The 72,089-nt window shown below is 33.3% G+C and overlaps 5 protein-coding genes across 11 annotated transcripts in view; 4 read left to right on the top strand and 1 right to left on the bottom strand.

The window, feature by feature from the left end:
* LOC125860489 (helicase-like transcription factor CHR28) overlaps positions 1-7,600 on the bottom strand; it is a 12,680-nt gene extending 5,080 nt beyond the window's left edge. The window contains exons 1-5 of the mRNA XM_049540458.1: positions 7,143-7,600; positions 3,380-3,419; positions 2,956-3,255; positions 1,482-2,662; positions 961-1,032 (exon numbers count right to left, since the gene is read on the bottom strand). Of these exons, the coding sequence (XP_049396415.1) occupies positions 961-1,032; positions 1,482-2,662; positions 2,956-3,255; positions 3,380-3,419; positions 7,143-7,289 (1,740 nt within the window). The 5' untranslated portion in view covers positions 7,290-7,600. The remainder of the gene's footprint in view (positions 1-960; positions 1,033-1,481; positions 2,663-2,955; positions 3,256-3,379; positions 3,420-7,142) is intronic.
* A 3,165-nt stretch (positions 7,601-10,765) lies between these two features.
* LOC125860527 (uncharacterized) lies at positions 10,766-11,572 on the top strand. The gene is made up of 2 exons (XM_049540509.1): positions 10,766-11,048; positions 11,129-11,572. Exons 1-2 carry the CDS (start codon positions 10,896-10,898, stop codon positions 11,537-11,539), a joined length of 564 nt encoding a protein of 187 aa, XP_049396466.1. The 5' UTR covers positions 10,766-10,895; the 3' UTR covers positions 11,540-11,572.
* Positions 11,573-17,270: 5,698 nt separating this feature from the next.
* On the top strand, positions 17,271-35,097 carry LOC125860523 (protein GID8 homolog). Its single transcript, XM_049540505.1, has 6 exons — positions 17,271-17,531; positions 22,337-22,496; positions 22,597-22,703; positions 33,763-33,894; positions 34,457-34,613; positions 34,824-35,097. The coding sequence occupies exons 1-6, from the start codon at positions 17,481-17,483 to the stop codon at positions 34,943-34,945; spliced, it is 729 nt and encodes a 242-aa protein (XP_049396462.1). The 5' UTR covers positions 17,271-17,480; the 3' UTR covers positions 34,946-35,097.
* A 15,789-nt stretch (positions 35,098-50,886) lies between these two features.
* LOC125860531 (uncharacterized) lies at positions 50,887-54,735 on the top strand. Its single transcript, XM_049540513.1, has 2 exons — positions 50,887-51,648; positions 54,408-54,735. The coding sequence occupies exons 1-2, from the start codon at positions 51,367-51,369 to the stop codon at positions 54,573-54,575; spliced, it is 450 nt and encodes a 149-aa protein (XP_049396470.1). The 5' UTR covers positions 50,887-51,366; the 3' UTR covers positions 54,576-54,735.
* A 10,098-nt stretch (positions 54,736-64,833) lies between these two features.
* LOC125860500 (ADP-ribosylation factor GTPase-activating protein AGD5-like) lies at positions 64,834-70,883 on the top strand. 7 transcript variants are annotated; one of them, XM_049540476.1, is made up of 12 exons: positions 64,834-65,041; positions 67,152-67,210; positions 67,353-67,443; positions 67,644-67,698; positions 67,788-67,878; positions 68,009-68,243; positions 68,497-68,577; positions 68,672-68,876; positions 69,183-69,328; positions 69,692-69,850; positions 69,933-69,991; positions 70,525-70,883. In XM_049540476.1, the coding sequence occupies exons 1-12, from the start codon at positions 64,991-64,993 to the stop codon at positions 70,682-70,684; spliced, it is 1,392 nt and encodes a 463-aa protein (XP_049396433.1). In that variant the 5' UTR covers positions 64,834-64,990; the 3' UTR covers positions 70,685-70,883. The 7 variants fall into 7 exon arrangements, with proteins under 7 accessions (XP_049396433.1, XP_049396429.1, XP_049396435.1 ...); XM_049540472.1 differs by having other exon boundaries at positions 68,494-68,577; positions 69,659-69,850; XM_049540478.1 differs by having other exon boundaries at positions 64,862-65,041; positions 69,695-69,850.
* The last annotated feature ends 1,206 nt before the right edge of the window (positions 70,884-72,089 follow it).

The raw sequence follows: 72,089 nt of genomic DNA, 5'->3' as shown, positions 1-72,089 counted from the left end.
GTCATTAGATAATTCCTTACATAAATTCAATATATAATACGTTTATCTCTTGTTTTTTTGCAAGTGTAGATTCTCCTTCAGATGGAGGAAGAAGCACTAGAGAAACTAAATAGTCTGCAATATGTGGCTGCTAGCCTATGATGCATATCTGACGCAAGGAAATTTGCAAAGAAGGGGATGAATATTTGCAGCAGATGCTACTTATTAAAAGGAGGAAGAGTATAGGAGCCATCTTTCTTGTACTGCACAAGAAACTATGGGATCTGTTTTTCAACCTTTTTAACTTGTCTTTTGTCGTGCCTTCTCACAGTGATGAAAAGACCTGTTGGCTTCTTGGAGGGATGACTAAAGCATACAGTGCCACAATGGGTCTGCTGGGTTTTTGCGGGGTAAAAAAAACTCCAGGTGGTTTGATGGGATAATAGTTTCTATGCAGATGCTAAAGTTCAAACGTCTTTGCTTTTTGGCTTTTGGGGATTGACACAGGTTGTAAAAGATGGAAACAGCATGTTAGATTTCATAAACTCACTACAGGAATAGAGCTAATTAGTAGATAGGAACCTCTCATTTTGTTTTTGCATAGGAATTTCCCTGACCATTTTAATGCTCTACTGTTTATATTAATAGTATCCTTAGACCTTAGTTATCAAGTTAAAAACAAAAAGTTGAACAATTCAGGAAATACACAATATAATCAACCAATAGAATAGTTCAGAGAATTCACATATCATTGATGGATTTGTCAGGCATATAAGTTGTGCTTTTTTTAGCTAATGATATTATTTTAGTAAAAAATTATTTCTCTCAATTCCCAGGCAATTGCACCAAAAATTCAAGTAGACCCACTTAGAACAATATTGATGATCTCCCATCTTGATTGATAAATTTCAGGTACATGCTGCACTTAGAAAACTGAATGTTGTATTCCTATAAAGATAAAACCTTGAAACAATACTCAACCTGGTGTCTCAAAAGAGGAACAGCCAAAAGACCATCAGGTGGACTTTCTTCTGATCTCGGCTGAGAAAGATCCTGCAACAGGTATCACAGCATTAGTCTGATCAAAATTTACTTTTTAAGGTGAAAATAATACAAATTTGTTACAGGTTCAAAGGGCCCCATGCAGTGTCAACATTTTCCAGCAAAAAGAAGTATAAACACAGACATCTTTCAAAAGCCAGGAGAAGAAATTTCCTGTTTTAATCATGCACATACACAGCAAACCATAAATTCAACAGCAGAAAAGTGCAGAATCCAACATATCCCTTGAATTAATCATGCTTAAAGGATTTCAACTCCTTCTTTGAAACTAATAAGACTATTACCAACAAAGATACACAAGAAGAAATCATTCGAAGGGGTGAAAATAGCCAGAGAAATAGTTACGGAATAGATAATAATTTTGAAAAAGGGTCACTAACATGACAACATTTCAGAGTACAGTTCTTGCAGCATGTATAGTGACAGTTATTAGACCTCACCTGCAAGGCAACTTGATAAATGACATGCTCATCATTTAACTTCGGCCTCATTTGTCCTACTTCAAACCTCTTTTGTCCCACTTCAGCTGGAGCAAAAGAGTCGGTAATTGTAGTACGTTGTAGAGCGACAAGAGACTTGCCATTAGCACATGGATTCGCCTTTGCAGGTGCACTTATATCCTCGAGAATGCATAGATCATCATCATCCTCACTATGGCTTCTTTTATCCAATGAATTTCTCTGAATTCCTTGATGAGTGATTGTAGATAGACGAGAACCATTAACTTTTAAGAACCTGCGTTTTTCCCCCTTCTCTAATTTTGCACAACCAAACTGTTGCTTCATTGAAGTTGATGAAAATGAGACAGATTGTTCTCTAACCTTCACATCCGCGAGGTGATCATGAGGAACCAGAATGTTTTTTTCTGAAGAAGTGTCTTTAAAACTATCAAGGTGATAAGAAGGCCTATTATATTGAAGTACACCATTTTCATCCTTTGGATACACCAAAAGATCATTACTTGAAAGGGAAGTTACAGGAGCAGGACAAAATGAATTTGCGAGCTCAGAAACTGTAGGTTTATCAGCACCACCTAGCAGTTCATTTTTCTCATTACTTCTGTGAAACTGCTGGTTTTGAAAAAGGTAACTTGACTGATTGCGAGGCAAAGCCTGAGGAAATATCTTTCCCATATTATTGCTGCCTGTTGATCTGGAGAACAAGTTGCCACTATTTAATAATGTTTGGTTACTACCATTATAATAGGCACTGAAGTTCCCAACACCGAAATTTGGAGTCATATGACACTCAGGAGCCTGCTGAACTCCTTCACCTGCTCTTGTTGTCCAATTCCCACATGCTATTCCAGTATCTGAGTCAGCAATCCCAGTTGTATGGTCCAATTGTTCATCCATTACATTTAGCATCTTATCATTGTGAGACAGCATTTCAAAATTAAGGTTATTTGGTGCATCCTGCTTCAAGAAAGAATATGTATGGGAAGGTTGTGCATAATTATCCCAATTTCCAGGCAAAGCATCAGAACTCTGACATAAACCAAGTCTAGCATAGTATTGATCGTCCGAAGATACAGCTACTTCCATGCTTGATGTTTCTTCTGAAGCTAACGTTCCTGAGCTTTTGAACTTGTTCTCTGCAGCTGATTGGCTTAGCAGCAACCCTAAAATGTCAATTATGTTCTCAAAGAAATTAAAACAAAAATGAGTAAATAAAAAATTCCAACAGAAAAGAACCTACAAGCAAAGTTGATAATAACAGAAAGGCCAACTATAAAGAAGGTCAACATACATTCAGAGCAAGATTCCTGCTCTGGAGAACCAGTGTTAATAATGAGTTTCACATATTGTATAGCTGATATCCGTATTCAATTTATTATATCATTGATATGATCAGTATTAACAGCAAAGCTAAAACAGCCACAACTAGTGGACATCTAAGTTTGAGTTCCCTTACTTTCTTGATGGACATTAGATGAAGTACTCTGAGAGATGTTATCCCTGTCACTGAACCATTCATTGTCCTGACCAAATGCCCAATCAGTCAGGCTTCCATAGAAATTATGTACTGGAGAGCATCTATCTAATTGAAATCCAAGCTTTCTGCCATCAACAATTGAATTCCCTGCAGAATCAGATGAGCCATCGGAAACACCAGTCCTTGTATCTGAAACTTCTGAGTTAGACGAAGGGGAAACTCCATTGTGTCCAAGAAATTGAGCCCTTGAAGCTGAAGATCTCTCCAAATCTGAATAACCTACATAAAAATAGCATAGAGATCAAGAATCAAATATCATGATAAGTAATAAGCAACATAATCTCATAACAAATTAATAACAACATCAAATTCCTGAAGTATCCAAGCAGGGATATCAACTAACCTTGTCCCATGTCATTTTGCAATAAAACCTCCGGCATACTCTGCAAATCGATACTCAAATATTAAAATAATTGACAAACTGGGGTAAGAATTGTAAGACCAAATTATTCACATGATCCAATGACAGACTGCCTACAGTATGTATTCCCAGCCTGGAGATAGAAAGCAAAGAAGACTTGGAAGTATATGCTTTTACATAACCATTTCGTTTTTGTTTTTTGACTTTATGACCCTGGTGGCCAGATTTCATTCAGTAAGCTTTTTGTCAACTTATTTTAGAGTACATAGTAAAAAACAGAATTTATCTGACATCTCACATCAACTTTAATTGTGCTTGGCCCAGGTCCAACACCTCTTGACACATTAATGGAACCAGTAGCCCAGTACTTATTCAACAAGCCATTGAAATTTACAAGGTGTGTTGTCTAGAAGTTTTAGTAATCCTTGAGAGTAATATTGATCATCTTGACAAACCCATTACTAAAGCATAGTACCACATATCTCTATTTTCTATAACTAATAATTCACTGAACTTCAACTGTATTAAGTATTTTCATTTGTTCAATTTACTCAAAGACAGCTACAGATTGCTTCTACCAACATGTCCTTTATCTGTGAAAGACTTAAATCATACTACTTGAGTATTTCCATTTGTTCAATTTACTCAAACACATGTATAAATTCATTATTCATTCAACCAGCATGTCCTTTATTTGTGAAAACTTGCGGACTCCGTGTTTCTCTTTGAAGAGCCACGGATCTTGCAAATGACCCCATCCACTCTCTCACATAGAGGAAAAGGGGGGGAAAAGTAAGAAAAGTACATGAATATACTCAATACTTATAGACTAAAATAAATATAGAACATTATACTCTAAGAAAAACTCAATGTATACAGATGAAAGCACGCTAAAATGTCAAAATGGTTTCAACTGAACAAAGTATTTCCTTATAAGATATGGCCATCACAAAGGTCTTTCTTTATATTTCTTTCTCCTTCAATGTAACATATCATAATATCTATGCTGCTTAAAAAGACCTTTTTTGTGTGTATGCTTTTTTTGAATGATATATCTTGGAATTTTCAAGAAAAAGTATTATGGTTATACAATGACTCTCAATGATTAAATTGCAAAAATATCCTTTCAATCAACTCTTCCTTATGTCATCTCTTGTTCCACTTTATCTCATTGTGGATATCAATCAAACTTCGAATGTGAAAATTATTACTCTCTTCCAAGCCCCAATGGGGAAACCAATATTAACCAACACTGAGATCCCTCTCCGGTACTTCGATGGGACCACCAGTGTTGTTAAAAGCGCTGAAGAGCTCGCTTTAAGCGAGAAGCAAAGCGACAAGTTGTTGCTCTAATGCCTTGAAGCGAGGCGATAGTAAAGAAGCGAGAAAAAGCACATGCTCAAATGAGATAAGAGCTAACTAGGTTTTTTAATTTCTGTAAAAATACTTACGCAGGTTTTTCCAATTATTTTCTCTCCTTGGGCGATTGTTGCAACAGGTTAGTTCTCTTCTTCTCCTCTTTTTCTCGACTTCTCTTCGGTTTCCTGCAGTGCTGCGTATGTTTCGTTTCTTCTCTTTCTGGTAACTAGGGTTTTTTTCCTTCAATTTTCTGTTTGTAATGCTACTTAAGTAGCGTTACTCTGTTCTTTTTTCTTCTGATTTGAGGATCTTGTTGAAGAATAGGATTTTGCTCCCTTTGTGATTTGGTTATGCATTTGTTTTATATGTTAATTGTTATGACTTGTGAGGATTATTGACTATCTACTTGCTTTTTAATCTAAGAATTGAAATATTTTGCTTAATATGTTACCTCTATTGAGTTCTTTATTATTTATCTATGCATATTTAATATTTTTTTATTTTTTATACTAAATAGCGCTTTATTTGGAAAAAGTGTGTGCTTCACTTCACACCTCTCGCTTCACAGAGCAAGCCCTCGTCGCTTTTCCCTGCTTCTCGCTTCCCATTCCCAAAACACTGGGGACCACAAGAATGAAAGAAATGAGTCCCTATTATATACCTAATAGCTGGGCATTCAAAGACCCAAGATGTAACATATAGTAATTAGTTCTAGACGTCTAGAACTCAAACTCACTATAAATGCACATTTAGATGCTCAAAGAAAAAACTTAATAAACTCCGAGAACTTAAAAACAGAAGAAAGAGTTAATGATTTTAAACGAAAAAATAAATTGGAACTCATATGGAATATAGAGTCAACAACAAATAAAGAAAAAGAAGGAAAAGAAGAAGCAAAATAGAAAAAGAAAAAAAGAGAACTAATATCCTGCAAGGATGTAAGCTTATTAAATGCAAAAAAACAAAATAGTTCACTACAAATGTAGCAGGCTGGGCTCGATCTCGTTCCCTGTTGGGAGAAAATACAGCCCTCAGCCAGTGGCACCAAATGATCATTTGTCAGTGTGAGTGCCACTTTATATATTTTTCCATATTTATCATACATATATATACATAGTCCCAACTGAGGTGTGAGGATGCCGTGGCACCCCCTCCCTCAATAGATCCGCCCCTGCACGCATCTCTGGTAACTAATGAACCTAGCTAATTATTTGCAAGATCATGAGTCAGTCATGATCCTATGCAGAAAAATAACGACAATAAGGTGCACTTGGATTCTTTCAAGATGACACCTGTTGAAATTTGTACACAAAATTGACATTTCACTGTTCACATCTTAAAGTACAAAATTCTTTTATTTGAAGGTCTTTTCGCAAGACTCTTCTTTCTTCCAGATGTTGAATTTTTTATTTCTACAAAAATTATCTTATAACATGGCGCAGGTATATTGTATTCCAGTACAAACACATAAAATAATCACTACAATGATTATCTATTGCCGTTATATCATATATTTTCCATTCCACTTGGCAATCTAGTCAATTTAGCTAAGATCTCTATCCAGGAAACTAATACAACACAACGAGGAAAGAAATGCAAAAGCACCAATTGTCCTTACCACCATAATAAAACAAGTGATTACGAGTTCCACATGTCTTTACATCTTCTCTCTCTTAATAAATGAATAAACTCTTAATTGAAGTGAGCCCAAACAAAAGTCATGTGTCATTACGCGTAAAGATAGACCTAATTCTATCAAAGTATCCAAATAGAGAAAAGTAGCATTCCTTTTAGGACAAACTAAGTAGGGAATTGTGAGGGAGTAATAATAAATATAGATAAACAATTGTTTCCAAACTCAAATGACAAATGTCTAAGTCCTTAGTTACTCTATTTCCACACAAAATCCAATATACTATGATCCCAACATGCAATGCTCAATTATATAATTGTCCCATCTAAAACCTTAAACTGTGTCCCCTTCTTTGTACATACTCCCTCCCCATCCATTCTTACTACTTATTCCATATTGATTTAGCATACCCCTTAAAATCCCTAAATAGAAGGATAATTTTACTACATCACCCTTCGAATATAATAAATTCAGTACTCTCGAAAACTACTATAGTTAATAACAAGTGTAAATTACAAACTAAACAACTCTCGAAAATGACTATAGTTAATAACAAGTGTAAATTACAAACTAAACAATAATTTATCTCTTGATTTTCCAAACTGAGCTCGCAAAAATCTAGATCAAAAGCAAACTGGAAAACCCTAAATCTTTTAAGAACTGCATGTCTACTAACAACCCACTAAATGAATCATCATCACTTAGATTACCATGCTAAAAAGTTCATAATTTTGAGTAAAAATTAAACTTTACCTGCTGAGCAGGAGGATCCGATTTCTCTTCAATAATGCTCAGCAAATCATCTATATCCATACTTGGCCCATCAAAATTTAGATCAAAATCAACCGACGGATCTTCCGATGATAACCAATACTCTGACGTCTTGTCCGCCATCATCATCTCAACAAAAAAAAACTCAATTCCCCACCAAATCACACCTCAAATCCTATAAATTCAAGAATCCCTCACCAAGAAGACCTCCACACCGTTTTTCATTTAAAAAAAAACACCAAAATACCCAATTCTTATCGGTTTTTTGCGATTCAAAAAACCCCAAAAACTACTGAAATCAAATCTATGGAATTTTCGCTCTTCCAAGAAGTTTCTGAGGAACGCGACTTTTCAATATTTTTATCTTTTTTTGAGGTTTTTGTAGGAATTTTGTTCGATAAGAAAGAAGAGGAAAGTGTTGAATAGGTTTTTTTGAGACTTTTAATTTTATATTGTTTATTTATTGTTTCTTTAGAGGAATCCTAATGTGAATAGAAAAAGTGTTTGTTAAAAAAATAAAAAAAAAAATAAGGCCGCGTATTTGTCAGTTCAACTTTGGTTGTCTCTCTTGTTTTGGTAAGTGGTTTTTTTTTTCTATTCCGTGTTCAATATTTACATTAAAACTATTAGAACGAGTGTACGACTTATCCGACATGACTATTATTTGTACTTAAGAGTTTGAATCGAATTTTGACAATGCTTTCGATTAAAAAAAAATATCGTTTTCAAAAGTTTGAATTAGGATTGTTTAAAACTGATAATTCGAACTAGGAAAAAAAGTTATTGGTTTAATAATTTTGATAATGGTTTTAGCTTTTTTTATTATTACTTCTTAATTATTTGAGGTTTTTCTTAATGGGTTCACTGATAATCTGATAGTATATTAATAAATTATATTTATACTATTCGGTATATAATGTGAACTAAAAGGAGTGTTCTCTCTTAGATTATTTGTATATGTCATTTATAGTTGTGACACATTTATTATCTTATCTCTTTTTTAGGTAAGTACTTACGGTTCATTCTTATTTCAATTTATATGATAATGTTTGATTGATCATTAAATATATAAGAATAAAATAAAAACTTCAAAATACGTGTGATTTATAGTAAATTATAAATATCTCACAAAGGATAATATGAAAAAATGAAGGGTTATTTTTATTTTTATTTTGTCTTTTCTTTTTATCCCTTTTTTATAGTATAATCCCTGGTTAACATAATAATAAATGAGTAATTAATTACTTTTATTATCTTATGTAATTGAGTAAAAGTTAAGGGAAAGATGCCATTGATTGTCATCCATTGGTGTTGAATGAATACATCTTTTATTTTATAAGTTTTTTTAAAAAAAAAAAACTTCAATGACAATCTAAAAAAAAGTAAATCATTTTTAAAATCTCTCTTTATTAATTTTAATTTCTTGTCATTGATCAATATAAATAATTTACTTAAAGACTTACCTATCTTATGTGTATAAAAATAATAACAAAGTTATGTTTTATCCTATTTTGATTAAATGTATTTGTATAACTATATAATGTTGAATCAACTTTACCATTCTCAAAAAAAAAAAACTATATAATATTGAATCAAAGTTTAAATTGATCGACAATCTTTTCTTTAAAATAAAATAATATTAAGGGAATACATGATTATTTAACCATTTCTTTGGCGCAAAAACCAAAAAAATGGATGATTAAAGAAGCATAATTAATTACATAAACTCACTTCGATACAAAAATCATAAAATCATTATTATAATTGAAACACACTTTTTTCACAATAATATGCTCAAAGGGAGGTGCTTTAATGGATCCAAAGAATTACGTGTCTATTTATGAGAATTCAATAATTTTTGTTCAAATTTCTACGATATTTGTTAAATATTTACTCCTTCTTTTACTTTTATTTGTCCTATATATTATGAAATATATATTTTTATTTATCACTTTTAGCATATTAAAAGAATTTTTAATATTTTACCCTCAACATTAATTACTTAATTCTCAGGTCATTTTCGAAAACCTAAGACCTTATCAATTAATACGAATATTTTGATGAGATACTCGCGTCAAATATTAATTTTTAAGAAGCATACAAAATTCAGACCGGACTAATAAAAGAAATTAGAAAGAGTAGTAGTATCTTAAAGTAATATAAAAACTTAGTAGATTTCAAATCTTAAATTGTCTTACCTATCAGTTTTAATACAATATTAATTATTGTGCTCTCACATTGACTAAAGCACATGTTGGCATTGATCATGTTTAAATTAGTGGTTAAAATAATTCAGCCTCATGTAACTACTCCATTAATCACGTTATTAGCCGTTTGATTTTTTTACTCCATCAAAGAGACCTTTCTTTAACCTAACGCTAATCCTAAGCGCCTCCATTAACAAACTTCCAAGTTCTAATGGTGATTTGATGCCATGGCTACTATTAGACCCCCAAAACAAGTGCTCGAAATATAGCACAATTATAATAGGGATCGTTGGTTCATGGGATAATGTGAGATATTTCACGATTAAATTTGAGATAAAATTTATCCTTTATTTAAATGAAATCAGGATAACATTATAAATACATATTTAATCTCAAATTAAGCCTGAATATTCATCTTATCTATCTAACTTGGTATATTATCTTATTGTACCTACCTCTCAAATAATACAAATTAATTAAAAAATTATTATAATTCAAATAACTTAGTCCACAAATTGAACGAATAAATCTATTATTTTGTCTAATACCATCTATGAAATTACTCCATTATAACTTTTTTTTCCTTTGGCACATTTGGAATTGAAATTACTCTATTATTTTATAGGTAACACCAATTAAATCATCCCATTATGAAATGATAGGTTAAATATTAATTAGCGATATGAAAGTGGTTATTTTGTACAATTTGTTTCCTCATTTTAAATTGGGTCATTTACTCTTCTGCTTATATTTTGTCGTGACAATTTATTTTTATTTTCAAAATAAATATTTTTTGAGGACGTAAATTTATATTTTCATATCATAATATTTTAAGTCATATCTGAACATAATTTCAATCAACTAAAAAAACTTTTTGGATGATTGTTATGTATATTGTTTCATAATATATTGTATCATATTATGTTGTGTTATATCATTACTATATTGTTTTAATGAATATAATATTTGGTAGATTGCATCGTTCTTCTGTCATTACATAATGTTACACATTAACAATTGAAAAAAAAAATGGCAAAAGGCATAAATTGCCCCCTAAACGTATACTCAAAAGTCATTTACACACTTTAACTAATGGGGTGACCTATTACACATCTTAAGTACATAAAAGTATATTTATTTCCCCCTTCTATCACCCAACCCAGGGCGCGTTTCGCTCCACATAGTTGAGCGCGTCAACACGATAATAAAGTCATTTTTATTTATTTTTTTAATTAAAAAATCTAACCCAACGGTTATATTCCCATTCCCTTCATATAACCCACCCACCCGACCCTAATGAACAAAAACCCTAAATTTTCACCCAAAAATCTGAATCAAGAACCCTAAATTCAAACATAGTTCAAAATTCCTTCTTTTGAATCAAAGGTAACTCTTTTTCATTATTATTCATTCATCTCTTTTCCATTTTGATTCATTTCTCTCTTTTTCATTTTGATTTGTTTCTATCTATTTCGTATTTTGAATTTTTAGTTGTTTGATTCGCGGTAATTCTTATTAAGGTGCTACAATGGCTCGAATAAGCTTGACTAGGCTCTGTTTACAAGAGGAAGATCATGAATTGGAAGAGGTGCGATGCAAACACGGATTTGTTTTGCCTTTGCTGACCTCTTGGACCCCGAGAAATCCTAGTAGAAGATATTGGGGTTGTCCTTACTATGGGGTAAGTTAATCTTTTTTAAGAGTTGAATAATTCGTTTTGTTGTTTCAAGAGCCATAGAATGATTCGTTTTGTTTTTTAAGAATGCTAGATCATGCGATTTTTGGCTTTGGAAAGATGATTATATTGATCCAAGATCCAAATTTGTGATTCCCAAGTTGTTGGGAAGAATTGCGGAGCTTGAACATAGTGTTGAATCTTCTCGAAAAGTTGAAACTTCGGATAAGGAAATCAACAAGCCTACTAAGTCGACCAAATCCATGGAAAGCAAAATAGATATGAACAAGAAGGAGTCAAAAATGGACAATTTTGATGATGATTTGAAGAAGATGAAAGCAGTTGAAAAGAAATGGAAAAACAAATTGGCCAAGTCCAAGAAAAGGGAGAAACAACTTTGGATTGCTCTGTTGTGTGTTTGTATTTTAGGTGTAAGTTTAGTATTTCAAAGAGTATTGTTTCTGAAAGGAGAAGGACATTCAAGGAAATTGTCATGATCTCTTATTGTACCAAAAATTTGCAATATTGTGTTGAACTTGTAAGGCTTTTGTGTAATGAAAAGAATTTACAAAGCTTTCCTTAGCTTAATTTGTCTCATTTATTGTTGCAAGTATTTGATTTTGTATTTGGTCATAAACTATATATTTAGTGTGTACAACTATCTGCTCAACTGTCTAAACTATACGTTTGTGTAGCCACTGCTTAAGTAGTCACTTATTGCCCTCCATAAACACAGAAACCATCACTAAAAGAGAAGCAATATTGTTACATAAACAGACATTCATAACTGCATAATCATTAATCAAAATAGAAGTTAATATATGTCAAAGCAGTTACATAATCAAACACCACAAATCAAAATGCAGTTACAACTGCAATTCATTGTCTTAAATATAAGGGTACTAAATAGGGATAAAGTGCATTGCATTGTCTATCACCCAACAAAACAAATGTCTACATTGCATTACCAACAAAAATCTACCAAAACAAGTTAGATTGCATTAAAGCTCTCTAGGCTCAAATGTGCTGCCTTAGACCTAGTCTCCATTTGTTTTCTTCCCCTCATCTCTTCAAATTGGCTTGAGGTCATAGCTTGTTTTCCCTTCCATTTCACACCACATGGTGGTTTATGTCCAAGATCTCCAGTGACAACTGCTGAAGACTTCACATTTCTAAATCTTTCACTAGGCATTCCAGGCTGTTCAAATGAATATAAATAATCTTAATCTGTGATTAAAGAAAAAATAATAAATGATATTTAAGTATAGAAATAGGGAACTTACATTAATAATAGTAGCACCACTTTGTGTGTGTAGTGCACCAATTCCAACAATTCTTGTTCTGCTAGCAACACTACCCTAAAAATAACAAAATATTCAGTAAAGCAACTTATTTAAAACTTATACATGAAGTAAATAAAGGAAACTATATCACCTTTTCTGTTGAACCCTTTGGTCTACCCCTTCTTCTTTCAGTTGGAGCATTAGGTGTTGCTCTTGGGCCAGCAATTTGTGTTGATGTTGGTGCAGCAGCAGGGATAACAGTTTGTGTTGATGTTGGTGCAGCAGCAGGACCAGAAGGAGGTCTTGAACTTGGTGCAGCAGGGCCAGAAGGAGGTCTTGAACTTGGTCCAGCAGCAGGTCTTGAACTTGGTCCAGCAGTAAAGCTTGTCTCAGAAGCAGGTGCACCAAGAGGACACTTTCTTTTATTGTGGCCCTTGGTATGACAAGTGTTGCATGACATCTCAATCCCTCTTTTGGATAATTTACAGTTTTACTGGTTTCACCTTGCTCTTTCTTCCTTTTCTTGCCAGGCCTTCCTGGCATCTTCCTAACAGGAGGTGGTATCACTGAGATGTTTTGTGATTCTGGCCACATTTCAGATTCATAACTGGCTGAATGAAGTAGTTGTATGTCTTCATGTATGTTTCTCTATTATACCAATGAGAAATGTAGTTGATTGGGTCCAATTTCCTATGGTGAAGAGCAGCTATTGCATGAGGACATGGTATGCCTTTCAACATCCATGCTCTACAGCTACATATTTGTCTTTGAATATCAACTACATGTCTGTATGGTCCATGAAGTACCTTATACCCTGTATCTGAATTCCATTCAATGCTGCATTTCATAGACTTAGTTGTGTTATCTTGTAGAACCTTCATTGCCATTGGAGAAATGTCGCATATCCAAGTATTGCAAAACTCTCTCATATGTCCTATTCTTTTCATCATTTTCACCCTAATTTCTTCAAGCATTGTAATTATAGTCTTATGCCTTGCTGCTAATATCCATGAATTGAAACATTCAGCCATGTTATTGTCTACAACATCACATTTTGAGGTAAAATTGAAGTAAAACTTGCTCCATCTTTCAGGATTATAATACAACAAGTGATCAACTATATTATTGCCCAACCTTTTCATATAACTAATGTTATCTTTTAACTCAGCCTCAAAAGTAGACCTTGCACACCTCCAGAAACATTTCTTTCTCTCAAGACCTCTCCATCTCTTTGACCAGTTAGCAAGGATATGTCTAGCACACATTCTATGCTCAACATTTGGCAAATGATCAGTTATGGCAATTTCAAGACCCTATAAGAAAATTCAAGACATAAAACTAAGAAACTAAGATATTTATAAATAAATGGCATTCAAGACATGAAATAAATCAAAAAAATCAATAAATGTTCTAACCTTTTGCATATCTGATATGATTGTGAGGTCTGTACCATCTCCCAACTGAAGATCTTCCTTTAGAAGTTTGACAAACCATGCCCAAGTAAACTTATTTTCAACTTCAACTACTGCCCAAGCCAGTGGTAGCATTTGATTGTTCCCATCTTTACAAACAACAACCAATAATTGACTTTTAGATGCTCCCTTTAGAAAACAACCATCCAAACCAATGCACCTCCTACAACCAGCCAAGAAGGACTTCTTCATTGCATCAAAACATATGTAGAAGCTTTGAAACATTTTTCTACCTTTTTCAAATGTTTCTTCATGAAGCTTGACTACACATGTACTATCTGGATTAGTTCTTAGCAACTCATCTTTGTAGTCCAAAATCCTCCCAAACTCAAGAACATAGTCACCCATTAACTCCTGTAATACTTTGTTTCTTGCTCTCCTACACACTGTTCTTCCAACATATAAATCTAATTCTTTTTTAATAAGCCCTTGAAACTCAAAGATTCTAATGTCAGGTTGTTCTTTATCCTTTCACTGTAGTGATTAAATAAGAACTTGCTATTACAAAGCTTATTCCTATTAGTAGGATCATATTTGTGAACTGGATTGTATGTCTTTACAACAAAATTATCTGTCCTAGAATCAAAGCTAGCAAATAAAACCCAAGGACAACCAACTGTACACCTAACCCTTATCCTTGTTGGTTCATTAATATACATTTCAATTGCAACATGTTCAGCAACAACATATTTGGTAACAACAGATCTAAACTCATTAACACTTTCAAATACAAGACCCAATTCCTACACTACTTTCTGAGAAGATGCATCAAATACAACTCTATTCATCTTCTTTCTCCTTTTTGGCTTAACTCTCTCTCTCTGTTGAACCTCTTCTTCATTATCACTGAAAGCATCTGGATCTATTTCAAAACTGGTAGCTTCATCTGAGGGAAAATAATGCTCATCACTAGCTAACTTGCCTTCTAAGTTGTTTCTATTACCACCTGTAGATTCATCATACCCAGCATTTGGCCCTTTTTTTTTTTCTGTTCCTAACTTGACATGATCAAGCAATGGAGCTCTTTCTCCCCTTTTCCTTCTCTTTCTTTTACTCATTTTCTCCCTAAAACTTCTTAGTTCATCATCTACATCATTCCCATTAAATCCCCCCCCCCCCATTCAATGATTCTCTATCTGAATCTTGTTCATTAGAAGGATGGACAGGGTCAGAAATTGGATCAGAGGAAAGATGAACATGGTCAAGAGTTGGATCAGTAAAAGGATGGATAGGGGCAGGGGCATAAGCAGGGGCAGGGTTTGAGGCAGGGTTTAAGGCATTTTCTTGGGCCTCATATGTTGGTTCTAATTCAGCATCAAAAGATGCATTAGGCCCACTGTTTTGAGATGCTCCCTCACCTACTCCACTTTCCCCATATTCCAATAAAGGTGGGACCAAAACAGGATCAACAACAAAGTGACACACAAAACAGTCCAAAATATCTCCATGACTCAAACACTCAACAATTAAAGCAGTATCATAGTTAGATTTGATTTCTAACATAGCAGTACTTCTAGGAAGTTTCACATACAACACACATTGTCCAGGTTCATACCCCAACTCTTTCAGACAATTCCTCAATTCAAAATAAGATAACCTATCTATATCAATATCTAAAAACTCATAAACTTCTCCACCATGATATGGTTTTCCATTGTATTCTTTTTTTCCAATCTTAATAACACCACCGTGGTAAAATCTCAAAGTAATCCATTCAAAAGACATTTTAACCTGAAAATAATGTTATCAGTTAACCCTCAACAACAACGACAAAACATATACAACAACAACGGGGAATCATGTGAATGAAAGACGACATACAGTAAACTTGAAAAAAAAATAAAGACGAAATAACCCTAAGCTAAAAAGTATGAACTATGAAGTAACCCTAGAAATGTTTGATTGACCTTTCAGATATGGAGACGACAACAAATTATGAACGATGAATGCCTCGATTGTACCCACCAAACCCTAGTAACCACCGATTTGCTTCCACCAAACAATGAACGCCTCGATCGACAATGTTCTTCAAATATAACTACAAGGATGCTTCAAAAACACCACAAAATCGAAGAAATCTTTAGCTAAAATTAGGATTTACAGATGAATTTTTTCGATTAGGTTTTGGTGTTCTTAGAGAAAGGAAACGGGTGGGTGAAATAAATGGACTAGGGTAAAATAAAATGGATTTGGGTGAAAAGAATCGGGTTTGGGTTAAAAGAAACGGGTTTGGGTCAAATGAATCGGATTGGGGTCTTTTATTACGTGGCTTAACTAGGAGGCGAGTGGCTTTCACTCTAAGCATAATGTCCTGGGTTGGGTGACGGAAGGGGGAAATAAATATACTTTTATGTACTTAAGGTGTGTAATAGGTCACCCCATTAGTTAAAGTGTGTAAATGACTTTTGGGTATACGTTTAGGGGGCAATTTATGCCTTTTGCCAAAAAAAAATCATAAAAGTACAATTACCTAACTTACATTACAAAAATATAGTCAAAACTTACATTACAAATCTTTAGCTCAAAACACAATTCGGTATAAAATAATATACATCTAGTATAAAACAATATACAATTTTTTCATATTTCCTTTTTACATATTTAGAAAGGAAAAAAACTTAATAATACAATATTATACTTTATAATATAAGATTATATGAAATTATAAAAGGTATTTATACACCCATATATAGTATACTACTATTTGATACACTATTATACAAAATAAGATTTTGTCAAACTTTGCCAGTTGATTTCTCTCAAACTGCAAAATGGAATCTTTTGAAATTTGTGGAGAGAAAATCAATGGAGAGATGGATCTAGTGATAGCCTATCACACCCAATAGGTAAGACATCGTGAATCACAACAGAATTTGATTGAGAAATATATTGAAAATGACACTTTGCTCTTGAAATTTCGATACTGTAGTCACATATATAATTTGTGCTTTCCTGGAGTTGAGATGAAATTTTGGAACCGCATTGAATTCGTCTCATCAAGATCTATCATTTGACTCCGAATTTGAATTTTATGGAGATCGGGACATGACAACCTTTTAGACTCTTAAGCTCCATTGTTGGGATCAATTTAGATAAGCATTAAAAAAAGCTTAGCTAACTTATGTAAACTTGTAAAGTAATTGTATGAGCCGCACTAAAACGTAACTATCTCTTTAGTTTGAAGGATAAATCTATCAGAGAAATATGATAGAGTATCAATAAAAGTTAAAATATAATAATCAAATAATAAAAAATTAAGGTCATAACGCGATCACACTTTATGCAAAATAAAACTTTTCACATTATTTATTAATGATTTTAACGTTAGCATACAAAATAAATATTATATTTAAACTAACAATATACACGTTATTAAAAACTTATCGAATAATTATCTCAGGTTTATCCATCATACCAAATCGTGTCTAGTCTAAATAGCCAAGTAACTAAAAAAAAAGGGCAAAAACATGGAATCGTATTTCACCTAAAATATATATTTACTCACATTGCTATAAAAATAAATAAATTACTACTTCAGAACATTCTGTATTCAATTCCCCCTCCCGGTTAATTTATTCAACTTTATTTCCTCTAGGGAGACGGCGAAATCGGAGCCGGAAAAAGGAACTCCGACGACTGCTCCGGTTGTTTTAATGGGTCTCAAGGCGTAGTTTTGAATACTGATGTCATTGTTCTGGATTGTGATTCGCGAATTAGCTGAAATCGAAGCCATGGTACTGTACTTCTCTTTTTCATGATTCGTTTTTTTTTTCCTCTTCAATTAGGTTTTTTTGTTTTTGGAATTGTGTTAGTTCAGCAAAAATTGTGCGAAGAAACGGCAAGGGTTGCATTGGGTTTAGTGAGATACAGAAATAGTTGTTAGCTTCATTCGTATTGCTTTACTTGGACTAATTTAGGATTGAGGCGTAGTTGATTGATTGATTCGTGTGTAACGGTTTTAGGCTTGTTGGTATCTGTTGTAGGATTAGCCTTATCCTTCTAGTTTATTGCTGGTATAGGGCGCGAAGAATCGTTAAGTGCCTTCTATCTATTTTATTGCTGGTGCTGGTATCGGACGCGAAGAATTGTCTGGATTTGCATTATGTTTAGTGAGATATAGAAATAGTTGTTAGCTTCATTCATATTTCTTACTTGGACTAATTTAGGATTGAGGCATAGTTGATTGATTGATTGATTCGTGTGTAATCAGTGGCGGAGCCAGGATTTCCGTTGAGGAGGTTCAAAAAAAAAGGAAGCTAAATAGTGTTGACAAATAAGTTGTACCAGATTTCAAGCTTAAACATTGAAAAATGTTGCTAGCTGGATTCGAACCCTCACGCCTACTAGTTTTTGGACCCCTATAGCCGCTGAACCAAGCCATTTACTTGTGTTGAGGGGTTCAATATTAAATATATAGACATATAATACAGATTTGGTCCTACATGCACAATATAATTTTTCGATTCAGGAGTTTGTCGATTCAGGGGTTCGGGTGAACCCCCTGAAGTCCACGTAGATCCGCCCCTGTGTGTAATGGGTTTAGGCTTGGTGGTGTATGTTGTACTATTAGCCTTATTATTGTAGTTCTTATTTTTGAATCTACCATCAAATGTTGTTTATTCTTTTTTGGTTATCACACTGTTATTTTGTTGTTATTGTTCCTTTTCTGAATGCTTTGGACTATTAGTTGCTATGTTTTCTTCACTGCCATGATGTTATCACGGTTCATAACTACTTGATTTGCTGTACTTGAGCCGAAGTTTCTTCGGAAACAACCTCTCTACTTCCACGAGGTAGGGGATGTTGTTTTTGTTGTTGTGTGTAACAGGACAGTAGGTTTATGATCAAGGACATGGATCTGAAATTATGTTAATGCCTTTTTCTGGGATTTATGGTTTGTAGAAGCTACATGATTAAGTTGTACTTAGATATTAGTATGTGCATATACAAGATTCTAGGATATATAGAAAGTTCATGATACTACTACTGAAACAACAACAACAAATATTGTTTGGCCTCACTCCCAAGCTAGTTGTATGGAGCCTTATTGACCAAGTTGTTATATTTAGAACTTATGTTGCTCGAACTCTCCAAAAATGTTGCCGCATCCGTGTCGAATCCTCCAAAACTGCACTATTTTTGAAAGATCCGACACTCGCCCGTCAATATTTTTGAAGAGTATTAGCAACATTGTTTAGAACCGTCTTAATCTAATATTCTATAACTTAGGGTCTCTAATTTCTAACTAGATTAGGAGACTCCTTGATCACCTTAGACCCTTATCAATCTAATATTTTGTTGTTGATCTCCTTCTATTTGCTGGAACCATAAAAGAAAAGAAAAGACACAACACTTTGTTAGTTTCTATCACTCTTTGTTTACTTCTAGTCCCGAACTCCTAAAAGTAAAGCATACCAACCTGGCTAAACCTCAGCTCCAACTGGTTAGTATCAACTATATAGATCCTTTTTCTTCTATTATGCTCTTTTGTTAGTAAGTATGTATGGATTTTAAGAAATTATAGGTCTTTCAAAACAACTTTCTTCCATGTAAATTTAGTTTTAGATTATCCCCTCTTTAACCCCTTTAATTACTAATGATTTCACTCTTATTGTTTGAAGACAAGTTAGGATGGGATTAGTTATGTTGGAACTAGTTGTGTTGAGGTTAGTTGTATTTTGCTTGGTGTTTTTATTATATTTAAATCATCATGTTAATATTATATCAATATTTAATAGTTTCTTTGATTTATCTATGCATAATATTGATTGAAAATTTGTAATATGTACTTTTTAATTAAACAAAAAATAAAAATTTAATTAAAATTTATAATAGATATTTAAAATAATTTCTCTATAAAATAATCTTTATATTTAAAGTGCATTGATACATGATCTTTTTCTTAATTTGACTTTCTTAAGCACATTTTAAAAAAGATTAGACAAGCAAAATCTTCTTAGTAAAAGCACTTTCCAAATGAATTAACCAAATATAAATTAGTTTTTGTCAAAAGCACTTTTCTCAAAAACTGTTTATTGAAAGTATTTCTAAAAATAACCAATTTTTAGCCGCTTGCCCAAACAAGCTCCTAGTTTTAATAGACAAGTTATTAAAGACCAATCTAAACATGGAATCCTATTCCACCTGAAACATATTTACTCACATTATTAGAAAAAAATTAGTACTTAAGAACATTTTGTATTCTATCCCCTCTCGGTTAATTTAGTCAGCTTATTTCCTCTCGGAGACGGCAAAATCGAAACCGGAAAAGGACTCAAGGCTAGTTTTTAGTACCCATGTCGTCGTACTGGATTATGATTAGCGATTTAGCTGAATTAGAAGACACGGTACCGTACTGTTCTTTTTGTGATTCGATTTTTCCCTGTCAATTAGGTCTTTTTGTTTTTGGAATTATATAAGTTAAGCAAAAAATTGCTGGTATCGGACACGAAGAAACGTCAAGGGTTGTATTAGGTTTATTGAGACATAAAAATAGTTGTTAGCTTCATTCACATTACTTACTCAGACTAATTTAGGGTTGAGGCATAGTTGATTGATTGATTGATTCGTGTGTAATGGGTTTGGGCTTAGTGGTTTTTGTCACAGTATTAGCCTTATTTTTTAGTGGTTTTTGTCACAGTATTAGCCTTATTTTTGTACTTTCTTACCTTTGATATCTAGCATCATATGATGTTTATTGTGTTTTGGTTATCATACTATTATTTCATTGTTGTTATTGTTCCTTTTCTGAATGCTCTGTACTGCTTTCTTTATTGGTTGCTATATTTTCTTTATCGCCTTTTCTTTTTTTTCTTAACACCTCTCTGCCTCCACAAGTAGGGTAAGGTTTGCATACTCTCTACCCTCCCCAGACCCCACTTTGGAATTTCATTAGGTATAATGGGACAGTAGGTTTATGAACAAGGACATGGATCTGAAATTATGTCTATGCCTTTTTATGCGTTTTCTATCACATAAAAGAAAAGAAAGGACACAACACTTTGTTGTGGAACTCCTAAAAGTAAAGCATACCAACCTGACTAAACCTTAACTCCAACTAGTTCGTAACAACTATATAGATCTTTTTTCTTCTATTATGCTTTTTTTTCATTAAGTATAGATGGATTTTAAGAAATTATAGGTTTTTCAAAACAACTTTCTTCCATGTTAATTTAGTTTGTCTCCTTTTTAACCCCTTCGATCACCATGATTTCACACTTATGGATTGGTGCATCAGAAGGTCGAAATGGAACATGAGGAAACTGTCTCAAGCGACTTTGTTCTCTATCTATCCTCCATGTGTTGCTACTTGTACCTTATATTGGACCATTTTGTATGACCGTACATCCAGTTTGGCATCCGTGTCTATGCGACACTCATCTTGTGGATGTATTGGACCTTTAAAGGTTACTATTCACTCTCTTGTAATATAGTTGGTCTTACAATTGCTGTCCATAACTTTTTTTCATTTTGGTAAGTGTCTTCCTATGGTATAACATTTAGTAACATTTCTCCATTTCAACTGACCTTTCTAATTATATATGCATTCATGCCATTCTTCTGGATGCTGAGAGGGATGTGTGGGGATATTAGGAGAGATATGAGTAAGAATGAAGATATTTGGGACGGTGAGAGTGACCTCCATGGTGGACAAAATGAGGGAGGAGAGACTGAGATGGTTAAAACATGTGAAGAGGAGATACATAGATGTCCCAGCTAGGAGGTGTGAGCAGTTGGCTATGGTGGGGCTGAGAAGAGGTAGAGGTAGGATGAAGAAGTATCAGGGAGAGGTGATTAGGCAGGACATGACACACTTGCAACTCACTTAGGAGATGACCCTAGATAGGAAGATATGAAGGACGGGGATTAGGGTAGAATGTTAGTAGGTAAACCGAGTGTTGTCTAGTTTCTCGTATTAGTATTATTACTATTACTCTCCTACTATCTTATATTATTACCAGTTGTTTCCTGTGCTTCGGTTACCATATTATTTGTTTGTGCTACTGTTCTTGTTTCTACTATTTTCTACTTGGATTCTTCACTACTTTATTTCCTTCATACTGTTTTTGATATGCTTTACCTTTGCCGAGGGTCTATCGGAATCAAACTCTCTACCTTCACAAGGTAGGGGTAAGGCAGCATACTACCCTCCCGAGACCCCACTTGTGGGGTTACATTGAGTATGTTGTTGTTGTAGACCATTCTTCTGGAACAGCGAGCCATGATCTTAAAAAGGTTTTAAGACCAGTGTGCATAGTCTGCAATGGTGCTTAAAACAAATTGGTGAGATGTGGAATGTACTTGATACTATTGGATATGGTAGTGATAAGTCCTATTAAGTTGAGTTTTGGTCCAATTATGTATATGAGTGAGATTCTTACTTTTGAATGGCTTGCCAAAAGCTGCATATGGCTTAACTTGTTAATAATTGTTTCATTCATGGCTCATATAAGATTTTGCTACCACCAAACTTACAGGTTTCAGATGGCGCAGCGATACATTTATCTATTTTTATTTCTTTCCCTTTTCCCCTTTGCAGGCAACATCAAAGAAAGTAATCACAAGAGAAGAGTGGGAGAAAAAGCTCAATGATGTAAAAATTAGAAAAGAAGATATGAATAAGTTAGTGATGAACTTTTTGGTCACAGAGGGTTATGTTGAAGCAGCTGAAAAGTTCAGAAAGGAATCTGGAACAGATCGTATCCTTCTGTGATCTTCTTGGTTGCTCATTTCATATTATTATACGAATTTGTATCATTTCATATGTACATCTACATGCTTCTCCTTATGAATGAATAGCTGATATAGATCTTGCTACTATCACTGATCGAATGGCGGTTAAAAAGGCAGTACAGGCTGGTAATGTAGAGGATGCAATTGAGAAGGTTAATGATTTGAATCCTGAGGTATGACTGCTATTTCTCCTATTTCAAACTGCTTTGGTGTGTGTTACTTGAGCTGAGGGTCTTTCGGAAACAACCTCTCTACATCCATGAGGTAGAGGTAAGGTGTACGTACACTAGACCCTCACCAGACCCTATAGTGTGGGATTTCATTGGGTATGTTGTTGTTGAATGCCTTTTGTTCTTATCATTCAGAAGCAAATTCATCTTCGTCTTTCAATCCTATTTGGGTGGAGTAAGTAAGTTGATGCCAAACACACTTCATAATGGTGAAGTCATGTTACGTAGTAGCATTCACAATAAAAGAATATGTTTTGAGTGAACTAGGTGTGTCTTTTATCCTTCTAGACTAGAAGAGAGGAAATGATATTGACTTTATGCAATATTCGTAATTGAAATATTTATTTATGGTAACTGATCAAATCAGTGCTAAGGTACTTTTGGCTGACTGTTTAATATCGTGTCTTACATTTAGGCTAAGAAGAAATCATGTTATTGTGATTTGGTGCATTTTGTTCCAAAAGCAGGGAAGATATTCTCTCGAATTGCTGTCTGAATTGTTCTGGAGTTGCACTATATTGTGAATAGAAACACTGAAATCTAAGGGCAGTCTATTACGAGTCACATATACAGTCAATTTCAGTTCAATAAAATCACCTGCAACTGTTTTTATTGTAAACTTCCCTACATTTCCCCCCTTGTCATGGTTGGAGGTGGACAGCTCTTATCATTAGACTATCACACATTTATCACAGCTAATAAAATGATTGAAAAGAGGTATACAGGCATTACGGGAAAAAAATATCTTTTCCATAAAAAAGCTCCCAGGCACAACTCCCGAGGACATGATATAGCCTAGTTTTCACTATCTTCCTCCGGTGATCCTTCCGATCACCGGGCATCTTTTTCTTTTCTTCCTCTTTTTTCTTCCTTTCATCTCTTTTCTTTCTTGCCACTGGGCTCGTTTCTTTTCCATTATGGACGACACGATCTATTTTGCAGTAGGGTTCAAATCATATGACATCACAAGAACATCAGGCACAGCAGGGGAATGGTATGACTGGACAGAAAGGAGTAGAAAGTCAATAACGAGGATATCTTTCACTGGCAAGGCCATGGAATGGATATCTTCGATTATGCGAGAAGCATCCAAGGCAAAGGGGAACACAGTCAGAAGGTGGAAGAAAAAAGATGATTTCACAGAGATCTACTGCGCAAGGAATTTTAACAAATACGGAAGATACATCAGCCTGATAAATGTTAGAGGTAAAAGAAGGGCAGTCATTATAGTCCCTGAATTATCTTTTAACTCAGGATGGTCAGGTATTGCAGAGAAGATTGGAAGATTCATCCATAGTTACAAGCGTGTGGGGAATCTAGAGACACATAGACTGGTTGATAGCAATATTCCCTATGTGGATATGCTAAAGAGCAGCAAATGGACTAATAAGGGGGGGAAGGACATGCCAGAAAAGATAATAAAGAGGGGGGGCAGAATCTGCATTAATAGAGATGCAAACATCCAAAGCGAGGTACTGAAGAAGAGTTTGGTGGGCGAATTTATGACTAGTAAAGGTGAGGCACCTACCTTGACAGAGGTGAGAGGATGGGCAAGTAGTTTATGGAAAAAAGTCCATGGCCTGAACATTTATGATATGGGGGAAGGTTTTTTCCTTTTCGAATTTGCATCCAAGGTAACAGCGGAACAAGTAGTCGAAGGGGATTGGGTATGGAGAAACTTGCCGGTGAAAATGCAGTGGTGGAGTCCAACAGTGTGTGCGTCAGCAGGGGGAGATAGAACCAATGCAATTTGGATCAGGGTGGTGGGTCTGCCGTTACACTTCTGGGAGCACCATACCTTCAAAGCTATTGGGGACTTTTGTGGGGGGTGGATAGAAACAGAAGAAGAAACCCAACTGCGAAATCATCTTAAATGGGCGAGAATCAAAATCAAAGGAAACGGGTCTGACGTGCCAAAGGAAGTGACAATAGATGATGGTGCTTTTCTCTACACGATGCAGGTGTGGACGGAAGCACCGGCGAGGGTGACCGTCGGAGAAAACAACAGTGAGAAGGGTTTTACCCAGCGGTCTCCCATCGATGGACCAAAGGTTTTTGTAGAGGACTCTGTAGTGTTAAGAGGAGCAGCAGATAAAGCTGTCCAGCCACGTGCAATGGCAGAGACACGTGGGGAGAATTTTAGAACCCCAAATGTTGACTTGGGCTTGAGGGTTTCTAGCAATAAAAGTTTAAATGCAGACTTGGGCTTTAGGGTTTCTGGCAGCAAAAGCTTACTTGCAACTTTGGGCCAACTGGGCCAATTTAGCCCAAACAGTTCAGGAAAAAATAAAGAAGTGGCACATGACAGGCACATGCCTTTTAATGAGGGCTTGAATGAAATTAAAATATTGGCATCTCAATTCCTAGAAGCTTTAAGCCACTGGGAGTCCTCATCGAAGCTTCCACAAGTTGAAAATTCTACGGAGAAAGGACTCACTCCAATGGAGATACAAGGGGAAAAATCAGATATTCACCAAGAGACGGCTTCGCAGAATATGATTGACGAAAGCGGGGTTATGCAATTGCAGGAGAAAGGGGACTGTTCGAGGGAGACAGATGCTGGCTGTGAAGAACAAAACATGCAAATCCAGCAAATCCATGATGTTGAACCAGTAGCTTCGAACACTCCTAGAAAAAATAATGGAGAGGTCGAAATCCAGCAAATCCACGATGCTGAGCCGCTATCCATACAAAGTCCTGGAGTCCAGACAGACGCAGAGGTCGAAGCATCCAATTGGATAAGTTCACATATTCTGGAACTTAGCAGAACTTACGGAGTGGCGTTTGAAGGTTTTAGGGGAGAAACACATGCATTACTAATGAAGCTCGATGAAAGAAAGAGGGGGATGGAGAAGAAAGGGGAAAATAGTGAAGCAACAACCTCTCGACAGAGAGGAATTGGCAAGAATGAGCTGAAGAAGTTGCAGTCAGATTTGAATCAGGAAGTCGAAGGTGTAAGAAACAGAGGGAGAGTCCAGCCACTATTTCTCAAATGAAAGTAAATATATTATCATGGAATGTTAGGGGGATTAACAAGATTTCAATAAGGAATCTGGTTAAGAGCTCTCTACTTAAATGGAGAGCTGATGTTTACTGCTTTCAGGAGACAAAAATCAGCAAGGATGTAGACAGGATTGCCAAACAATTGTGGGCTAGTAGATGGATGAGGTGTGGGTATATCGAAGCCGATGGCAGCAGCGGGGGGGTCCTGATTATGTGGGACTCAAGAATTTGGGTGGGCAGTAGTGTAGAGGAAGGAAAATTCTCAATTACATACAAATTCGAAGCTGTCCAAGACGGGTTCTGCTGGTTTCTCACTGGTGTGTATGCTCCACACACTAGAACTGAAAAATTAGAATGCTGGGAAGAAATTGCTGCAGTTAGGGAGCTATGTGGAGGTCCGTGGGTCACTTGTGGGGACTTCAACACTGTTAGAACAATGGCCGAAAGGAGAGGATGCAGGAGAATAACCAATGTAATGACTGATTTCTCGAGGTGGATAGAGGATATGGAGTTACATGACCCTTGTCTAAGGGGTGGGAATTTCACATGGTTCAGAGGGCCTAACCAGCACAGTGCTGCTAGGCTGGATAGGTTTCTCTACTCAACTGAGTGGGATGAACAATTCAGAAACATTAGACAACAAATTATGCCTAGAGTTATATCTGACCACAGCCCCATTATGCTACAATGTGGTGACTGGGAACAAAGGAAGCCTTACTTCAAATTTGAAAACTGGTGGACTAATGTAGAGGGTTTCAAAGAGTTAATTCAGGACTGGTGGAATGGTTTTGTTGTGGAAGGATGCCCAGACTTCAAACTTAGCATGAAATTAAAGATGCTAAAGCAGAAACTCAAAGAATGGAGCGGTGTAACATTTGGGGAACTCATCAACAAGAAAAACAGGCTACTAAATGAGCTAGCTGAGATAGATCTGATTCAGAATGACAGAATGCTGACAGAGGATGAGATGATTATTAGAGCAACGATCCTAGTTGAGCTAGAAGAGTTAGCAAAGAATGAAGAGTCCAGGTGGAGACAGAAATCCAGAGTATTATGGCTAAAGCAAGGAGATAACAATACCAAGTTCTTTCAAAGAGTGGCAACAGCACATAGGAGATACAACACCATTGATAGACTGGTTATTAGCGGGGAGGAGAGTAAAGACCCGAAAGAAATCAAAGAGCATATAATAGATTTCTATAAGGTGTTATACACTGAATCAGAAAGCTGGAGGCCACCTTTTGCGATGATGAACTGCCCCAGAATAAGTCAAGAGGAGCAAGAGTGGATGCAGAGACCGTTCTCAGAAGAGGAAGTGGTACACATTCTCAAATTGTGTGATGGGGATAAAGCCCCTGGCCCAGATGGTTTCACTATGTGTTTCTTCAAGGAGTGCTGGGAGACCATAAAGGATGATGTGATGCAAACAATTCATAACTTCCATCAGAATGAAGTGTTTGAAAGATCCTTGAATGCCACTTTTGTGGCATTAATCCCTAAGAAGTATGGAGCAGAGGAACTCAAGGATTTTAGGCCAATAAGTCTGATTGGTGGAATGTACAAAATCATCGCTAAGTTGATCACTGAAAGAATGAAAACAGTTATGGGGAGACTGATTAACGAGCATCAAATGGCCTTCTTGAAGGATAGACAGATAACGGATGCTTCTTTATTGGCTAATGAGTTGGTGGATTCCAGGGTGAAGCAAAAGGTGCCAGGTATTCTATGCAAACTGGACATAGAGAAGGCATATGACCATGTGAACTGGAACTACCTATTTAAAGTTCTGAGTGACATGGGGTTTGGGAGGAAATGGGTGAATTGGATTAAGTTTTGTGTGTCAACAGTGAAGTTTTCAATCATTATAAATGGGAGTCCAGAAGGTTTCTTTCAATCACAAAGGGGACTGAGACAAGGAGATCCCATGTCCCCTTTCTTATTCCTTCTAGCAATGGAGGGACTCAACTACATGGTTAGAAAGGCTAATGAATTGGGGTGGATAAGAGGCTTTGGTGCATATACTAACAGAGCTAATAACACGGAGATCACACATCTACTGTATGCAGACGACTCTCTTGTGTTCTGTGGTGCAGAAGTGTCACAAATTAGGCATCTGAGGGCAATACTAACCATATTTGAAGCCACTTCAGGTCTACATGTGAACTGGCAGAAGAGTTGCCTGTTCCCTGTTAATCAAGTCAATAATATGCGAGGCCTAGCCGACAACCTGGGCTGCCAAGTGGCCTTTCTTCCCACCAAATACTTGGGGATGCCCTTGGGAGCCAAGAACAAAGAATTGGAAGTATGGAGTGAAGTCTTGGAGAGAAGTGAAAGGAAGCTGACAAGGTGGAAGAGTCAATATTTATCTCTGGGAGGTAGAGTGACTCTCATAAAATCAGTTCTGGATGCCCTCCCAACATATATGCTAAGTCTTTTTCCACTACCAAAAAGTATTGGAAAGAAACTCAACAAGTTGAGAAGGGTGTTCCTTTGGCAAGGGAACAAAGAGAAACAAGGATACAACCTGGTTAAATGGGAAGAGGTGATAATGAGCAAAGCACAAGGAGGTCTGGGCATTAAGAACTTAAGTATTCAGAACACTAGTTTGCTGCAAAAATGGTTGTGGAGATTCTGTTGCGAGGATACAGCATTATGGAGGAGGTTCATAGCTGAGAAATATGGCCTACAGAGTAATTGGATAACTGAAGAGGTGAATGGCACTTTTGGGTGCTCAGTATGGAAAACTATTAGGAGAATGTGGACCGACTTCAATGCGCAGGTGACTTTCAGAGTGGGGAATGGCCTGAAGATCAGTTTCTGGAATGAGATCTAGTTAAGCGATGTGAAAATGAGGATACTCTTTCCTGACTTATACATTATTAGCCTACAACAGAATGACATTATAGCGCAGATGTGGAGTCCTCAAGGCTGGAACCTTATGTTTAGAAGGGCTCTAAATGATTGGGAGGTTGAAAGAGTAGCAGACTTACTTCAGGCTTTGAACCTGTTCCTTGGCATCAATGCAGAGTCCGACAAACCAGTTTGGAAATTGCATAGTAGGGGAGTTTTTACAGTAAAGTCTTGTTACTGGGAAAGAAACACCAACCACTCTTTGACAACATTTTGGCCCTGGAAATTAATATGGAAGATTAAGATCCCTCTAAAAGTTGCTTGCTTCACTTGGTTGGTAATTAGAAGAGCTTGTCTAACCCACGAAGTGCTACAAAGAAGAGGTATACAGATCTGCTCAAGGTGCTATATGTGTGAACAAGAGGCTGAAGTAAATGGCCATTTATTTTTGCATTGCAAGATGGCTACAGATCTGTGGAACATGTTCATTTGTAGACTCGGGGTTAATTGGACAATGCCCAGAACCACTTTTGAGGTACTAACACACTGGCAAGGAATTGGGAAGAGAGGATCAAAGGAAGATTGGTGGAAAAATGTACCTGCTTGCATTTGGTGGACACTATGGAAAGAAAGAAATGGAAGGTGCTTCGAGGGGAGGTCAAGCAGCTCCCAGATGATCAAGATGAAATGCCTTAGTCTTTTGTTTTTTTGGTGTAAGCAAGATTTAGTGGGGGAAGTAGATAGTGTAGTGGAGTTTATAGGCCAATTGTAAATTTTTGAAAATTTGTTTTTGGATTTGAGAATGATGGTACCCCCTGGGGGTTTGTAAATCCCTCCTCATCAATTTCTTGATGAGTTCTTTTGTGTGAATATAAAGTTACCTATTTAAAAAAAAAAAGGTATACAGGCATTACGTAATGAAAGCAGATGTCGTTTAAACACGAGTGTGGAAGCTCTTGATGATACTATTCTGTGCCAGTCCTTATATTAAGATTGAAGCAACCACTATTGGTGTTATTAATTTGCTACTGAACTTTCATGAATTTGCGCTTAGTTTTAGGTTCGGTGAAACTCTTAGTACATAAATATTTGGTTTGGAGAGTAGTTACTGCATCCGCTGACCCTCTTTTTTAAAGAAGTTTTTAATATATCACTATGTGTTATATATATATAAATATACACACACACACACCATCTTGAGCAAGGTGTTTTTCTGCACATTCTTGAAATTTGCATCTACATCCAAAAGATAAAGAGTGGCTATATGTACAACACTTTTGTTTATTTTGGTTAAAAAATACTTAGGAAATTTGAAGACTTTATCCTTATTTGGAATCTTGTTAGTTTGATTAGAACAAACTTATTCTTGTCCAAATGGTTATCCTGATAGAGGTCTGAAAGTGTTCTGGAGATGTTACAAAATATGGCTTAAAATCTTGTCGAGGAGTGCAAATATGATAAACAAATGGACATAGAGTACCTTGGTTTTTGTATATAGGAGAATGGAAATATTCAAAGTTGTGTGAGTTGTTGGCGTATGGAACTTATGAGTTATATCATGAAACATTGAAAAAAAATGATAAGAGCATAGATGTAGGGATGCGATAAGGGTGATAGAACTGGGTTGGTAGGACTGCTATAGACACTGAATTTTCTACGAAGATTAATAGAAGTTTTTGGGGGAGAAAATGAAGGATCTTCAAATTATATTTATTGACCACAGGAGAAGGTCCCGTGGTGTATGTTATTTGCGGACGACATAGTACTGATTGATGAGACGCGGGACAGAGTTAATGCGAGGTTGGAGGTGTGGAGACAAACGCTTGAGTCCAAAGGGTTCAAGTTGAATAGGACCAAAACAGAATATTTGGGGTGCAAATTCAGTGATGCGTTGGAGGAGGCAGATGTGGAAGTGAGACTTGCCACACAGATCATCCCTAAGAAAGAAAGTTTTAAGTATCTCGGGTCTGTAATCCAAGGAAGTGGCGACATCGACGATGATGTCACACACCGCATTGGGGTTGCTTGGATGAAATGGAGGAATGCCTCTGGAGTCTTGTGTGATAAGAAAATTCCACCTAGACTTAAAGGTAAGTTCTACAGAGTAGTAGTTAGACCGGCCTTGTTGTACGGAGCGGAGTGTTGGCCAGTCAAGAACTCACATGTTCAGAAAATGCAGGTTGCGGAGATGAGGATGTTGAGATGGATGTGTGGGCACACTAGGAGTGATAAGATTAGGAATGAAGTTATCCGGGAGAAGGTGGGAGTGACATCTGTGGTGGACAAGCTGAGGGAAGCGAGACTGAGATGGTTTGGACATGTGAAGAGACGGTGCGAAGACGCCCCAGTGAGGAGGTGTGAGGGGCTGGTCGTAGAGGGTACGCGGAGGGGTAGAGGTAGGCCTAAGAAGTATTGGGGAGAGGTGATTAGACAGGACTTGGCTCAGCTTCACATTACCGAAGACATGACTCTAGATAGGAAGGAATGGAGGTCGCGTATTAAGGTTGAAGGTTAGTAGGGCTAGCGTGTTGTCCTTTCTACGAGGGTATGGGTTGCTAGCATGTGTAGTGGTCGTAGCCTTTCACTTGCAGTTCTTGTCTGTGGTACCTATAGCCTTTTGTTGTTTACGGCGTTTCACTTCTCTCTTTGTTCTTTTGAGGCTATCGTCTCCTCTGCTGATTATTTACTATCTTTCTTATTGGATGGTATGTTTTATGCACTGCTCTCCTCGCCTTTAACTTGGTTTTGGTGTACTTGAGCTGAGGGTCTTTCGGAAACAGCCTCTCTACCTCCACGAGGTAGTGGCAAGGTCTGCGTACACTCTACCCTCCCCAGACCCCACTTAGTGGGATTTCACTGGGTATGTTGTTGTTGCTGTTGACCTAGAGAAAACTTATATAGTGCAGAGAAAGGTCCTTTGGTGGAGGTTGGAAAAGAAAGGAATGCCACACACAAATCAAGAAAAGGAAGTAATAACTATCAAATGCATAAATGCCATAAAAGATGTATAAAAGAGCCACTATAAGTGTGAATGTGTGATAACAGTTGGAGGGAATACAGAGGAGTTTGCATCTCTTGTGCTGTGGGATTACTTCAGGATCTACTTGTTTATGTTAGTCTAGGGATGAGTTAAGTAATAGGTTCATGGTGTACAATATTATGTTAGTTGATGAAATTAGTACGATAGCCATTTAAAAGCTTGAATTGGAGAAACATTTTAGAGAGTAATGGTTTTAGAATAAGTAGAAGTAATATAGAAGATATGCTTTTCAATTTTGTCCAATATAAGAATAATGAGATTGACATTCAAATCCAAGCAGAGTAAAAAAAAAATACTAGGTGATTTTCTGTCATCTACCTAAGCCTTGGCGGGTGGAGTTATTGATACATGTTGGTGGGAGATAGCAAGTGGCCAGTTTGATAGTCGAGACGTGTGCAAGCTAGCCTGTACACCATCTTTACAAAAGATAATGATATTGAGGTGAGACTTGGTGGGATTGCAGTGTCTAAATGCAAATAATTAAAATTGATTTTATATGTTACATCTCATTGAATTCTGATTTCTCCTTTCAAAAAAAAAGAAAAAGAAGAGTCAGACATCCAGTGAGATGTAAATATAGAATCAAATATAATTATTATATGGTTTCAAATATGATGATTGAAATGTTAGAGTGCTATGTGCTATGGGGAGTGTTTCTGATAAGAAGCGAGGTATCCAGTAATATCTTTTCTTTTTTTGTTCTAGTCATCATGGGATTATAGTAGAATTTATGGGCAGAAATTAAAAAGGAACAGAAAGTTGTGGAAGAAAGGTCCTATGAACAGAACAGAGGTTTTGTTTGCCATGAATTTAAGCAATTTATGAACAAAAGAAATGTTTTGTTTTCAATGAATTTGAACAAAAAATTCCCCCTATCAGCCTATCTGGTCAAAATTGTACAACAGCAACATACCCAGTGAAATCCCAAAAGTGGGGTCTTGGGAGGGTAGAATGTACGCAGACCTTACCACTACCTCATGGAGACAGAGAGACTGTTTCCGAAAGACCCTCAGCTCAGATGTAGCAATTCCATATACAAAGAAGAAAATATAGCTGGTCAAAATTGTAGGTCCCTCAATTTCCTTTTTTGCTGACAGCACATAGATAAGCTTCTAAATTCTAATTGTTGTTTCTTATTGTGTTTCTGTGCTTTTTACTGGAAGATAAGTAGAAATTTGAAGAAATGGGATTTTGTATATTGAAATTTGAACTGAACGCGGTGAATCCATAATCTTTCAAGGAAATAGTGCATGTAAACGTCAAGTGATTCCTCTATCATCAGCATTCTGTCTCTGAACTGTCTGGGAAAAAGAGATCTTTGCTACTCAAAGCCTTGACTTCCTTGGTTGATCTGAACTTGCATGAGATGTTCACTATGTTGAAACCTTCAACTTTCCTTCTCTACTGAGAATTTCGATTTGACAAAGAGGGACCATGATTTCACTTTCTGCATGGACATGTATTTTCTAATTTGTATCATTATGCATCATAAAAGACCCCAGGCATCTCTTCAAGGAAGAGAGGTCATTGCTTCTGTATATCCATTATCACTTATAATATACTCCCTCCGTCCCATTTTATGTGAGGTAGTTTGACTCGGCATGGAGTTTAAGAAAGAAAGTAAGACTTTTAAAACTTGTGGTCCAAAATGAATGATAGAAATTTGTGTGGCTGTAAATCATTTCATTAAGGATAAAATAGACATTTTATAGTTAAATTGTTACTTAATATATAAATGTGTCATTCTTTTTGGTACTGACTAAAAAGGAAAGCAAGTCACATAAATTGGGACAGAGGGAGTATTTGATATCAAATCAAGGATGTGATAAACCCAAGCATTCCCCTCTGCTACCCTCTCTTTTATGTTTCCTTGTATTATTGTTATCGTGCAGCAGGTGTGTTGTACGCATGTATGCTTTGCCTTTGTGATTCTCGTAAATCTCTCTTTTATCATCTTAAAAGCTTACTGATCAAGAGATTCTTTATACTTGGGAATTGAAACTTTGCAAAATGAACGCCTGCTTATCGTGAATTGCAACTTAGGCTGCTACAAGAAATCTCTTAATATTTTTGGTTGATCTTAACATAGTTTTACCTTCTTGGATGCAGATACTGGATACAAACCCCCAGCTCTTTTTCCACCTCCAGCAACAAAGGCTGATAGAGTTGATAAGGAATGGAAAGATTGAGGAGGCTTTGGAGTTTGCTCAAGAGGAGCTCGCTCCAAGGGGAGAAGAAAATGTAATTATTAATATATAAATCTTTTCTCTTGCTTTCCTTAAATCCCCTTTTTTAGACAACGATAGAGCTGCTCCTTTAGTAACATGTAGGTCGCGAGTTTGAGGCATGGACACACAACCCCTTAGCAGTTCTGCAGAATGTTCTCTGTTCCCCTACTCAATCACTTGCTAGGGAGATGCCTTTTATTACAGCAATACAAGCCTTTAATCTAAATGACCGTTTAATCTCGTAGACTATATATTATAGATGTCCGGAGAATTTTGATGTGTGGATGCTAAAAAAATCTACGGTCTCTTAAAGATTGCTGAATTTCTAAGTGGTCTTTCCCTGTCTCCACCCCTAAGCTGCCAGCACCAGGGGTTCCTTTCTCTTGGTCGGCCTCCCTAGGAGGGGAGGCTGACGAGGGTAATGGGACGTGGGAAAAATCTACTTTTGTTTCTGAAGAATTGGCTTGAGATTGACACCATCTTTTACTCTGAAAAAGAGAAGAAGCTTTGGTTGGCGCTATCCCATGTGTAACCCACCTCTTTAGTACATGACGAGTTTAATTTCTTTTCTGCAGCAAAGCTTCTTAGAAGAGTTGGAGAAGACTGTTGCATTGTTGGCCTTTGAAGATGTATCCAACTGCCCTGTTGGAGAGCTTCTGGATGTATCACAGCGGCTAAAGACCGCTAGTGAGGTCAATGCTGCAATCCTCACCAGCCAAAGCCATGAAAAGGGTTAGTCTCCTTTCCATTAAATATCGCCGTTGACGATCCTCCTCCTCACACTTCTCAGGAAGAGGGGGGGAGCAGGGCATTTAAAGATTTTCAAAGTTTGGAGTGTTTGGAAAAGCTTTTGTTGATTTCATAAATTAGGAATATTTATGTGTAGAAGCTCATGATATGAAATGCTATTATTTTTTAATGATTAATCTTTGATTTAAACAGATCCAAAGCTTCCAAGCCTATTGAAGATGTTAATATGGGCACAAAATCAGCTTGGTGAAAAAGCCGTGTTTCCGCGCATAAATGATTTGTCGACTGCTAAACTGGAAGATCCTCCTGTTTGAAGGATGACCAAAACTTGGTCAACTGCTTGAAGATGATGTATCTTTCAACTTTCAAAACCTATAGATGCTTTTGTTCTCATCAAATTATGGATTCTTAGATTAATGTTGTGTTCGTTTATCGATCACAATGTACATGAACATAGTCTGTACTTTCGTATCGTAACTAGGTTTCATAAAATTGGTTTGTGTTTTTCATATCATAATCTGTGTTTGAAACATGTGGAGAACATACAAAGAAGATAAGTTATTAATCTCAAATCTGTCAAAATAAATACACTAGACTCCCATTTCAAAATTCAATCATAAGATCATGAATCTTTTATTATAGGAAGGAGATTTAGTAGTTTATATATAATTTTATTTTTATTTACTAGGTATAATTTTTGCGGCGAAAGGATTCAGATGAACTCTTTCCCTTCATCATGTTTCACCACAGCCTTATATCAGGTATAGTTGGTTAGGTTTAAGCGTTAGTAGATATATCAAGTGTGTTAGGAGTGCAACTCGGGTATAGTAGGTCAGGACACCTAGCATTGCTGCCAAAATAGTTGAGGCATACACAAATTGACTCGACAACACTATTAAAATAGTCGAGACATACGCAAATTGACTCGACAAAATAGTCGAGACATACACAAACTGAGTCGACAACACTATCATACAAAAGAAAAAAGAATGACTCTAGTAATGCATCTTAATAAAAAAACTCCAAACTAATCAAATGAAATGAGGTAACAAGTGAAGCAGAAAATGACCAGAATTTCTAGGTCTCCACCCATACTAGTACATAAACCAATGTAGTAGTACAAGTTATAGAACAACTCTGAAGTTTAGAAGTTTGCTGATGAAATGACCTAAATACCCTTTCTGTGTCTCCCAAATCAAAGTTTCCATCATCAAAGTTGAGAGCATAACTTGAAGGATCATACTGGAATTTCACTTGTCTTTTGTTCTTCATTGCTAATTTCTTCATTGCTGCTCTCATTCTCCCAAATAAACACTTGCATTGCTTCTTGCTATAGTTGTTTACACATAAAAAGCTTCTTACAAATCCACCCATGATAAAATCAAGAAAACACCTTCAATAACCTTAACCTCTATAGCCAAAATTAACTTGCAAGATTTGATCTTTTTGTGTTTTTGAACAAGTTGTCACATATGCATATTAGCAATATCTATCAAGAACAGAGAAAAGAGGTCAAAAGGGTGTCTGAAAATGGAAATCTTGGACTTGTTAAGGGACAAAGGAAAGCAAATCCCTCTAATAACTTAACCTCTATAGCTGAAGTTAAGTTCCAAGATTTGATCTTTTTGTGTGTTTGGTCAAGTTGTCACACTTGTATCTAGCAAAATCTATCAAGAACAAAGAAAAAGGCCAAAAGGGTGTTTGAAAATGGCAATCTTGGACATGAGAAAGGACTAAAGAAGCAAAATTAACTAGCAAAATTTGATCTTTTTTGTGTTCACATTTGTATATAGCAAAAATCTATCAAGAACAAAGAAAAGGGCCAAAAGGGTGTTTTGAAAATGGCGATCTTGTACATGAAAAGGGACTAAAGAAGCAAAATTAACTAGCAAGATTTGATCTTTTTTGTGTTTTATTCAAGTTTTCTCATTTGTTTATAGCAAATATCTATCAAGAACAAAGAAAAAAAGGCCAAAAGGGTGTTTGAAAATGGCAATCTTGGACATGAGAAGGGACTGGGGAGAGAAACTTAGGAGAGTTAAATTTGGTTTGCAAGTTTTGATCTTTTTTTGTGTGTTTAGTTCAAGTACTCATATTTGCATGTAGCAAAAATATGTATCAAGATCAAATAAAAGGGCCAAAAAGGGTGTTTGAAAATGGTAATCTTGGAAATAAAAAGGAAATGAGGGTAAGAAAATTTTGGCTTATGTGTGATGAATGGTATGTGAAGGACCTTTATATCATAAAAAGAACCTTAAGAAAAAATGTGGTCTTTTTCCTTTTTCCTTTCTGTGGGGTTTGGTTGTATTCAATGGAAAGCAAAGGGAAACAGGAAATAAACATGAAAATGTTATGTTTTTGGGTCTTTTAAAGAAGCTGTGCCCTTACCACCTGCAGTATCTTCATAGTGTAACACTTTTTTATTGCATTGGGAGACTCAAATTCCATGATCCATAGAAAGAAAAAGAGGATTCTTTTGTGTGTGGGGGGTGGGGTGGGGGGAGGGGTAAAGGGCTGTGGGGAAGAGAGCCCACTACATGGTAGTATCACTATCAAATTTGTTGCATGGAAAATGGCTAAAAACAAATGCTGCTAACTTATTAGAAATAACTCAAAAATGTCCTCCTTTTATCTTATTATACATATTGTGTATAATACACATTCAACTAATTTTAGTTTAAGGGTGTGTTTGTACTAATTAAGGAAAATATTTTTGGGAAATAAGTGATTTTCTTACTTATTTTCTAGTGTTAGATTAGAAAGAAGAGAATAGTTCTAAGTTGACAAGAAACACATATATTGACTCATGTCTCGACCCCAATATCAACCTGATACACGACCCTAACCCTATCCCCGACTTCAGACCTGATCCTCAATCCTAACCTTGATCTCGTTTAGAACATGTTCCTCAACCTGACATTGGGATAACCCCAACATGAAACCTGACAATCGACCCTAGCAACGTTGTCGACTCACGACTTAATCCTAATTTGAGATCAAGACTCAAACCTGAGCTAGGACCCAACTTTGACTCTAAGTAGGGGTTGGGATCGGAGTCAAGGTTGGTTGAGTTTCGAGTTGGGGTCAGGGTCATGATCAAGGTCGAGAGTCGAATCTCAAGTTAGGGTCTAGTGTCAAGTACCAGCTGGTTGGGGTTAGGGTCAAGATCAGAGAGTCAAATCCTGGGTCAGGGATTAGGAGTCAAGTTCAGGTCATGGTCGAGGTTGGGAATGATTGAGTCCCAAGGTTGAGGGCGGGAGTTGGGTCTTAGGGTTGGGGTCGGGAGTTGGGTCAGGGTTGAGATAGGGAGTCAGATATTAGGTCATTGTCAGGCTCGGGTCTTGAGTCAGATTCCGAGCTTGGGTATGAAGTTGAGTCCTGATCAATCCCCAGTTCCGAATTGAGGTCGAGAGTCTAGTTAGGTCCCAAGTCTATGTCAATATCAATTTCATGGTCAAGAGTATGGTCCCGAGTAAGGGTCGGGGTTGAGAGCTGAATCTTGGATCAAGGTCGAGATCAGATGGTGAGGTTGAATGAGAGTTTTAAGAAAATATATTTCTTTACTTCATATAGCAAAAGTTACTTTTCTTAAATTAAAGCCAATTAAGTCCATTCAAAAAATATTTTCCAAAATATTTGAACCAACCCAAATATGAAACTAAGGTCCGTGATTTAATTCTTGGAAATTAGCCTGCAATGGAATATGTGGAGGATAAAACCCTCATTGATCCATCAAATCAAAAGAAGGTCTATTTTTGTTGAAACTCCAATTGTCTCCACCAAAAGGCAATCTTGTATAGGGTATAAAATAGTGGTTTTCTCTTACTATCTTTCCTTATTGTCTTCATACACAAAGTTGCTTTTAGCTTTTTCTACATTTTCATCAAAATTCCTTTCCATTTTGTCCCTTTTCATTTTCTATCTCATGGGCCTATGTGAGTTAGTCCACTATTTTGTCTTTCGTATTGGCATCACTTGTAATCTACATACTTTAGGTGAACTTTTGGTATTGGTGAAATTTCATGAGATTGTCTTTGATATTGTGATGGTAACAGAGGCGAAATCAGGATTTGAAGCTTATGAATTCTATATTTATCACTGATATTATAGCTCATTGTAGTTATTAAGTTTGTAATTAAATATTTGTATATATTTAGAATATTTTCTAATACAAATACATATTATAGCTTTGCTCTTGGTAATGTACATGTTGAAGAAAAAACCCCTCAAGAGCGCGAGATATGCACAAATAGGGTGATTTGAGGCCAATGTTTATATTTTATCCGAGTTTAAGGTTTTTTCACAAAAAAATTAAGTCTTACTGCTATATATTCGAAAGAACTAAAAAATCATGCTTCTTCAATCGTTCACAAGTATCTTTTGCCAAGTGAACATTACTTGATTACTATCTTCATTTTACCTATTTGTTAATTCCTTGTTAAATTTATTCACGATTTTGTTCTCTTGGGCTTTAATCCAAAAGACGCCTCAATAATTGAATTCTAAATTCGATATGAATTTTCTTAAAGCAAGCTTCTTGGAGAACTTCCTTTTGAATTCAAACATCATAATAACAAAAATGTTAAGGTGAAATAAAAGAATTGACCTAAATCAAATACAAATAAATAATAGCATATCCAGTGTAAACGTCTAAGAAAGGTGGAATGTACATGACTTGTAAAAGGTAGATAAATTGTTTTTGATAGACACTCGACTCAAAAGGACAAAACAAATAATATCTTGATTTAAAATTCTAGATTCCCTTTGGATGAATGCTACTTACTTGCAATTGGCCATTGGACTGAAATTGGTCAGACTCACCAGCCCACTTTTAAAGATATAAAAAGGCTTACAAGTCCAATGGTCAATTTTCAGCCCACTAAGAAAATTTTCTCAGAAATTGGATGTATCTTCTTGTTATTTTCCTATGTAGCAGTAATATACTTTTCTTGTGATTTGAGATTTTTTTTAGTAGTACAAGTTTTTGGAGGAACTAGAAAGTTGATATCACAAGGAGTCTTGACGTAACTAGAAAATTGATATCATAGGATCAAAAGGTTATAGATTTAAGATGTGAAAAAAATACAGAGTTTTGTCAAATTTTTAACTATAATGATGGTTGAGAATTGTGGAGAGGGATCTATAGTATTGCTTATTCGTTCGCGTGAACTCAATAACTAGTCAGTATACTTTAGTAAAACACTCACACTATGGTTTGTTTCAATTGAACGTCTAAATACATGATAATGTGTTCCTATTAGACATCTACCGCTCAAATTTTGAAAAATTTATTCGTTAGTTTTCAAGCGCTTTATATGTGGATAAATTAATAAATTCAAAATGTGTCATCTCCTTTAATCATATAAGATGTAAAACATAATGCTTGTTTGGATTCATGTGATTGATGTGTTTAATTTAAGAATATGACATATTTTATGTGGTCATTTTATTTATATATTGGACACTTGAGAACACGTGCAATTTTTTTCTAAGAGAGTCTAATAGGAACATTTTAATAATTTACTTTAAGGTCTTGTAAGTTATTCCAAAATTAAACATCCAGAAATTAGTTATCTCACATTTGATATAGGATAAAAAATAACATTACAATCCTGAGATAACTCACCATGCAATTTATTCCAACCAAATATAAATAAATTCATATTAAAATTAATTATTCCTTGTCCGTTATACTAAAGGAGTACAGATTAAAAATCAAAACTACTTTAAAAAAATATTTAAGAGATGACTTTGAACCTACTCAAACTTAAGGGACCATTTTTTTCTCAAAATATTTGGTGAATATATTGATTATACTTTCTCCTTGTCTTTGTTTATGAGTGCATAATATATCAGTTCAGACAGACAAAAGAAGATCTTTATTGTGTGTACTTTAATTAATTAAGAAAGAATAAAGCAGTTTTTTTTCTTGATAATTGCAAAATATTTTAATAAATATAATATAATATAATATAATTGTAAAGTGCTGAATTTGTGCTTGGCTCGATGAGAATAATGTAAGTGAGATTCTCACATGTAAATTGTAATATAAGCAGATTTTAGAGTATCTCATTTGGATTTGCTCCCTTCACCTTTTATATTTTTTTATTAACCGGTCGATATTTATTGATTTGATTAATTGAATTCGCGCAGCATATGATGTATTAAAAAAAACAATGCTTTCTACTAAAAAAGTTTTATTTTTAAGATTTCAATTTGAGATCTTTAGTTAAGAGCGAAACAATTTTATTTATTAATAGTAGTGAAGTTAGGATTTTCATTAAGTTCTCAAAAGACGCAAAGAAGATTCAATATCTATTATATATACATAAAAAATAATTTTAATTTTGAACATATAGTTTACTTTTCATCAAAAGGTTCGAACCCCCTTCTCCCACCTGACTCTGCTTTTGTCTATTAGGCAATCATACTAGCTACTTACAAGAAATTTTTTTTATTTTTAACTCAAATTCAAAAATTTTAATTAAGAATATAAGGATTATATCTATTTAGCAGATTTTAGAGTATCTTATTTGGATTTGCTTCCTTCACCTTTTTAGTAGCTTTATCAGGAGTCATATGGACACTATATATACCCCTAAATATAAATATTTTCTCCATTCTGTATTGATTGTTCACATTAACAAAATTAATTATTAGAAGTTATTATTATTATTTTTTCTCATTTTATCCTGATAAGTAGTTCTTTTTGAAAATATAAATAGGTTTGTAAAATTTTAAAAACATTTTGTATGAAGTAAATTAATAAAATTATTCTTCTATTTATGATTTCTTAAGAGAAGAAAATAAATAACTAATATGAAGCTGACATAATACATAATTTGCGCGGCTACATTAATTCTTGCTTATCTAGTTTTTTTGTACTCAAAGTACTATTTTATTATGGTTTGAATTAAGATTTATTGTACTTAACTATAATATAAAATGTTATTACTATATAATATAGCAGGCTATATACAATATGGTGCATAAAAATTGCAAGCAAGCAAACTCATGTAATATGTAGTACATGACTAATAGCTTAGGTTTGAGATAGACATGAAACGATATTTCACAGAAATTTAAATTTAAAATCTCTAATTAATAATGAATGAATACATATAAAAAGCAACGTGCAATATATAGACTATTTCAAGTTCTCGTAGAGTCTAGAAAATGACTTGCACTTTGAGAAAGGACTACATATCAACAGGTATGATATAAATAATTTATCTAACTATTTTCACAGCTCGAATTCATAATCTATACATGTTTTAGAGACAACTTTTACTAAAATATGATCTTTATAATATATTTTATTTTAATTTTGTATGGAGTTAATTTCCTTGCTTTAGAATAGAATATTAGGTGACATTCATTATTGCCATTTGACTATGATTATGTTATTTTTCGTATTGTTTTCACTCATTTCATGAATCTTGTGAGATCCAATTGTTGTTTCCTTTTTTGGTTCAAGTCCCTCATTCCTTGGATCTTGCCCAACTAATAGAGGAAAATAATAATAATAATAATAACAGTATCGTCGTTTCAATTTATTTATTTTATTTTAACTTAACATGAAATTTTAAAAAGTATAAGATTTTTTTCATATTATGATCTTAAATTAAATATATGTGAAATATATCAAAATGATCTTTAATTTTATGGCTTAAATATTTCATGTGAAAAGTTGGAATAATAAATTTAAAAAAGTAAAACAGATTAAGAAGAAAAGTATTACAAACAAATTTAATTGGAGGGAGTATTCATAGTATAAATTAAACCCAATAAAATCAATATTTTCTATCTGATGTCTCTAAGATCTAACCAGAACATAAATAATATAAATATTTAGGTCAAATTTTGTCACCTATAAAAACTGTGATGAATTGATAAATATATATTTTTTTTAATCATAAGTCTCGATTCAAACCTTTCTATATACAAAATCACGACTTTTATTAGTAAAATCCGAATTTAATCAAATACCGAACATCAAGGGAAAAAAAAAGGTTTACAACAATTTTGCTTTGCAGCTTCTTCTATTATACTTCGACTAACATATACTTTTTTTTTTCGACTAACATATACTTACTACATGAATAAAACTAACATATTAAATTCAAAAATAGTCAAAAACAATTATATTTAATCATTAAAAGAAGAGACTTTTGCTCTTTCATCTTAGCCTCCACCACGTGAAACCTTCAATTACTAATTATAGCTCATGAAGAGTCTCACACGAGCCATTAGGTCCACAATAAATATATTTAATATAATTTTTACATACATCAACTTTATTTCTGTTTTGAAAGATAAAAAAATTATTCTCGATAGATTTCTAATTCAAGGAAAAAATAATTTAAAATATTTAAAATGATAAAAATACTATTTAGAACATAACAAAAAAAGTCCGAAAAAAGAGTAATTGATTAAAGAGTGGATTTTAAAATTCGCATGAATGGCATCTCCAACCCTATACTCTATTTTACTCTCCAAATATAGAGTTCTCTATTTTTTCAGATAACCAACTTCAGCCCAATTCTCTATTTTACTCTTTAAGAAAGAATCTTTTTCTCTCTCCTCAATATAATATTATTATTTTTATTTCATTCTCATCTTCTTATNCTCTTTCATCTTAGCCTCCACCACGTGAAACCTTCAATTACTAATTATAGCTCATGAAGAGTCTCACACGAGCCATTAGGTCCACAATAAATATATTTAATATAATTTTTACATACATCAACTTTATTTCTGTTTTGAAAGATAAAAAAATTATTCTCGATAGATTTCTTATTCAAGGAAAAAATAATTTAAAATATTTAAAATGATAAAAATACTATTTAGAACATAACAAAAAATGTCTGAAAAAAAGTAATTGATTAAAGAGTGGATTTTAAAATTCGCATGATTGGAATCTCCAACCCTATACTCTATTTTACTCTCCAAATATAGAGTTCTCTATTTTTTCAGATAACCAACTCCAGCGCAATTCTCTATTTTACTCTCTAAAAAATAATCTTTTTCTCTCTCCTCAATATAATATTATTATTTCTATTTCATTCTCATCTTCTTATTTCATAATATAAATCCTTTATTTCTTTTTCCCAATAATTACTTTATACTCCCTCCGTCTCATTTTATGTGGCATTTTTCGAATATCAAGATTCAAACAAGTTTATCTTTGACCGTAAATTTTTCATAGATCTTTTAAACATTTAAATTTTTTAATTATTGTAACTTATAGTACTTTTTACGTAGTTTACAAATATATAAATTTCATTTCAAAAAAATTGAAGATTTCATGCGCAAATTCCTGGTCAAACTTAAACAGTTTGACTCTCGAAAAACGAAAAGTGCCACATAAATCGGGACAGAGGGAGTATAATTTTCATGTGATATAAAATTTTATTTTTTCAATTTTTTTATTTAATATAAAATTATATTTTATTCTAAATTTTTAAATAACAAAAATTGCAAGAAAATATTATATGATATACAAATTAATGCATAAATTCAAATAAAAGTGAAATACAAGTACATAAACATTACATAAACACTCATTTTTTGAAATTATTACGTTGCTCCCATAAATGCATTACGGAGTTCAAAATGAACATTTTTGTCCTTAATTTTTTTTATGTGTATCTAAAAATTGTTCAAATCGAAGATTTTCATCTACCACCATTTCTGTCGTTGGAGTTGGAGCCTCTACGACATCTTGAACTGGTGCATTAAGATCACGTTCATCCTCAATTATCATGTTGTGAAGTATAATACATGTAGTCATTATATCATGTAGCACTTCCTTTCTCCAAAAACGCGATGATCCTGCATAATTGCAAAACTTCGAATGCACGTTCAACATCTTTTCGGCATGATTTTTGTTTCATCGAGAATTAATTATTATGTTATGTATTGTATTTTATCTTGTATTTAAATTATTATGTTATGTATTGTATTGTTAACTTGTATTTAAATTATCATATTGTGTATTGTATTTTTAAATAAAAATTTTAATCTTATCATTTTAATTTATGTATTCTTTATAGTGAAAATTAATAATAAAATCAAGTTATATTATTGACGAAAAATAGAAAAAATTAAAATACTATTAGTTCGGGATGAAAGTAGTATATATTAAATAATATTTTTTTAAAAATATTATATTACATTTAAAAAGAATTATGAATATTAGATATTTAATTAATGACACCATATGTAAAATAATATGTTAATTAGAAAGTAATAGAAATAATAATAACATATTCAAAAAGTGAAATAGAGAGTGTGAATAGTAGTTCTCCAAATTTGGAGAACTACTATTCACCTCTCTAAATACGAAGAATAGAGAGTGATATAGAGGTGGGTTGGAGTGCCATTCTCTATTTTACTCTCCAAATATGGAGAATAGAGAGTAAAATAGAGGTGGGTTGGATATGGTCGGAATGAGTAGCAATCACTTCCATCTTTTATTTTAGGTGACACTTTTAACATCAAAATAATTGATACTATTTTCTTGTATTTAGAATTATATTAGATAACTTAAAGATCTTAATTATATTCTTCATACATGATTAAAATTATTTCTTTATATATACACTAGATATTGAATGTCTTTTGGCTAGTATATGTATCTACTTTTTTACATTTTAAAAAAATTCTTATGTGTCCGCTATTGACGAGTTGACGTACATAATAAGTGTATTCAAACATATATAATACTCATCTTCAGAGGCGGATCTAGGATTTGGAGGTCGTGGGTGTCATATCGCCCAAGTAAGATAAACGGGCCGGTTCCTTTAATTTTGGGTTACAATTCGGGTTATTTATCTTTTTTTATTTTTATAAAACAAATTAATTAAACATGCATGTTAGTAATATTTTCTTTTAGATATTCTAAGATTAGAGATAACTAAACAATTCAATTTATTTTTTTTGGAATTAGAGGCCTTATTCTCAGGAAAAAAAAAAGATTTTCCACATTAAAATCGAATTTGTATAAACCATCTAACAGTGTTAACTTAATATATTCACATTTCATTGTCTTTATGAGTTGTTGCATATATATAGTAGAGAAAGGATAAAAGATTGTTTCAACCCAGCCATCTTACTTATCAAGAACGTGAAGATTAGAAGAACCTTAAAATTAAAAGAACTCTAACATAATAATATTCATCATTTTTTAAAATTTATGTTTAGAAAAAAATACAATTTAAATATATTCGTAGTAATNAATATATTTACATTTCATTGTCTTTATGAGTTGTTGCATATATATAGTAGAGAAAGGATAAAAGATTGTTTCAACCCAACCATCTTACTTATCAAGAATGTGAAGATTAGAAGAACCTTAAAATTAAAAGAACTCTAACATAATAATATACATCATTTTTTAAAATTTATGTTTAAAAAAAAATACAATTTAAATATATTTGTAGTAATATTTATGTGATGTTCATAATACAATACTCATTAATTAATAAAGAATACACACGTAATACTCATATCAAAATATCAATAATTAGTGAAACAAAAAATAAAAAAAAAAATTAAAAACTAATTACAAAAAAAATATAAAATAAGAACCAATGAATAAAAAGACAAAAAAATGGAAAGAAAGAGCTGAGAAGCCTTTTCAGTTCATACAAGAGCAATCCAAATAATAATAATGTTGAGAGCGAGAATCGAATCCGCATTGCAGGTGTGGAATTCCGTTTCTTTTGCCAACGGCACCTATCACTATTTTATTCAATGGATGGCAAATTTAATTTATAATAATTTCTTATACATATACACATATACACATATCTATACAAAGTTTTAACCGAGATTGCTGGGTGTCGTGACACCCCCACACAAACATATAGATCCTCCCCTGCTCATCTTTATAGTAGAATACACTATATTCATGCTTAGCAACAAAACTAGAATTTCAACTAAGAGGTTTGTTATCTCTTGATTTTACAAACTGAATAAATATTGTTAGATAATTATTTTTAATATAATAGACAAATAAAAATAAAAAACATATATTTTTAGTAAAGACAAAAGGTAAATAGAAACGGACGATGAAAGGATATCCACCACTATAATCATGCACATAATAAGTGTATTTACGCGTATAGACGAAAACCTTAAAAAAACCATTGAATTTCACACGCAACGCACGCGATCTCACGTGCGTAATTGACTGTTCATTTTGCATGCGCGTTTGTGTGTTTTTTTTTTTTTTAAAACTAAATTGTGTCTTTGAATTGACTCGTGGACCAAGATGATCTAACGGTGGAGATCGTACGACAAAAAGTACTGTAAGTAATCGTAGCCGTCGATATGTTGAGATTTGTGTGTCCCTTAAACCTGGGAAATCCGACAATAAGATGACATGTCGGGTTGTAGGGTAAGAGATGACATATATGAGTATTACTCAGTCCATTTTTAATTGTTAGGAGTACTTTTCTTATTTAGTGTCAAATGATAATAATTTTAATTAATATTTTATGATGTATTTTTTCATCATATTGATATATAAAAAAATGAAATTTATATTTTTTGAATATCTAAATTTTTTATTTAAAATATCGAATTAATGTAATCTAATTTAAATTGAAAAATTAGCCAAATTGACTGTCAAAAAAGGTAACATGACAATTAAAAATAGACAGAGAAAGTATTAGGAAATTATCAATTATCCATACCTAAATTATACGTCCCAGTTTCTTTGTTTTATAATAGTTGATTATTATAATAAAAATAGTTGTTTCATACTAATTGTCTATTTTACTAAATCAAGAAAGGATTAGTTTAATTAATTTTTTATATTATTCTTTCAATTAATTCTTTTTGAAAGTATTCATATTTGTTTGTAAAAATTTCAAGAAGTTTCTAGGGGTGAATTAATAAAATTATCTTCTTATTTATGATTTTTTAATATGCGTGTAAAAAAAGAAAATGATCAACTAATATGAAACATAAGGAGTATAATTTACCTTGTTTATAGTAATTATTTAATAATTAATTAAGGTGTAAGAGGTTGCATATAGTAGGCGTGAGAAGAGAGATAATGGTGAACCAGAATAATATTGGGGAGAGTTGATAAAATAAGACATGACGTAAATTGAGAATACAATCTTAGATAGCTGAAGAGTATGAAGATTATAAATTAGAGTAGAAGGTTGGTAGGGTATTAAGGGTTGTCTCGCTTTTCAATAGAATTAGGCTTGGTGAGAGTGTGGAGCACAATGTTTGTCGCAATATTAGCCTTATTCATATAGTTTCTTACTTTTGATATCTGTTCATCTATTGTGTTTCAGATCACATTATTTTATTGTTGTTCTTTTTCAAAACTATGTATGTTGATTTGATATATTTAAGTTAAAAATCTTTCGAAAATAAGCTTTCAATCGTCATGAGGTAAAGATATAATTTACATACATTCAAACCAAAATTGATTGGAGTCCATCATCACTTTTAAGTCTCAATCCCTTTATGAATAATTTATTAAATACTTTTTGTGAATTGAAAAAATAGTTCAAATGTCGTTATAGTAATGCAACCAACCAAACGACAAGCATACTATTTAATTTAAAATGCATGTATTATATTATTTATTAATTTGAGTAATATGTTAAGCCAGACAAAACCAACTCATGCCACGTGGATAATAATGAGCTGGAGGACATTTATTGACACGTGTCATGAAGTGGCTTGTGGGACCAGTGAGAGAAATTTTGGTTTTTGATTATTTTTTTTTTGTAAATCCACAGTTTGCTACTGCCTATTTTTGTTCTACGATTACTTCAAATTATCTTTGTGATTTTAAAATTATTTATCATTTCAAAAGTTTAAGATAGAATTAAATATTTCTTTTTAGCAGTAACTGTGGTTGAAAAAAACAAATACTTTAGTAGAATAAATATTTGATGAATAAAATTATATTTATAACAAAAAAAAAAAAATCTCGATTAAGTTTTTGAAATTTTTTTTACAGAAACATATGATAAATAATTTAATACGGAGGGAGTAATTTTTAAGGAAGAATTTATTGAAAGGTGTATACGTAAGGGGACCAAAGTTTAGCTTTTTGATTGCACAATATATAAGGGACCACTAACATGTCTTTTTATCTAAAATAAATGTATGTATAGATAATAATAAGAAGGAAAAAAAACAGCTCACTTATATTTTTCCAAATAAATTGAATATGTATATCAAATTAATAAATATATATTTTATGTATGTATACATACTCCACTATATAGTATAATTTAATAAAAATACTCGATGTAAATAGATTTTTACGTTGTATGAGCCTCTCCTTATAGATAAGGTTAAAAAGTTACAGTATAGTGATATTTATAAGGTTTTTTTTCTTCATATAATAAGTGTGAGTGTAATTTTCATTGTACAAGGAGATGAACTAACACTCTTCCATTGAAAAATTACATTTTATAAATAGATTTAAGAAGATTAAATTTAATTTGGAGTTTTTTTTTTGTAATGATAATAGATCTAGATTGTCAAAAAGAAGTTTTTAGAATTATATACTTAGTTCATTTTGAAAAATTCAGAAGTCTTTTCAAATTAATTTGCAAAAATAGTGACCAAGAAGAGGAGGCTATTCAAAGTTGGACAAAAGCACAAGTGTTATTGGGCTGGGCCATGTGTGATGAACTTTGATTTGAAAAAAGTGAACTAATGGGCCCTATTCTAAGGGCCCATTGGCCCCATTCCAATGTGCCATCACTTGTGTTCCTATCATTTGCAATTTGCAAAGATAAAAAGAAAAAAGTAATTCCAATGTGGCTTGTTCAATGGGTTACTAGAGGTAAAGCTAGCTAAAAGCATAGAGCGTGCGTGGTACGCTTTTGCCCTTCATTCGTCCATGAAGTTGAGGTGACATGAAAATCATAATATCTTGATGTTATAGGTTAATGTCAAAGTAATCACTATCTTTTTTTTGGCATAATTTATAAACGACCCCTTTAACTTGATTTAAGCTGTCATCTACGTCCTTCAATTTTGGTATGCAAAAGTAATTCCAATGTGGCTTCTTCAATGGGTTACTAGAGGTAAAGCTGGCGAAAAATATAGAGCTTGCGTATACACTCTTATCCTTCATTCGTACACAAAGTTGAGGTGGCATGAAAATCGTAATACCTCGACGTTATAGGATAACGTCAAAGTAATCACTATTTTTTTGGGCATATTTATAAACGAGTCCTTTATTTAACTTGACCTAAGCTGACATATATGTCCTTCAATTTAGGTATACACAAGTAGATACTTAAACTTGTATAAAGTCGAACAAGTATTAACACGCATCCCACGAGTCAATTCACATGAGATACACTCGAATTAATTTGTATTATACCACGTAGAACGCGTATGTTTACTTATTCAACTTTATTAAGAACAAATATAGGGATAAGACACAAGTACCCCTAGACTATGATGAAATTTCAGAGACGCATTTTAACTAAACTAAGGTCCTTTTACCCCTTTTTTTTTTGTAATTTTATACGCCTTCTGACTTACGTGGCACACTCCGTGACTCCACGTAGTTGAGGCGCGTGGGAGATGTTTGAATGCCACGTAAGTCAAAAAGGTATAAAATTACAAAAAAAAAATGCTCGGAGAGATGATAAGACTTTAGCTTAGCTAAAATGTGTTTTTGGAATTTCGATGATCGACTAGGACTACTTGTGCCTTATTCCACCAATAGAAAAGAGCTAAGGAAAAGGACAATCTTTAGACTTGGCTGCTGCAGTGCACCAGAGTCTTCACAGGGTTAGCTAATTTCAGCTCAAATTTCTCTGCTTTCAAATCCCAAAGTTCTCTTTTCTTTTTCAAGAAAATTCATGTCACCTCTGTCTATATAAAGTGAAAAAAAAACCCAACCCCTCATGTTTTTTTTTCCTTCTTTTCTTTCTCCTTCACGTCTTGACTAGTGTCTAGTACTTTGTTCAAAATCTTGAAAAGCTCATAAAACTACAATAACTGTGTTTCCAATGTCCTGAGCTTCTTGAAAAAAAGAAAAGAGTAAAAAAGACATGATCTTGGTTGACATTTTAAGTTCTTGGTTAAATGGTGTCAAAATCTAGAAAAGATTATAAAACTACCATCAAGTGTCTTCCCAAGTTCTTGGAAAAAAAGAGGATATAATTTTTGTTGGTTTTTCACTCTTTTAGTGCTTCATTTTGGATTTTGAAAAGCTGATAAAACAACCACAACCTCCCTCTCAATTTATTAATTTCTTGAAAAAAGGAGTTAAAAAGACTTGATCTTGGTTGTTTTTTTAAACATTTTTAGTTTTTGGTTTGGTAATTATAATACCATAACTATCTTCCCAATTTCTTGGTTTCTTGGAAAAAAAGAAGACATGATTTTGGTTTGTTTTTGACATTTTAAGTTCTTGGTTATAAATGGTGTCAAAATCTTGAAAATCTCAAAAAATTACCATCAACTGTCTTCCTATTTTGTTTGAGTTTAAGTGTCTGGTTGAAGCTTCGTGTAGTAGAAGGGTCCAGTTGACAATCCGAGCTAAGTATAAGGCTTCCACCAAAAAAGACATGATCTTGGTTGTTATTTAACATTTTTAGTTCTTGTTTTGGCAATTGTAATACCTTTACTGTCTTCCCAAATTCTTGAAAAAAAACAAGAGTGAAAAAAGACATGATTTTGATTGGCTTTTGACCTTTTTTGGGGTTCTTGATTTTGGTATAACAAAAGAATGGGAGAAGTGGAGGGGTGGGGTTGGCCACCATCACCAAGTGGATCACCAATGTACATAACAAAAGATGATCATTGGACACATTTTGACAATTCTGTTAATGCTGTTTCTTTTGGTTTTGTTGCCACTGCCATTCTTATTTCTATGTTCCTTGTCATGGCTATTTTTGAGAGGTTTCTCAGGCCCAATTCACCAGCTTTATCGACGTCCCGTGGCCGGAATCTTGGTGACATTGAGTCTCAGATGAGCTTCTATGGAAAACTTGGTCATCAAACTCCTAAAGTAAGTGTCTTTAGCTTGAATTTTTGGTCTAAAAAGTTGTTTTATGAGGGTAATTGGTAATTAATATATATGTTGTATCTGTGTCCTTGTAATTGTTAATCAACAAGTAAATAATCACAGTTAGCTCAAAGGCAGAGTTAGGATTTCGAGTTTATGAGTTCTGGATTCTAGAAAATGAAAGAATGTTGGTTTCTTGATAAATTGTTTATACATTGAATCGATTTTTAAATACAAATGCAGAAAGGTAGGAATAGAAATTTAGTTAGTCGTAGTATTACTCTTGTTGTTTCTTGTCTTTCGATTTTTGTTATTATCTGTTGTTTCTTGTACCTCGGTTATCGTAGCATATTTTGTTGTAGTTGATGCTCCTTTTTTTCATATTGCTTTTTCCAAACTGTGTCATGATCTTTTTCCGAACTGCTTTGAATTGCTTTTCCTTGAGCTGGGGGTCTATCAGGAACAACCTCTCTACCTCCCAAGGTAAGAGTAAGATTTGCGTACACTCAACCAAACCTAGACCCCATTTGTGGGATAGAAGGTTTTACCGAACCTGTAAGCGAAGCTCTAGCTTTGCCCCTGAGTCAGGGCTTTTCTAGTATCTATAACGCAGCTAATCTAAACACAGTCAGGACACTGAAGCTAAGTAGTAACAAAGTAGTTCTGCAGCAGTATCTCACATTAAAAAAAACTGCAATTTACTAACTTCAAGAAGTTCAACATTGCTGAAACTTTTTGTTTCGTCGAGTGAGCAAGACTATCTTGGTGAATGCAATTAGAACCGGCTGCTATGCACCGCCTAAGCACTCAAGGGATTCGGCTTAAATGTTGAGTTTGCATTCCTTTTCAGCCTAAAAGGAAGGTGAAGTGACTAACATCGGATAGTCACGACTCACGAACACTTAGAGGTATATATGAAGTTAAAGTGAATCTTACTATCTCAAGAAGCTTAGCTTCTTAAAGGACTCTTAATAAAGAAAACAAGCCTTTCAAGTAGGGCTTGAAAGAAGGCAGTTAATCTGATCAGAAGATAAAGAATATAGATGAGAAGATAAGGGGTGAAGGACTTTTTAAAATCCGATCAGTGTAAACATGATATTAATTAGTCTTTGTTGCTTAAATGTCGAGTTTGCACAGATAGTCTCTCTTCCATATCTTCATAGTAAAACAACAATCTAGGAACGTTTATGATAATGAAAAAGGAACAGATAGAGTGGAAGGCTCCAATGACGTTTGTTTCTCTTGGTTTCAATATAGAAATAAGAGCAATTTGAACGGATGCCTTTTTCCGTTGTTGAATCAGCCAAGTCAGTAGCCTTTCTTTTATACGGGAATGCTTTACTTAGTATGTCGAGGGTGGATTAATTAATGGCTGCTTTAGCTCTATCGAAAGAGGCCCCTTCTTTAAGCTCTGCAATGGAAGAATGCCCTCACCCGATGTGATCGATCTCTTGTTTCATTTTCTGCTTTACACCACACATATAAGTAAACAGATGAGTCTTCTCAAACTGCAGTTTTTCTTAGGTGTATTCTTCACATAGTTCAATTTATCTCTTGCTTCCAAAGTTTTTCCTGACCATCCAGGATGTCTGTTGTGGTTACATGAACCCCGGTGGTTGTTTGTGTGAACTATTTGAGTAATCACCAGTGTTGTCTCTGATTGTGTTTCTACCGCCTACAGGCTACAGGCTTCGACTGCACCCTAGAGCTACCAATAATAACAATTGGATTCTTCCCCGGTCTCCCAATATCATTTCCATAAGATTAGTATTGCAAAAAGTGCGGAATCTAACATGGATTTGCAGTCATTCAAGACTAGATAAGATCGAAAATGACCACATTCATCAGAAAGTGCATGTTGCGCATCTTGAGGATACAATGAGAGAAGTTATGGTTTGGTGTTATAAGAATGTGGAGTATTACCTGACTTAGATAGAGGAAAGTTGGTCTCGAAAGACGTACAAATCCTTGGAATCAATACAAACTTGGCTATAGATGGGATATGATGGAAGAATAAGATCCTTATTCTGGCATAACTAGCACATTTCTCAGTATTCATCCCTTTATCCTTCCCTACTCAAGTAGTATGCTTTAATTAGTCTGATTGAAACTTGTATGTGCCCTTAACTCACACATCATGAGATGCACTCTTAATACTAAACCAATGCCCTTAGAGGAGGGGGAAGCAAAGTGTCATCTGTCATATACCATGTACCAATTCTGAAGATATGGCAGAGGCGGTATATAGTGAACGGTGAACGGGGTTTGATTGGATTTCCTTTGCGTTGTGTATTTGTACTAGGTGTAGAGGAAAAAAAAATATGTATATATATAAAACTTGTTAACGGGTTCAGCCAAATGTCTTTCTTGAGCCGAGGGTCTATTGAAAACAACTTCTCTACCACAATAGGTAGGAGTAAGGTCTGCATATACTCTATTCTCTCTAGACTCCACTTGTGGGATCACATTGGATATGTTGTTGTTGACGGGGTCAGACTACCAATACTATTGTCCTACATTTGTGTGCTAAATAAAACAAGATGACCTCTAATTTTTATCTAGCTATGATTTGTTGTTTCGACATCTAATCAACTCGATGTTTTACAATCCAGAAAGATGGTTGCTTCAGTACTACTACTAATTCTGTTACATGACATGATCAAGTCTGGCTTGCTTGGATTGTACTTCATTAGTTTCTTGAAAGATTTATTAACAATGTGATTGTTGTTTAGCTGATGAAGTGACTTGGCTTATGGCTTTAGGTGTCAACGAAGGCTCGAGAAGTTTCAGTGTTGATGCCAGGAGAAGATGTCCCTACTTTTCTAGCCAATCCTGCTCCTGTACCCTGTCCTCCTGAACGCGATCCATGGCCTCTCCATCAACAGAATTCCTTGCCCGGTCTCTTGAACTTGGACTCGAATGCACAATAATCCTAGCTAGCTCAATTTGAAGGCAATAAACATTCAAAATACCAAAATGATGGAGTTCACCAATTGGTTTTTTGTTCCTCCCCTTGGCTCCTTAATTTAATGTACATATAGCATTTAGGTATTGGCTTGTTCAAAGCTTTTCTTATCTATTTAATTGAGCTTGAGGGTTTTTCTGAAACAGTTTTCTACCTTTATAAATGAAAAGTTTGTGCACCTTTTTCAGATTGACGACCGTAATTGTTGTTATAATTGTTTTTCTTGTCTATGACTGGATCCCAAAATTATTGACCATTTCATTGTATTTTATGCAATCATACAAAAGTACCAGTGAGTAGCAGAGGCGAATCGAAGATTTTATCAGTTATGAATTTTAGGACAAAACATCTTATTGGATCAGAATAAGATTATTTATATGTAAAATAATTTTTTTAACACAAATACAAAATTTAGATCAAAATTATTGAGTTTTGTTGAAATCGTAGCTGCCTCTACTTTGTCTTTTGCCAATTTTTCTCATTCTTTCATTAGGTCATTTGGGGGTTGTTGAGATGAATATAGTGGCATGAAAGCTACCAGTCATAGTGTGAACCTGCCCCATGGTGACAACTGACAAGTAACAACTACCCTTCGTCCCAATTTATATGACATAGTTTAGATTTTAAAATTTAAATAAGTTTATTTTTTTATTGTAATTTTTTTATATATTTTGAATTATCAATTTTTATGATTAATAGTATTTTTATGTAGTTTACAATATATAAATTTTATTTCAGAAAAATTAAAGATTTCATACGCAGATTTCTAGTTAAACTTAAACTGTTTGACTGTCGAAAAATGAAATGTCACATAAATTGAGACAAAAAGAGTTTTTTTTTTGTTTTTTTTTTCTTGGGACAAAAACCAGAATTTTAACAATTGAATTTTAGAATATGATATTAAGTGTTATAATTGGATTCTAAATTTAATATTTGTATATATTTAATAAGTTTTTTTTAAATATAAAAATACTTGATCAAAATCTGTTAATTCGACTAATCAATATCCGTTCTTCTAGCTCTGTTCTATTTCCATATGGTATTTAATATTTAATTTTGTGACCTGATTAATATCGATTCACTCCAAGTAAGATTCATTAAAGGAGAAAGTGTCTTGATTTTGTACTCTCGAAACTCAAATTGAAAATTTTTAATTAAAAATAAGAGATAATATTAATTCGACCGCAACATTAACAATGACAAGTCATAACTATTCAATATTAGTCAAACTTTCCCAATGCACAAACTGTGTATCAAATATATATAAATGCGATCTCATTAAGTTTCCCTTTAAATGTCACATGCATCTCCTTGTTAGATATATCTTCCATTTTATTTTATAAGATAATGTTTGATTGTGCATTCACATATTTTTTTTAAAGTAATACTCTTCACACACATGAAATGTATAATTAATATTTATGATCATTTGTTAGGTCATGATGAATAAATTAATAATTTTTGAGTTCAAGTAGAATTAGTCATATACATTTTGAAATAATTATTGGTAAATATACATGAAAAATTTAAATAATCTTAAAATTTTATTTGTAATACATGAACTTCAAAAAAAGCAACATATGTTCTTGAAAAACAACGTCATTTACTAGGTCCTCACGAATAGAGACAAACAAATTTAACCCAAACAAAGTATGTCACACATATTTCAAAAAATTCATAGACTAATACTTCCTTCATTCCATATTAATTGAATTTTTGAGCTGTTTCACACCCTTTAAGAAAAGTAGATTAAGACATAAATTGAACATAGTTTTCCTTTTTTACCCTTATTAATTATTGTTAAATTTATGATTAAAATAACTAAATATTAATTAATCACCAATTTCAATACTAACTAATGAATGGTAAAATTGGAAGAACACTCTAAATGTAGTCTTAAAAACTGAACAATGAAGTTAATTTGAAAAATAAAAAATGTCTCAACAATTTAATCAATATAAAATGAAGGGAGTATACATGAAAAATTGAGATAATTTAAAATTTTTAGTTTATGACTCATAAACTCCAAAAAAGCAATGCACGTACTTTGTGGTCTTCAATATACCTAATATTTATATGATGACAAAAATTTGTCATTAAAAAATTATAAAAATGTGTCATTCGTCTTTCTTAAAACTAAATAATAAGAATAATACCAAACAAATGAAACATAAAGAAAAATAACATAGATTAATTAAATATCCAATCTAACATTATGGTACAATTTTTTCTCAAGAATTATTAATCTTCAACTAATTTTTTTATTTTTATTTTTTAAATAAAAATAAAACATTCTAAGGTCACAAGTGGATTTTCAATAGATTCATTATTTCCACTTGTCAAAGACCTCTTGTAATTATTTTTATTTTCTCTATTACCATTTCCAGCTTCCGCCGGACTCCGACGCCGGTCGCCCAATTCCGATCTCACCCTTCCCGGTGACCTACCGGATTTCCTCGTAGACGGGCATCGACTTATGCTGTTCCTCGTTCCTCCGTTAATTTGATCTCCACATATCACCGGTGACCTTGATCTCCTACCTGAACACTCACTATTATCTTTTCTCGATAACCCGCCCATATTCTTTCCTGACCCAACCCGACTCGGAGAGTTATTCCGGGTCTGACCCGACCCGGATAGGTGATCGAATTTTCTAGCTGGAGATGTGTTACGGACCTGACCCGACCCGGATAGATGATCAGACTTTCTAGCTGGAGATGTGTTACGGATCTGACCCGACCCGGATAAGTTACCCGATCTTTTGACTGGAGATGTATTGTTCCGGTAATTTGCTGGAGACCTCTGCCGGATATCTATGATCATATCTTTTGAATTCGACCCGACCCGGATAGGCCTACCGAGATCTTTGACTGTCTCTTTCGTATCTGACCCGACCCGGATGCTCCTACTGAGTTCTTTGGTCATCTCTTTCGGGTCTGACCCGACCCGGATTCTCTTGCTAGGCTCTCGAGCTATCTCCATTTCATCCGACCCTACCCGAGAGAGTTCGTCTTTAGGATTGAAAATTCTTGCGATTTTGAAAACATGAGTATCATGAATGTTATGGGACTGATTTTTTCCGATAGAGAATTTGTTTTCGAGAATATTAATTTTTTCGTCCTGAATACTATGGTTTATGGGGTTATTGATAATAATCGAAGTTTCCGATAGAATTTCTTTGACTTCTTCTTCTTGTTCAAGAAATGGAAGGGTTAATGGTGGAGATCTATGAGTAGTTGAGATTTGTAATTTGGTGTTAGAATTTGACGGTGTTTTTTTAGTAGAACTAAGAACACAACCCATTTTTTTTTGGATGATCGACAAATTAAAGAAGAAAAAAGTTTTATGATGCAAGTGTTGCTTGAGCTTATAAAAAAAAGGTTTGAAGAGGTGATTAAGAATTTCTAATCTAGGAAAAGAACATCAGACTTTGATAAAATGGATATCAAATATCGAAAGATACTATCGATACGAAGTTATGCTTTGAAAGTGATGTAATATAGACTAACACATTAGAGTAAGTATTTAGATGTGAAGGAGTTTTTTGGTTGAACTAGAAAAACAAGTAAACTTTGGGCGAAAAAACTTTGAGATTATATATTTTTTCAGTAGAGTGACTCGATTTGATTGATACATAACCTCACAATCTAACTCATATTTGAGTATTGATGAAATAATGAATTGGTGATGATTGAATCGAAGCTTGAAACTTAAAACTTGAAAGATGAAAAAGAATTGGGAGGGAGTGAATGGAGGGAAATGGATGAGAATGATAAGTCAATGAAGTGTATCTATTATTATATCTATATAATTTAATTATTATTATGTATAGACAGGTGGGATGATATTGATTTGCATTAATTGCATGGGGTTGGCAACAAATAACTAATAAATGAATAAATAATATTAATTTGAAATGAATCTAATTTTATTTCATATTTGGCATGTCAAAATATTTTTGAGTTGTTTTTATTTTAGAAAAATAAGTTTTTTTAAGACGATTCAATCAATGTAAAATGTCATTTGTAGAACTTATTTTTATACTTTCACCGGATAAGTTATTTTCTTTATTTTTAAAAAGAATTATTTTCTGAACAAAATATTTTTTCAAAAAATTTAATCTATTAACCATGAAAAAATTGAAAAGTATTATTGAACTCAACCTTAAATGAAGTGTAGGGTTGGGGAATGGGGGTAGGGGTAGGGGTAGAACCATAGGAGATGGGAAAAAAAATGAAGAAATTAAGTGTCCATTTAGGGAAATTTGTATTTTCTCTTCAAATTAAGAAATGATTAGGGTTTAGTAATGGTAAGCTTTATGATTAGGGAACATATACATGTGAAATTATGAAATTGATTTGTATGTATTGTGGTGGAATAATTAGGATTCATCCATCCTTAATTAAAGGTCTAAAGTTCGAATTTTTAAAAATAATTGAAAGTGTCGCCCTAAAAAATAGACCATGTAATTCATAAAGTAAACTTTATTTAGTCCTAATACGAATATCAGACAATGAATAATGAGAATAACAACATCAAGTGATACAACAATATGTACAATATTGGTTACTAAACTTTGTTTGGCATAACAACTACAAAAATATCTTAATTTTTTGATAAATTTTTGAAAATGTTAAAAGTAATTTTCTAATAGTTGACTGAAATTATTCTGTTATTATTTAGAGTCTAATTCTTTTATCAATATAGATTTTTTTATTCTTAATTAGAGATCTCAGGTTTGAGTACCTGAAAATGAAAAAATCTTGTTAAGTGCGCCTCTTTATTTTTAATCGAATCTCAATACAAATATCGGACCATGGATGAAAAATAGAAAGGAAAGTCTATTTTTCTTTTGCAGATGACATACTAGCTTTCATAAATATTGTGTTAATTGTGATTGGTGGCACTAGATCTCTCTCCTTATGATATTGTAAATATAGTGATAGGGGAATTCCATTCTTTAAATTAAAAACTTTGACTTGGATTAATCTAATGCATATAATTAGATCTGATCTAATCCTTTTAAATCTCTAAATTTATATAACTATAATATTTTAATAATTAATAGTTTGAAAGTTTTTAAAAGTAAAAAAAAGGGTGAAATTTCACATGGCTTAAATCATATCTGTAAATGTGATTTTTTTTAAAAAAAAATACATATGAACTGTTTCTATTCCAAATTCATTATTTTTTTAATTCTTCAATTTCCTTGAGACAATATAAAAATCTTAAATCCGTATACAAAACAATTTATTAACTCGTTAATTATCTCTATTATTGATCAGAGATGAGTTTTGAGCTCTGAAAATAAAGAAATTCTTGAAAGAAAAACACTCTCTTTATATAGGCATAGGGGGTGTAATTTAAATTAATCAACCGAATTAAACTTTTATAATCGATCTTTAATAAAATGAGCTTCAAATTCTGAATCCGTCTAAATTTATCTTGGGTGTTGCTTGTTGAGTCAATTGGCTATGAATGGTGTGTGACAGAGTATACTAACAACTTCACAAATGAATTAATGAGCTTCTGAATTTCCTCAAACACATGACAATTCAATGAAAAGATTGGTCCATGACACATGACAAACCAATTATGATTTCAGTTAATGGCTTTGTCTTTTGTATAATAATAGTGACTTTTTTTTAATTTGAGGTTCGTTATTCACGTTGAAATTCAATTAAATTTGAATTCGCGTATTACATAGTTTATTTTTGAAAGTGGCACTCCCAACATATTTTTTTTCATTTTTAGGAGTTGAAAGTTGCGATCTTTAGTTAAAAGTGGAGAAACTCCAGCCATTTTCATTTCTAGGAGTTCAAAGCCATCATCTTTAGTTAAAAGTGGAGAGACTCCGACCATTCCACCACAATTCAAATATGACTAGTTATACTTTGTCATATACATGTTATCTTTCATTTATACTCTCCATTTTATTATGTATCGAGATCTTTAATCTGCTTATAAAAAAGACTTTCAATATTATATTTTTAAAACTTGTGACTTTAAATAAGTTATGATATTTCTCTGGTTACGAAAACATTATTATTAAGGATAAAAATGAGGAAAGTTTAAAGTTAAGAAGTAGTTATGTACCAAAAAGGTGTTATTTTTGGGGACAAAACTTATTTTTTTTAAGAGTTACTCGAGCTTTACATCGTTCATTAGTATTAATCTTTCATCATTTTAAATTTATAATTAGTTGATTGACGGATAAGAGAGCTTGGGGTGGAGTCAAAAATCAGCTTAGCTCCATTTATGCTCCACTATTTTCAAACCTTAAGTATTTATAAAAAATATTTGAAAATATAATTGATTTCACACCGAGTTCTGACAACCAAAAACTCGTTCAAAAGTAGATGATAAATATTTGTTTTTTTCAAAATTATCAACTTAAATTAGGGTTCAAGACTATACTTCAATTGAGGAAATAATTCATGATGAGGATTTCATTTATTAAAGGAGACAACATGGTCCATTAAGTTTCATCATCTAACATTCAGTCCTGTCCCTTTTGCATTTAATATATGTCACCTACTAGTTTTGTTTGGTATATGGGATTTTTATTTATTTTCTCTCAATTTATATGGTGATGTTTGACGGAAAAATTTAACACCTTTCTTCTCAAAACAAGTGTTTTTTAAAAAGTTGGTTTAATTAATTTTTAAATTTAAATTGGATTAAATCGATACAATATCACTATCACATCAAAAAAAAAATTAGAACAGTCTACCATCCGAACAACTCCCTCTTTGTAGTCACGTCTTATCGTCCTTTTACGGAAGGAGGCTTTAGAGTGAACCATGAGCCCATTCCAATTTCTTCAATTTCTTGGGCCAATGGAAGTGGATGGCCCAATGAGAAACATTGAGGAAGAGGATTACAAAATGGCCCATTTGCTTGGATAATAGTCAATAGACACTATTTGTTGGGCAATTTGATCATCAATTCAACATGGTTCTTGAAAATGTTAGAGAAATTTGGAAGGCAAGATGTTTCTTCACAGAGATCCCGTCATTATTGTCTGTTTTTTGCGCTCTTTAGGATTCAACTAACTTGAATTCGACAAAAAATTAACTTTTAAAAGTAAAACGTTACCTACTAAAAGCGACTTTAAAAGGCACTACCCTTTGGATTTGAAGTTTGGGATTCGAACTATCATTCAAACTTGAAATTACGTTTTAGCAATTCCAACTTAAAATCGAAAGTGCTGGAATTCATATTAACAATTTTTAACGTCTATTCCGCAAATCTAAGTTTGATTTGTTGGGCTTAATTTTTTTAAAAAAAATTATAAACTTCGTCTATGACACAATTCCCCATATTTTCATTGTACCGGGCTAAGAAATAGATTTATTGGGGGATGAAATATCAAAATCTTACTCCTTCTATCTCTAATTACTTGTCCACATTTTCTTTTTTAGTTATCCCTAATTACTTGTCCATTTTGACAACTCAAGAAAGGACAATTTTTTTTTACCCATTATACCCCAATTAATTACTTTGAAAATGGTAGAACTAGTTTTTATTCATCCACTTCATAATTAATAGGGGTAAAATGGTAAACTCACTATATCAATTATTGTTTCTTAATAAGTGTGTAAATTTAAAAGTGGACAAGTAATTAGAGACAGAGGGAGTATCAAAGTTTTTTTGTTGTTTAGCTTTTGCTTTTTTCCATCTTCAACGATTTTATATTAATCGGTTTTTATTCTATGAGTCATATCCCTTGAAATGTAGGGTTTGTTTTAATCTTACGTGAATACGAAATATTTTATGCATGAATTTTTTTAATTTATTATTTATCAGTCAAGAACTCAAGATGATTAGATGTAGAAGAAGTTCATTAATTTACATGTTAAAAGTCACTTGTAATATATAGTCAAGGCAACATTTCTAATCTCAAAAATCACGATTAGGTGTGTTTTATATTTATTCTTTTGTCATATTCTTAATTATTATGGGTGAAACATGATTTGGAATTCAAATATTATTATTGTGTCATCATGCATTTGTATTGTTGACACTCCTAATTAATTATGGAGCCTAAGCTAATAAACCAACCTAATCCATTTGCTAGAATCTGATTTAGCATATCACATTCTAGTTCATAACACATATTATTCGTCATGGGGTTCCTTTTTTGAATTATTTCCTACCGTACTCCAAAAATGTACGTATTATGTAAATTCGAGCGATTCTTATAAATTTTTCATTTTTTATCGTTTTAATATATGGAATATTCGCCTAAGGTGTGATATACACCTCATCATCATAAACTTGTAAATCCTGCTTAACCTGCTCTTTGGACATCATAAACATTATAAGACGTTCCATTTCCCTTTAATTTCTTTCCATAATAGTCATAATACAGTTGTATTATAATTTCATTAAATCTTTTTTAGATGCTTTAATCACATTTTAAGAAGAAAAAACAAAGATAAAAAAAATATTTGATACATTTTTCCTAGATCATAAGAAGATTTCCCATCACATCCAATAATCTTTTCTCCACTTCATCATGGTATGAAGTGTGAAGCATTTCTCCACTTTAGTGAGTCATGTATGCAATTATTTCTTTTAGTACAAATAAAATAGATTTTAAATTTGGTAAATTAAATTGAATATAAAAAAATAAATTAAACTCAAAGTCATAATATTCAAATCAGCATATTATATTGAATATAAATAGAGAAAACTTCATAAATAACTATAATTTAGAGCGTAATTATGAAGAAACATAATTATTTCATAATACAGAAGAATTGTATCAGTTAAAGAGTTGTATTCAAACGATGAGTATCAATTATATCAAGTAGAAATCAGTTGAAAACGCGTGAAAGAATTATATCAACACATGTATACATTATACATTTACTACAATACCCAAAATATAGCTACGTTTCATATCTTTTCAAATTATAACTATATGTTTCATAAATACAATCTAAATATTTATTACGTTGCATATTTTTTCCTTTAAATAATATATACAAACCAATGACCAAACCTAAGCTTTTGGTTCTTCCAAAACCTCTTTTTTTGTATATATAAAAAGGAAGGGCTACAAGAAGGAACTAGATACCTTTTCATATTCTTGAAAAGCTTCATTGTAAAGTTCAATTTTTCAGATTTTTTTTTAACATCTCAAATAATTAATTCTTAAATACATTGATAGAAAAAGATAATACATCATAACTTCCTTCATTATAGTGTATAACAAGTCTTTATTGATTTAATTATTACTCTTTTTACTATTGGTGTGTACTCAGAATAATAAAAATCAATTTCACCTTTCAATCGAATTAGTCGAAACTTTAAAATGAAATTGCGGACTTCCCTCAAATAATTATAATTTATACCACTCTTTTCATATATGGTTAAAGGTTTAATTTCTCGTAGTGTATAAAAATGTCGTATCATAAATTATTAATATTTACCTAAACTACTATTTTATGTTCCCCTTAAAAGTATTACTTAATTAGTACTCCATTTACTTAGATACATTCAATTTATCAAAATGACTAATATTATTCAAAATAAAAGGAAATAACATATATGGAAAAAGTGTAATGTGAGTATATTTTTGACTTACCTACATATCACATATATTGCTATTCCAATAAATAATACCCCTCTCTCCAATTTATGTGACTTACTTTTCTTTTTAATCAGTCTAAAAAAAAATGACACATTTCTATATTAAGTAATAATTTAACTATAAAATGTCTATTTTACCCTTAATGAAATGATTTACCGCCACACAAATTTCTATCATTCAATTTGAACCACAAGTTTTAAAAGTCTTTCTTCCTTTCTTAAACTTCGTGCCGAGTCAAACTACCTCACATAAAATAAAACGGAGTGAGTAATAAAAAAAAACACGGTTTGAATAGTTTCATCCTTAAAAGGAGTTCGTTGAGTATGAGAATGAGAATTGAATTGAATCAATTAAATCAGAAAATATCTATTCCGGTTCCTGTATCAATCGAATAATCAATGGTGTTTTATCAGTTTATGATTTATTTAGAAAAGTATTTATTTTATTTAATAACTTTTTTTGTCTTAAAAGTAAAATAAAATAAAATATGGACCCCACCTCCAATAATAAAATAAAAATAATTATTTGTTTATGCATGGAAATTCCAACTAAGAATAACTACCAAAGACGTCCTCTTCCACGCGCAAGATTCCAATATAAAGCCGCAATATATGATTTTATAATTCATAATTATTATTATTATTTTTTATAAAATAAAAAAAAAGTAGTCCACTTTCAAATTTTCTTCATCTTCTTCTCTACTTTCTCCAAATATTAGAAATAGAAAGAAAAAAAAAAGTGTTTTTTTTTTTTTTAGTTTTTTGGGATTTAAATCCAACATGAATGAGAAATCAAGAGTTTCAAAGGAGCTTAATGCTAAACATACAAAGGTAACTTTGAATAATTTGGCCTTTTTTGGTTTTGTTTTGTTCATATGTTGCAAGAGAGGTTGATGATTTATCAGAAATAGTTTCTTTACCTTTTAAAATAGGATATAAGGTTTGTGTACACATTATTCGAGATAACACTAGTATGTTGTTTTGTACATATGTTGTAAGATTACTTAGATTTTTCTTTTTGATGATTTGTTACTAATTTGAATTGATTGTTTAGCTATAGAATTTGTTAGAAAGAAACTCAAGTTTGCTTTTGTTTAATCCATAAATTTAATTGTAGATCATATATGTTCATGACTAATCATTTTATTGTTGGAGTTTTCTTTTTCTGGGGTTAATTGATTGTTGAATTATGTACCAAAAAAACTCGGGTTTCTGTGTCAAGTTAAATTTCGCCACATAAATTGAAACGAAGGGGGAGGCAGTATTATTTTTGCTCAGAAACCTGAGTTTTTTTTCTTATTCAAGTAAACTTGATTGTGATTCTTTGAATATTTAGTTTTTAAAAAAAGGACGTTTTTGGGTTTATGGGATTAATAACAAATTGCTTTCTTGATTAAATTTTGATGGGGTTTTAGTTAAACAACTTTAATATGACATTCTTGAAAAAGAAAAAAAAAAGAGTTTTTTCTGGTATTTTGGGGAATTTTCTTTTAATAGTGTTTCGAAAATTCGGAAATAACCTCTCTACCTTCACAAGGTAGGTAGGGATAAGGTTACATACGCACCACCGTCTCAGACCTGACTTGTCAGATTACACTGATATATATGTTGTTGTTGTTGTTATTTGACTTTCCTTGACAGGTAGGTGTTTTAATATTTGGACTTATTATTCCTTGACAGACTGCCATATATATATATATGTATTTCAATGGATATTGATTTATACATGTCTTATTAATTTGACATGTCTGAGGTTGGTTAAGCATGATAGACCACATTATCTGTCCAACAAATTAAAATATATAAATAAACTATATCGAATTTTGGATTTGATATGTATCTGGAGATATTTTTGAAGAGTCTGTGTTTCGTGTATATACATATTTCTTGTTGAATTTGGTGGTATCTACCAAAAATGTTGTGTCAAATAATTATATTGTGGCTGTACACAGCTGTATATATGTGTTGAGAAGGTCATTGAAGGATTTTCTTTTTACTTGTTTAATAAGTAATAGCAATGTTAGGTGTAAATGAAATTTTAATCATATTCAATTTTTCTCGTGTCCATTTTTTTAGTGCTTAGCTCTAATTAGTCCTTGTGTGTCGGATCCTTCAAAAGTAGTGCATTTCTTGGAGGATTCAACATGTATGCAACATTATTTTAAGAGAGTCAGAGCAACGTAGCTTATCAAGTGTTATTTCGGGATGCTGTTGGTTTGGGAAAAGGTAGTTCTTTGTAGACAGCACTGAGACAGAATTTTGAGGCTGGATATTGATTGAGTTGCTAAGAGGATTTCTAATACTCGCTCTGTTTCAATTTGTTTGTTTGGTTTGGACTTTGCACGTAGTTTAACAAAGGAAAGAAGACCTTTGAACAATGTAGAATGTACCAAAATGTTCTTTAATCTTACGGTCTTAAACATGTCATGTGGAAAGTCAGAATCACAGAGTTGCCAAAAAAGAAAGAGACATTCTTTTTGAAAAGGACTAAAACTGTAACGGAGGGAGTAGTACTCATACATATTCTTGTGATTTGCAATGTGGTTGTATTAAAGCATTTCTCTATCTTCAAAATAGACGACTTTGAAGGTAGATTTCCGATAGGTATTGTAGATGGAAACATGATCAATGTTAGTTTGGGACGGAGGCATAATAGTAGTTATTGTTACATTGCAAAGAGAACATGTACGTAACATGATCAATGTCCACGTTCAGTCAGTTTGGGACGGAGGCATAGTAGTAGTTGTTATTACATTGCAAAGAGAACATGTACGTAACATGATCAATGTCCACGCTCAGTTAGTTTGGGACGGAGGCATAGTAGTAGTTGTTGTTACATTGCAAAGAGAACGCGTATGTAACAGATATTCAGTTAGAAGTATCAGTTAGAAGTATTCTGTTTTCCCCTTTAAGAAGCTAGAAATTTCTCATTTTCTTGCAGATACTTGAGGGACTACTCAAATTGCCAGAGAATCGAGAATGTGCTGACTGCAAAGCCAGGTACATCTACGAGCATTACTATCAGTAACGTGGACTAGAAATGAAACAGAAACAAATGTGCTTTCTCTTTTCATCGAAAAAATGAAAGCTATAAACGTAATGACACACTCAAACGCGTTTATTGACTACTTATTTTATGCAGAGGTCCAAGATGGGCTAGTGTGAACTTAGGAATCTTCATATGCTTGCATTGTTCCGGTGTTCACAGGAGTCTTGGAGTACATATATCAAAGGTGTCGATTTCACAGCTCTGCTTCATTTTTGCTTTCTTTAGCTTTATGCTTTCGTCTTGTCATTGCGACTGATCACAACCTTTGTGAACAATTATATTTACTGTTTCCACGTCCGTTCATTTGCATACTGAAGTCTGAGTTCAAATTTTAGACGTTTTCTCATAACCTGTCGATGGAACTTATGCATTATCTGTATGCAGGTAAGATCTGCTACATTGGATACTTGGCTTCCAGATCAGGTTGCGTTTATTCAAAGTGAGCCGACCGTGCTTTCCTCTTCTTCGTATTATATTTTCAGCAGTTGTTTCTTCTCCTTGAATAACTTGACTTGTTGTTGCTTTTAGCAATGGGAAATCAGAAATCGAATAGCTACTGGGAGGCCGAGCTACCTACCAAATCCGACAGAGTTGGTATTGAAAATTTTATCCGAGCAAAGTATGACTTCATAGTTAATCGTTCCCCGAATTATCTTACTATTTTTGTAGTGAAGTCATTAGTTTCTTCACTTGATCTTGGAAATATTTCACTTCATGATCAACTTTACTAACTACCGCGAATGTGCTAGATATGTGGAGAAAAGATGGATACTACGAAACGGGAGTGTGAAATCATCTCCTGGGGTCAGAGGTGAACGTAATTCGGCTAGTAAACCTAAGAGTGACAGGGATGCAGAGTTTATCAAGCGGAGCATGTCGTTTTCTCAAGAGAGGAAATCTTCTCCATTACCGGATGCAGATAGAACAACGCTTGCTTTGAGGAACAGATTACATAATGCACCTTCCGAATCACCTAAGAAGCTGGTAAATACAACTTTTAGAATCATTTTGGATGGTTATATACTCCCTTCCTTCCGTTTCAATTTGTTTGTCTTGTTTTGACTTGACACGGAGTTTAAGAAAATAAAGAAAACTTCTTCTGAATATTGTGGTCTAAAACAAGGAAAAAGGCATTCTTTTTTAATCAGACTAAAAAGAAAAGTAAGACGAACAAATTGAAACGGAGGGAGTATCTAGTATGAATTGATGTAATGTTGGTGTTCAATGTTCCGAGCAGGCTGCTCCTGATCCCAAACCAGAAGTTGTTCAGAATACAAAACCGGTAGCCTCCGTGGAAGAAACAAAGCCAAAAGCTAACGTAATCCATCACTGTCTGAATAACTAAAGCTTTTTACTTTCTCTTCGTACTTTTCAGATTGATAAGGAATTTGATGTTTAGACATGTTTAACAGGTTTCTCCTGATCCCCGAGAAAACGTTGTTCAAAATGTAGAACCATCAATCTCTCAAGTCGCAAAAGCAAAGCCGGAAGCAAATTTCTCCCCAATTGTATCAACCACTACGATCAACCATGCTGCAAGTGTTTCTAAAAGTTATACGGAAGCCACGAAAGCAAATGGATCAGTTTCCAAAACACAGTCTGTTGCAAGCCCCCAGCGTATGTTCCTCTATCTAAATGATTTGTGTGGAGTAAAGAGGAAGTAATTATGCAGTCAGGCGGATCCAGGATTTCAAGTTTATAAGCTCCTAACGCGATCTCAAATTCATAAACAACACTAATTAGGTCCACAGTCAAATATTTATAGATATCTTACCTACTGGTTCCCGTTACTCTCTGGATCCGCGACTGATTATGCTCAACTGTTTACTCTTCAGAACTTGCATCTATCAAATAACTTGACTAGAATTGTTGATGTAAGATGCTTGAATCTTTCACCACTGACATCGTCTCCGACATTTCCAGCAGCGGAACCAAAAGCAGTAATCCAGCAGAATGCTACTATAGAAAACAAGAACAAATTTGATGCTGGAATTGAGGAACTGATCAAAGATTTTCAATGGAATACGCAGCCGGTATCAGCAAACCCCTTGAACAATGTGATTAATGAGGTAATGGATCTCTTCGACGAGGTGTTTCCTTTGTCATTTCTAGTTATAATTGCAAAATCAATCAGTTATAGCAATCACTACTGGGGAATCCCCTTTGGCTTGTTCGTGTGTTTGCTTCTTTATATTCTGAATCCTCTTACTGAAAATCTTGGTTCCGCCACTGACTACTGGCATAGCACTGAGCTAATACTTTACAGAATCGATCCTGCCCATCGTAGACATTCAATCTGGTGCGAGTCACTGTTAAAACGTGCAAATGTGCTATTATCCTCTACGCCTTTTTCCTTTCTCTGTATAATTTCATTTCTTTATCTATTTTACTCATTGTAGTCCCTCACGGATTGTCCTTCTTCTGTCCATCAGCAGCAACAAACGTCGCTAGCTCCACATCAGCCTCAGCTCATGCCTGCTACGATGAATCATTTCAGCGGTTCACAAACTGCCTATCAATCATCAAACAGTAACCAGTATATTTCTCAAAACTGGGGAAGCATTGGCACTCAGATCCATGGGGCTAAACAGGTTAGTCCATTGAATCGAACGAGTCTTTCTAATAATCCTTAATCAAGCATTGTTTCTTACTTATCCCCGACGTTTCATCCAGATGGGAGGCACTCAATATATACACGCGTCTACACCACCAGCCTATGCTATGAATCCCAGGTACTTGAAACATTATCTAAGGTTTGCAAATTGTTCATACCGCGCATTCTCCTCCTTGTCGAGACCATGTGTATGTTCTCTCCTTTAGGCACCGTTTAAAGCGTAATCTATACATAAAATGATGTTGAATCAATAGCTGAGAGATTATGATCTTTCAGGAGGTATTAAACATGAAAATAGGAGAAAGAAAGAAACACAGAGCTCATTACAAAATGTTACACTTGTCCCTCGTCAAGTACACTGTCCTTAAAGGACATTTCACTCATGACACAGTGAAAAAAATGATTATGCATATCCCAGGATTCAACAAGCTCTTCCAGTCATAAACTGAGAGCGGTAACAACATATTAGAAGATAAAACAATTTAACATAGGAGATATAAACTCGCTCTGACTAATAACTTGGATCAATCCTCGCGACCCAATTCTCATGTGTGTGTAAGTTCGATCTCTTTTCTTGCTCGTGAATATAGATCGTTCATACATTGACTAGATATACGATAAGCCAATAACTTTTTTTTTTCGAATTTGCAGCATGTTTTCTGCAATGCAAGTAGTGCCAATGAATGGAACAGCATCAACAGGAGCTATTAGGCCTTTATCAAGTTTTCCAACAGTTCCTGTTGTTTCAATGCAATCAGGATATAATTATGATTTTTCATCGTTAACACACCAAATGTTATCGAGACGATAAACAATATGTACTTGCTCGATTATTAATCGCGATTTTTTTTCGATTTATTTAGAATCTGCAAATATTGTAAATGTATACACATTGTTACATAAACTTCTCCAATTTTTTTCTTATAGGTGTTGAGCATAACAGGGAAAACTATACTTGTGTACAATGAATTATTGGTTGGTCCATGTTATATACAATATTTTTATATATACATTAGATAAACTGAAAATGTGGTTCTCCACATCATTGGATATAGAAAAACGTACTCGCACCTGATATTTACGTCAAATCAATCTGATTTTTGATGATTGTATGTATTTTGATACTTTAATAAAGTCGTATTTGGAAGGCAATTTACCCAAAGTGAAATATATTGGGGTGAATTTGAATTAATCCAACAAAAAAAGAATATTAGACACTGGATCAGAAACTCACGAGAAAATCATGTATGGATTTCTTGAGCTAGATGAATTTTAAATGAATCTTGAAAATTTGTAGAGGAAGAAAATATTGGACAACAATCAAATCTCAAATATCCATTATTCAATCTGCCTCAATTTATATGACGATGTTTGATTGGACATAAAATTTAAGAAACTTTTGAAAATTTATGGTTTAAAATAAGTCATACACATTTGTGAGGCAGTAAGTCATCTTATTAAAGGTAAGATTAAAAAATTTAAAATTAAATTATTTATGAATAAGCAGGGCCGTCTCAACGAGTTTGGGGGTCTAAAGTCAAACTTTATAAATAGGTCTTTATAACATACTCAGTTTAATACTATACATGAGGTTGGAGAGGTAGGATATACACGGAAATTATGAACTAAGAATGTAAACAATGTAAATTTTCAAATAAAAAATATATAGTAATATAAGGTTAAAATAATAAAATCTGACTCAAAATTTTGAAAAACTTATAATGATATGAAAATAGTGTTGCGCTGAATTTGATAGGTTGATATAATGATATTAATATAGTATTGATTAGTTTTAATGCTTGAAATTTGAAGAAGACACCAAAAAATAAATTTGATCTTTTTATGAACACACAACAATAGCTTTTGCATAATATAGAAGGTTTGACTGTTTGAGAGGCTTTAAAATATTCAATTATGAGAGAATAAAAATAGTGAAAGGAGAATAAGAAAAGTAAATATAATTAGAATGTTGGTTCATGATAATCATCAGAATATAAATGAGGCAACAATACAGATAGTCACATAGAAATAATGCTACGATTAACTAACACTATTCAATTTCTCAATTATTGATCCCTCTATTAAATGAGGTAAGAAAAAATTTATATTTTTTATCAAAAAAAATATTTTCAAATTTATCAATACATCAGATTTTTTTTTTTATATATATACACACACACATTTTTGGGAGAAAGAGAGGGCCCCAAAAAAAGTCA

The sequence above is a fragment of the Solanum stenotomum genome, chromosome 3, assembly GCF_019186545.1.
Source record: "Solanum stenotomum isolate F172 chromosome 3, ASM1918654v1, whole genome shotgun sequence".
In the NCBI taxonomy this organism is placed as follows: Eukaryota; Viridiplantae; Streptophyta; class Magnoliopsida; order Solanales; family Solanaceae; genus Solanum; species Solanum stenotomum.
The sequence above is the reverse complement of the archived record's forward strand: the minus strand, read 5'-3'. Positions and strand labels throughout refer to the sequence as shown.

Coding starts and splice junctions, on each gene's coding strand:
- LOC125860531 (XM_049540513.1), top strand. CDS start 51,367: ATGGGAGAAGTGGAGGGGTGGGGTTGGCCACCATCACCAAGTGGATCA. Junction 51,649..54,407: donor TTGGTCATCAAACTCCTAAA/GTAAGTGTCTTT, acceptor TTATGGCTTTAG/GTGTCAACGAAGGCTCGAGA.
- LOC125860527 (XM_049540509.1), top strand. CDS start 10,896: ATGGCTCGAATAAGCTTGACTAGGCTCTGTTTACAAGAGGAAGATCAT. Junction 11,049..11,128: donor GGGGTTGTCCTTACTATGGG/GTAAGTTAATCT, acceptor TTGTTTTTTAAG/AATGCTAGATCATGCGATTT.
- LOC125860500 (XM_049540472.1), top strand. CDS start 64,991: ATGAATGAGAAATCAAGAGTTTCAAAGGAGCTTAATGCTAAACATACA. Junction 65,042..67,151: donor TTAATGCTAAACATACAAAG/GTAACTTTGAAT, acceptor ATTTTCTTGCAG/ATACTTGAGGGACTACTCAA. Junction 68,877..69,182: donor GTCTGTTGCAAGCCCCCAGC/GTATGTTCCTCT, acceptor CGACATTTCCAG/CAGCGGAACCAAAAGCAGTA.
- LOC125860523 (XM_049540505.1), top strand. CDS start 17,481: ATGTCATTGTTCTGGATTGTGATTCGCGAATTAGCTGAAATCGAAGCC. Junction 17,532..22,336: donor TAGCTGAAATCGAAGCCATG/GTACTGTACTTC, acceptor TCCCCTTTGCAG/GCAACATCAAAGAAAGTAAT. Junction 33,895..34,456: donor CTCCAAGGGGAGAAGAAAAT/GTAATTATTAAT, acceptor TCTTTTCTGCAG/CAAAGCTTCTTAGAAGAGTT.